This window comes from Talpa europaea (genome assembly GCF_964194135.1).
Source record: "Talpa europaea genome assembly, chromosome: 16".
NCBI lineage: Eukaryota > Metazoa > Chordata > Mammalia > Eulipotyphla > Talpidae > Talpa > Talpa europaea.
In genome coordinates, this window is record NC_140084.1 from 48,579,781 (window position 1) to 48,648,182 (window position 68,402).

Below are 68,402 nucleotides of genomic sequence, written 5' to 3' on the forward strand. Positions count from 1 at the left end.
TGATCACCTGGATGGTCAGGTTCTGGGGCGCATCTGGACAGACAGACATAATTGTTCTCCGTCAGCTGGCCTTCCCCCAGGAACATGAGACAGGGAGGATACAGCCAGGGGCCTCTTTCCCTCCTCCCAGCAGGATCTGTAGGGCCCACACCCCAGACCACCCATCTCCCCTTCCTATATCCGCTGCCCTGGGGACCCCTCAGGCCGGACGTCCAGGCCCCACACTCACAGGCCACGCTGAGCCGGACGGTGGTCTCTGTGCTCACGCCCGCTGCGGGGAAGGTCACGCGGCAGGTGAGGTTGGAGCCGTGGTGCTGGGGCCCCGGGCTGAGGGTGAGCACCGGGGAGTCGGTGCCCGTGGTGCTGAGGCCGACCCCCGTCCAGGAGAAGGTGGGGGGTGTCCCCCTCTCACAGGCCCAGGGCGCCGCACAGGTGATGTTGCTGGGCCAGCCAGACTGGAGGGGCCGCTGGAGGTGGATGTCCGGCCTGTGGGTCAGCGCTGGGGGGACAGACACGGCCTGGAGCAGGACCTGAGTGTCCCCAGGGGCAGCCTGTGTGAGGCCACCTATCCCCGCCCAGCCAGGGCCCTCTCCCCACGGATCTCAGGGTCCCTCACAAGATGAAGACATGGGGCCCTTCCCATCCTCACCCGGGGCGCTCAGGACCCTCCCGTGTGTCCCTTCAGCACCCAGCTCTTACCTGTCACCAGTACAGAGAGCTGGTGGTTCATAAAATCATAAATCAAATAACTCTGTGTCTCCATCTTGAAGTAGTAGGTCCCCGTGTCCTCTCTGCGCGCGTCTCTGATGACCAGGGAGCAGCTGTAGGTCTGGGGGTCCCCCAGCAGGTGGAATCGCCTCCGGGTCTCCTTCTGCACCACATGACGTGGGTGGTTTGTGGCCACTGGAGCTGTATTCCAGGACATTCCCCTTTTCTTGAACCAGGAGCCATAAAGTGTGCTTCCCGCAGTGTAACGTGGCCCAGGGTAGCCGACTACACAGGGCACGAGGACGCACTGGCCCTCCTGCACCGTCACTCGCTCCTGCAGGCGCAACCAATAACTCTCATGCTGAGCCAGGGATCCTGCGGGGAGAGGAGGGTCAGTGCAGCCCCCGGCCCCGCCCCTCCCGTCCCCCACTCACCTGCCCACAGCAGGGGCAGCAGCAGCTGGGGCAGCATCACGGGGAGAGTCAAGGATCTGGGCATCACAGGCTGACGAAGCCGCGACGGAAGCCCAGATGGGGCGGTCACAAGTTGGCTGACCACAAGGAGGAACTTTCCACACTCTGTGCGCCAGGCCAGGGCTGCGTAGACACTTCTGGGTTACATGTGGGCTCGTGGGGCAGAAGGACCCGCCTGCAGCTCTCAGCTCCTGGCACAGCCAGTTGCAGTCCCTGCAGGGGCCCCTGGGAGGCCGACCCAAGTGTGGGATCAGGAGGCGGCACCTGCAAGCTTTCGAGATGGTGGTGTCCGGATGGGGACGAGGGGGTGATGAGCGACCCCGGCCTCAGAGTGCATCTGCTCTTTTCAGGGAGGGAGTGTCTGGGGTGGGGTGGGGGCGACTTTGCATCTGTGCTTGAGAAGGTCCCTGTTGCCCAAGGGGCCTCAGAGGCTGATGGAGCTGCTGTGGCTTCAGGTGGAAGAGGTTGTCCAGGCAGGGCTTGTAGGGACCCCACTGCTCTGTGAGCTCCAAGGTGGGGTCCAGGGAGGGACAGGCTTAGGAGACCTGGAATCTGAGGAGGACATGGTGGTCCTGGGTCCTCCTGACCTGTCCCTGCTCTGCCTCAGGACCCCAGCGTGACTGGGTGAAGCAGCTCACGCCGGCCTTGGGCCCTGAGCATCCTGGTCATCAGCCTTGGGGTGTTGCACCTTGGCAAGGGGCCCTCCCAGCCCTGGGGGGCGGGAGGAGGAGCTGACTCCCCCATTCAGGAATGGCCCCCTCAGTGGTTGTGGAGGAGCAGCCAGAGACACGGGGCTGAGGGCTGAGACTGGGGTCCAGGCCAGGTCGGGGCCGTGTCCATGGCCGGGGTGTGAGGACACAGGCCAGACAGAGTGTGCGGCGGGGCCCGGGGCTGAGAGTCTGCAGGAAATGGATCTTATGGTCTGTGACAGACACACAAGTCATGTCGCGTGGGGAGTGTGAGCCTGAGCCTTGGGGTGCTCGTGGGGCCGGAAGACGTTCACCCCAACACCTCGTCTCTTCCCTCTTGTTGTCGAGCTCGAGGGCCGGGGAGCGTGACCACTGGCCTGGGGTAACTGTCTCCGCGTCCCCGCAGCCCCCACATGTTTCCACGCGGTTTGGCAGCTCCGCGAGCTGGTCCCCATCCGCACCCACACTTTCTCTCTCGCAGGAAACATTTTGGGGTGCTGAGGCGCGCAGCCGGCACTGAGCACGGTGACTTGTCCCCGCAGGCCCAGCACGTCTGGTCCCGCCGTCACACCTCCGCCGTCTCGGGACCTTCTCACCGTCCTCCCCTGGGTCTCTGCCCGGGAACTGTGACTCCCGCCCGGCGCCCGGCCCAGGCCTGGTCACCCCCAGCTGTTGCTTTGCTTAATAAGGAGAAAAACTGGGCCTCCCTGGCAGTACAGTGGGTTCAGCCTGGTGCTATGAAGCTGTCTGCAGCCTCTGTAGTACAGGTTCAAGTCCCGGCCTCCCGGGGAGAATCTCACATAGCACAGCAGACCGCTCCTACCTCCCCCCTGCTCCCCTCAGCAGTGCATTTCGTCAGTCTGCCTGGTCTGCTCCCTGCTCTGTCTCTGGGGAATTCTCTTACTGTCCCATGCCTCTGGCCTGTACCCCGGTTCTTGAATAAATAAATCTTTAAAAACAAAATTAGGAGAAAAACTAACCACCTTTACCACCTCAGCATTTTCATGTGTGGTTCGGGGTTAACTAGAGGGCCAGGGTCGCCCACCGGATTCCGGAAGGTTTTCATTTTGCTAAACTGAAAGAAGGAATCTCCATGAGCTGCTTCCTGTCCCCTCCCGGGTCCTCTCTGGCCCTGGCTCTAAGGGCTGGTTCCTTTGGGCGGTGATGGGTATCTGGGGGATGCGTCCCATTTAGCAATGTGCTCCACACTGACGCTGTCACCCCTACTTCTGACCTTTTAGACACTGGGGTGGTCTCAGCAGCCAGCCTGGGGGGTTATGTGCATGTTTAGCTGGATGAGGAAACGTGAGCCCCCAGAGAGTTACTTTTAGAAATAGATTCACGGGACCCCCTGGTGGCCTAGGGGTTAAAGGCTCAGGGCTTCCACCGGGAAGGCCCACTGTGACAGCCAGGGCCTGAGTTTGATCCCCACATGACAGAGACCTCGCCTGTCTCCCCGCTGCTCCCGGATTTCAGTGTATCCGCCTGTTCTGCTCCCCACTCTGTCTCTGATGAGTCCTCCACACCCACCCCCCATCTCTGGCCTACAGCCCAGTTCTTCTAAACACACACAAAAAAATAGAAATAGTTTCACATTGTGAAATCCCCCACATCCTAATACAGCCAAGCAGAAGGGCCGGGGGAAGGGGAGTTGACCAGTCAGCAACACGGGGTGCATTGCCCGCCTTGTGCACATGCACCCACTTTACAGCGGAGGGAGCTGAGGCCGGAGAGTGACGGGGACGCGTGTCTAAGCGGCTGGGCTGGGCGTGACCTGGGAGTTCCGGCTCCATCTGTCCCAGGAGCCCCGAGCTCGCCTTTCTCACCTCGCTGAGGCGTCAGCTCTGCAGGGGCGCAGGACCCGCTGTCCTCAGAGAGGACTTTTTGGGGCTCCGGCATTGGGAGGGGGAGGGGAGGAAGTCTATGTTGGGGTTGACCTTGGCGTACTCAGAGGCCTGGAACAGAAAGACCCTGGGGCTCGCTTTGGGGAGCCCAAGGGAGGTGTAATGCAGCTCCTGCTCCTCCTCTGAGGGGGACAACACCTGGCCTTGGAGGTGCGGGGGGCTGTCAGCCCAGGGTCCGCCCTGGTGCTCCTGAGAGGGACGAGATAAGGCTCGGGGTCTGGAGAAGGGACCTGGGCTCAGGGGTGTCTGTTCCCTTGTCCAGTCACACCCACGCCTGAGGGTCCTTCACACGCACACACTCACTCACACTCAGACACTCACTCACATACTCACTCACACTCACACCTTTAACATATCTCCATGATCGCCTGTCCCTGGTCTGAACCCCCACCTCCCTTCTGGGGGACACTGATGGCGGCTCCTGGTGACACCCCGGGGAGGGTCCCAGGGGCAGGAGCACAGGCGGGAACGAGCTGGAGAGGGACGTGTGCGGAGGCGCAGCCCGGGGGGGGACCCGGAGCCTGGGGTCACCGTGCAGTCCCGGGCCCCTCAGATCTACCCGGGCAGCCCCCACATAGAAACCGCCCCGAGGCGCGTCCCAGGGAGCACGGGTGGAGCAGGAGCTCATGCTGCACACGGAGGAGCCCGAGGCCGAGGCCCTGGAGAGGCAGCGCCCGCCCTTCTCTGCGCCGCCTCCGCCCTGGCCCTGTGATCTGATGCCCTGCCCTGTGGGGGTGCCCAGCCTCTCTGCCTGGGGGAACTCCCCGCAGCTGCTGAAAGGGGCGCTCTGGGGAGACTCTCCTCACAGGACCCGAGGACCCGGCTCTCTGACCCGACATCTGTGCATTTGTCTGTCTGTCTGTCCTCCTGGGCAATGTGCCTGCGGGACAGTGATAGCCCTGCAGGAGGCTCAGGGTATTTCTGCCCCACCCGGATGTGGGGGCGGCAGGGCTGGGGCTGAGTGACAGCTGTTGGGGAGCTGCTTGCAAGAGCTTGTTCGAGGAGGGGGGCTGAGGAGGGAGAGGCCAGGGACCCTGAGAGAACCTGGGGCGCAGAGGGCTCAGGGGGGATGAGGTGGGGTGGGAAAATCTTTGCCCTGAGGGGGCCTGACCTGGACTTGGCTCCCGGGAGGGGGTGAGGGAGGCTCAGTCTCTGGGTCAAGAGCTCTGGGAGGCCAGGGGAGGAACGGGGTGTGACCAGGGAACCCTTTTTGCCCTGGAGCAGAGCCCCAGGCACAGCCTCAGAGGTCAGGCTGACCTGAGCCTGCAGAAGACCCTGAGTCACTCACCCCGGGGGTTCTCCCTGAGGCTTGGGGGCCTGGCCTGCTCCCTGCTGCTTCTGTGAGTGCTTTTCTTCTTGTTTCTCTTCACTCTGAGGGGGAGACCAGGCCCTTCAGCCAGCTGCTCCCACGGGTACTGGGGAGGCTGCTCTGGGCACAGACCCCAGGGGTCAGACTCGCCCTCATCCCTGGCGGGGAGCTTTGGAGTGTGCCCCTCCTTGCCCCCCACCCCAGCCCCCTCACTGCCTGTGAGGGCTTCAGGGGGACCCCGACTCACATGAGGAAGACGAGGCCGAGCAAGATGAAGGCTTTGGCGCCCAGTCCCACCAAGTGCCCCAGAAGCCCCCCTGTCCTCGCTCCCGCTGCGCCTGCAGACAGAGGCCTGGGTGACTCCTGCCCTGAGCAGACACCAGGGCCCCAGGCTGCTCCTCTCCCAGGCCCGGGAGCGCCCAGTTCTCTCCAGGTTCTGGGGGAGAATCGGGTCAGACCAGAGGGGCCAGGGTGAGGGAATTCACCAGAGACCGGGTGAGAGCAGAAAAGCTGGGCTCATGGAAATACACTTGCTGAGAGAGGGGAGGCGACATGGGGGGACTGCAGGCAGAACGTAACTCGAGGCTCTGTTGTGCTCCAGGCATCATGGCCTGTTGGGGTGACTGGTCCTGGGGTGCCCCCTGGAGATGATGGTCCTAGAAGATCAGCCGCCCCGTGTCCCGATACCAGGGCAGCCCCAACCACTCCCCTTATCCTTTCAAACTACATGGGCAAGGAAGTGGGTTTGGGTTTTAAATTGATAGAGACATCCAGGACTTGTCCTCTGTCCCCCACCCTAGGGGGCAGCCTATGCCCCACCCCAGAACCTACAGAGGCCCTGAAGACTGGTGCCCCCTCGCACAGGCAGACCCTTCCCTCGGTGTGCCCAGGACTCAGGAAGCGCAGGGAAAGTCCAGCTCAGGGCATGGGGGTGCTGTGGGGATGAGGGGGCATCAGGGCAGCCTCTCCCATCTCTGGGCAGCAGAAGCCCCGGGGGTGCTGACTCACTCTCCACAGAGAGACTCAGGGAGGCCTCCTGGGAGCCCAGGGGGTTCGGAGCGAGGCAGAGGAGTTTCCCGTGGTCCTCCAGGCGCACCCTGGCCAGCTCCAGCTCCAGGGTCTGGGGGTGCTCCCATGCACCTCCCGCACCTAAGGTGTGTAGGCTTGGAGAGGACTTCACGGTCAGGCTCCCCCCAACCCAGGTCAGCCTGGCGGGAGGGCGGCTGTGGACCACACAGGCCAGGCGCAGGGACTGGCCCTCCTGCACCAGGAGAGGAGCCATTGCCCAGGGCTTCAGGTCCTGGGGAGAGAGAAGGTAAGTCCAGGCTCTGACTCAGGGTCACCCTGAGGTTTGATCACCCCCTCTGTGGCATTGTGTTCTGCAGCCCCTGCTGACTGAGGCCAACTTTATGGTCATTATTTTAAAGAGTAATTTGTAGAAGGAAGAAGATCCTGAGAAGGTGGATAGATCATAAGAAGCATGAGGGCAGAAATGGGGAGGAGGATGGAGTTCTCACACTGGGGACATGCTCTTCTTCAGACAAGGGAAGTACCATCGGACACCCCACGGAGCAGGATCAGTGGTGGGGGAGCCCTTGTGTGAGCTGGAAAGCTGTAGGGATTCTCACCTCCGCTGTCCCCCAGTAGATTGAGGCCTTTCTCCCATGTGTGTTCTGAGACCCCAGCTCTGATTTGAAAGGTGGGACAGACCCCAGTTCCCCCACTGGGGGAGAGAGGTGACCTCACTCCCTACCTGAACCTTCTTTCCTGATCACCTGGATGGTCAGGTTCTGGGGCGCATCTGGACACAGACATAATTGTTCTCTGTCAGCTGGCCTTCCCCCAGGAGCATGAGACATGGAGGATACAGCCAGGGGCCTCTTTCCCTCCTCCCAGCAGGTTCTGCGGGCCCACACCCTTGACCCCGCGTCTCTGCTTCTTACATCTGCTGCCCTGGGGACCCCTCAGGCCGGGCGTCCAGGCCCCACACTCACAGGCCACGCTGAGCTGGACGGTGGTCTCTGTGCTCACGCCCGCTGCGGGGAAGGTCACCTGGCAGGTGAGGCTGGAGCCGTGGTGCTGGGGCCCCGGGCTGAGGGTGAGCACTGGGGAGTCGGTGCCTGTGGCTCTGAGGCCGACCCCGCTCCAGGAGAAGGTGGGGGGTGTCCCCCTCTCACAGGCCCAGGGCGCTGCACAGGTGATGTTCCTGGGCCGGCTGGACTGGAGGGGCCCCTGGAGGTGGATGTGCGGCCTGTGGGTCAGCACTGGGGGGACAGACACGGCCTGGAGCAGGACCTGATGTCCCCAGGGGCAGCCTGTGTCAGGCCACCCGCCCAGGGTCCTCTCCTCATGGATCTTAGCGTCCCTCACAAGATGAAGACCTGGGGTCCCTCCTGCACCCAGTCCTTACCTGTCACGGTTACAGAGAGCTGGTGATTCATGTCACTGTTTCACAGGACCTCTCTCCACCCTGAAGTAGTCGGTCCCCGTGCCCCTCTCCGCGCATCTCTGATGTCCAGGGTGCAGTTGTATTTCTGGGGCTCCCCCAGAAGGTAGAAGCGGCCCCGGGTCTCCTTCTGCTCCTCATAACCTGGGCGGTTTGTGGCCACCAGAGCAACCTCGGTGCCCCGAGACCCTCTCCTGTTCCTGAACCAGTGGCCGTAAGCTGGGCTTCCCTCAGTGTGACCTGGGCTGGGGTAGGCGATGTCGCAGGGCACGAGGACGCCCGGCCCTCCTGCACCGTCACCCACTCCTGCAGGCGCAATCAGAAGCCCCAGTCCTGAGCCAGGGTCCCTGAGGGAAGAGGATGGTCAGTGCAGCCCCTGTCCCGGGCCCTCCCCTCCCCCACTCACCTGCCCACAGCAGGGGCAGGAGCAGCGGTGGCGGCAACATCAAGGGGAAAGTTCCGGGTCTGAGTGTCACAGGCTGACGAAGCCCTGATGGAAGCCCAGATGGGGTAGTTAGAAATGAGCTGACCACAGGGAGGAGCTTCCCACACTGTGCGCCAGGCCTGGGCTGTGTAGACACTTCTCCCGGGTCACTGAGGGCTCGTGGGCAGGAGGACCCGCCTGCAGCTCTCGGCTCCCTCACAGTGGAGGGAAGGCCCTGCAGGGGGTCCTGAGGGGCCAACCCCTTGGTGTGGGCTCAGGAGGGGCCACCTGCAGGCGTTAGAGATAGTGTTGTCCTGGTGAGGGAGGAGGGTTGATGAAGACCTCCGGCCTTGGGGGGCATCTGCTTCTTTCAGAAAAGGGGGTACCTGGGGGTGGCCTTGCCTCTGTGCTTGAGAAGGCCCCTGATGCCTGAGGGGCTCAGAGGCCATTGCAGCGGCTGTGGCTTTAAGTGGAGGAGGCTGTCCAGGCAGGGCCTGTAGGGACCCCACTGCTCTGTGAGCTCCAAGGTGGGGCCCTGGGAGGGACAGGCTGGATAGTCCGGGGTTTGAATTCCGATAGGGACCTGGTGGTCCTGGGGCCTCCTGACCTGGGTGCTCTGTCCGAGGACCCTGGTGTGATGGGCCGACTAGGCCTGAGGCTCAGTCATCATCGTCATCAACATGAAGCGTGATGATGGGGACGGGGCTCTGGAGTCAGGAGGGCCGGGCCCTTGTCCCCGCCAGGCCTCAGTGTCCTCAGCCGTCACAGGAGAATCTCAGTTCTCCCCTGGCCTGGGGACAGTCCCACATGAGGGTGAGGTGGTGCTTCCCGAAGACTCGGGGTGTCTTCCTGGGGTCAGGGTCAATCCTGCCCTTCCCTCAAGCCCCGAAGGCTGTGGCTTGGTGTGTCTGGGCCCTGCAGCGTCTCTGCCACAGTCAGACCCTGTAACCGCTCGTGCTCATGCTGAGGGAGGCTCCCTTTCCTCTGGGGACCCGCATCTCTCACAGTTAGAGCCTCACAGATGCAGGGTCCGGGGCTTAGAGTTCTCTGTGGCTTCTCCCGCAGGACAGGTGGAGGGGCGAGGCCAGGTGAGAAGACGCATCTCCTAAACTGTGTCTTCAGGTCCCATGGGGGGAGCGACAGGTGTTGACTGGTTTCCTGTGCAGGCCCAGAGCTCGGCCAGTGGCGGGCTTCCCTCCTGCGCACAGGCGGGTGAATTTTTGGAAGAGCTTTTGGGAGACAGAGGTCACCGTGTCCCCCTGTCCACCCGTCCCATCCCGATTTCATGTCCAGGACTTCCCCTGTCCCGGGACAACAGAGCTCGTGTTTTTCTCTTGAGGTCAGCGTCCAGAATGCTGGCTGTGCACTCACGAGGATGAAACCTGTGCCAGTGTTTGGGGGGCAGATAAAGCGTCCTCTGGGGTGTCCTTTGATCACTTGAGATAACAGGAGAAGCCGCAGAGCAGGAGGAAGCTGCCTCAGCGGGCCTCCTGTGCAGGGCCAGGGGATGGGGGGAGCCATGAAGAGAGCAGCACCCAGACCACCCCCCTGCATGACGTCCAGCCGGAAGTGGCTGGGAGACCTGCAGTGTTCGGACTAGCTGGCGGGAGCACAAGACTTCAGGGCGAAGGGTGAGAAGACACAGAAATAGGGAATAACGATCGCCGACTGAATAAGTGAGATCAACTGAGATGGAAACGGAGCTTCCCGCAGATGCCGAGGCTGGCTCCAGCGCAGTCCCCCTGGCCGGTGTCACAGAGGCTGGCAGAGGCTGCACCTCCGCGGGCACCGGCTGTCCTGCCCCAGAGCCGGGCCAGGGCGCTGTCCGTGGTGCTGAACCAGCGTCCTGCCTGGGCTCGGGCGCCACCCAGCTCAGCACAAGGCCTGAGGCCAGAGGCCAGTGTCCCAGTTAGAGGCAGGAGGACACAGGGGTTGGACGGCTGGCGTCACCAGAGAAACAGACAGTCAGGTCCTCTCCCACGGCTCCTGCTCTCACCCCGCACTCTGCGTCTGCCCCACCCGGCTGAGCCTTCTCTCTCATGCCCTCTCCTAGTGTGCTGCTCTCCTTTATACAGCCTGCTCTGTTCATTAGGGGGAGACAGAGACACGGAGAGACAGAGAGAGGATAGTCTTCATATTTGACAAAGGAGGAAACTGAGGTCAAGGGATCTGCTGTCCCTGGATCCCTGTCTCCAGCTCCAACCCCCACCCCGCGCCTCTGGGCAGGAGAGGATAGTCTCCGGAGAGGGACACCTTTCTGGCTCCAACCCCACCTTTGTGTGGTACTGGGCTCGTGTGACATCGTCCGCCAGCTCCCCTTCCATGGCGGGGGGGAGGAGGCACCGCCCGGCTGACCGCTTCTCAGAGTCATACTGATGGACGGGCTGCGTGTCCTTCCACTGTTGTCGAGGTGGTCACAGGGCCCTGCACTGTACTGTTCCTCCTGTCCTGGGGCCCAAACCAACCCCACTCTTTTTTTTTTTAAGATTTATTTATTTATGCATACAAGAACTGGGGTACAGGCCAGAGGTGTGGGGAAGTGGGAGAATTCACCAGGGCAGAGTAGAGAACTGAACAGGCAAAGCAGCTGAAACACACTGCTGATGGGAGCAGTGGGCGAGGCAGGAGAGGTCTGCTGTGCCATGTGGCCAGCTCCCTGGCAGGCCGGGGATCGAACTTGTGCTGCAGTGGCTGCGGATTGCTTCATAGGCTGCGTCTCAACCCCTTGCACCACCAGGGAGACCCCAATCCCACTGTTCTTACCGCATCCCAGAATCCCCCCGCGGGGTCTCTTGCACCATGTACAAGCTTGTTGCTGTGGGCAGAGGGGAGGAGCAGGGAGCAATGATTGAATGGATTTTGCCTTGCCTGGCATCTCGCCATCAACTTTCAGTATTTTCATTGGATGGATGCACGTTGGCATGCGGGCTCAGTGATGCGCGGGGCCCAGCTGCCCCCCGGGCATGGGGACGGGTCATAGCATCGTTTCTTCCTCCACAGGTCAAGCCTCCTGTGTTTACTTCTAGGTCCTGTTGTCAACCAAGAGCCCTGCTTTGTGCCTGTCGTGGTCTGGGTGCCTCTGGAGAGTTTCAGGGTGCTTTTAAGTTGATTTTGAACTAAAAGTAAAATTTTAAATTTTCCAGGAGGAAGACTCTGAGTTCCTGGTTGCCTCCACCATGTCAACCAGACATCTCTTTCTGAGACCATTCTGAAGAATACAAGGTCAGTTGATGCCGACCTGCAGTTGGCCTCCTGGAGGGGGGACGTGGGTGCACAGCCAAGGAGCCCTCGCAGGGGCACTGGACTGCGGCTGAGGACTGATGGGTTAGGAGGGGGTGATGGAGACGCAGCCTGGGTGAGATTAAGAACAAACTCGACAGCCCACATGCGCAGCCCCAGAGCTGCCTGCTTTTGCAAATAAGTTTTTATCCGCACACAGGCAAGGTAATTCATTTGCAGATTGCCTGCGGCTGCCTTTGTGTTGCAAATAAAAATGAATAGTTGCAAAGAGACCACATCATAAAAGCTTAAGACATGAGCTGTCTGTTGCAAGACCAGTTCCCCAGTCCCTGTTCTAGAATGTCAAGTTGAGGCGTTTGTAAATTGTTCTTTTGGGCTGAGGCGATCCAGAGGCCACTGAGGCCTAGGAATTTTTCTAAATGTTCATCAGCTATTTTCTTACAGAATCTAGTAGCGGGGGCAGGCGGATGGAAAGGGACATCGGGAGTTGGGGGAGAATATGCATCAGGACAAGTTAAGGGAGGGGCCCGTGCAGGGTCTTTTCTTTCCAACATTATTCTCATTGCGTGGTAGATCTGCTTCTATGGTTTCCATGCCAGCTTCGTGGCGGATAATCACCATACACCGTTGTGCACGAGTGAGGTGCACAGTACCTTATGGGAGGATGTTTCGTGCAGAGAGAACCCACAGGTATCTGATGTGGTGTCTGGGACAGGAACACCCTGCCCCGGTGTAATGTCACCTACACCTTTGTGTTCCGGGAAGAAGGAACCAGGGAGGACCGCTGCCTCCCACGTGCTTTTATTTCACCCTCACATCCCCGCTCTGCGAGAGACTTCTCACACCCGTCGTCAGGGCCGACAGAGACGGGCTCTCAGGAAATGAAAGGGCACGGAGGTGACAGGTGACACCGGGTCTCTGATTGCAGGAAATTCACACCGTGGTTTGCAGGCCTGTAAACTCTCCACGTCAGCCTCTGGGTCCCCCAGCCACAGCGGGGTATGAGGCTGGTGCTTCTGCACCTCACTGTGTCCCCTGGGTGCCCCCCCGAAGGATTCTTGCGTGAAAGACGAGGGAGGCATCATACATCTCCTGCTGCAGCTCTGAGGTGGGGTGCCCCTGCAGAGACTGTGGGGTCACCCCCTAATGTGGGCTCCTGCTGGAGACCCTGTGGAGAGCCAAGAAGGAGGTCAGAGCAGGGCCGTGGGGACGCAGGGAGATGGCGAAGGGTCATCAGCCCGCACTTCCGTTTTTGGATCACATACTCGCTTCGGTCCGGTCTCTTCAGTTGTCCAGCACACCCGGCTCTTGTCCGCCCCCCCCACCCCCCCCCCGAGTCTATGACATGCGTCAGACCCACGTGGAAACACAGTCACTTGAGAGGGAGAAGCCCAGCTGGGCGGTGGCGATGGCCTGGCTCAACAGCCGCGGGGCCTGGGTCTCTGGGCACCGTGCGGACTCTGAGGAGGGCGCGACCTTCCCCTGTGGGTCCTTCCCTCTACATCTCACTGCTCACGCTCCCCCTTCCCTCCTGAACCCCTTCCAGGCAAGGCAGCTGCGTCCCCGCGTGACCGGGGCTGCCCTGTGGTCAGAGCTGCAGTGCTGGCTCCGCTGGTGCCCTTGGGCGCTTCCCGCTGCCTGCCCCCCTGCACTAACCACATGTGAAGTGGGTGCCTTCCCTTCCCCAGCAGGACCCGACTCCACTGGGCCTGAGCTGGACTCCGTGGGTCACTTTCTTTTTTGTTTATTTTTTTAAGATTTATTTATTTATTTATACAAGCACTGGGTACAGTCAGAAGCGGGAGGGGAAGAGAATTCACCAGAGCCAGAGCGGGGAGCAGAGCAGGCAGAAGGACTGGGGTACACTGCTGAGGGGAGCAGCGGGCGGCAGGAGAGGTCTGCGCGCCATGTGGGACCCTCCTCCGGTGGCCGGGGAGCAGTCGGGGCTCGAACTGGCGCTGCAGAGGCTGCGGGCAGCTTCGCAACCCAGCGCTCAACCGCTGCGCCACCAGGGAAGCCCCGTGGGTCACTTTCTAACTGGACACAGGTCTATGGATCAGTCCCACAGGACCACCTCCCGCACCAGACCCCCCTCAAGTCCAGGTTGTTGCCTGTGCGTCTGAGGGTCCCCCACCTCCTCCCAGCCTCCATGAGCACCTATTGCAGACGCACAGGGCAGGGTGTGTGGGGCGGGTAGGGCACTACGCCTCCCGGGGCCCCACTCCCAGCTCACCCATTACCTGCCTGGAAATCTGGGAACCCTGGACCCTGGGGCTTGGGGCTCATTCCCTCCATCCCCAGCCCCTCTCCCTACAGTGGGGCAGGAAGGGCTGAACATTTCGCTCACCTCTGAAGCTCCCCCCGCAGCAGGGCGGGCGTCCTCCAGGACAAAAGCTCGGGTCCAGCCCCTCCTGGCCCTCCCTTCCCCAGACCGTAAAGGAAACCCAGGCCATGCTGAGCAGCATGGTCGTCTCCCCAGTGACACCTGCTCTGGGAAAGGTCACCTGGCAGGTGAGGGGGGTGCCGTGGTCCTGGGGCCCGGGGGTGAGGCTGAGCGCCGAGGAGAGCGGGGTCCTGGGGCCCAGGGAGGTGAGGGCGGCAGACGTCCAGGAGAAGATGGGGGGCGTGCCCCGCTCACAGGCCCAGGGCACAGAGCAGGTCAGGTTTCCAGGGCGGCCGGACTCCAGGGTCCCCGCGATGCAGATGTGGGGCCTGTGAGTCAGCGCTGGGGGGCAGCGGGGAGACCCGGGATTGGGGGGCTCTGAGAGAACCTCAGGTTTGTCCAGCCCCCCCCCTTTGGGACCCAAGCCATGCGACCCCAGACCGCAGCCCAGCCAGCGCCGGCCCAGGCCCAGGCCCTCCGTGGCCTCCGCAGGAGCCACTGCTCACCCGCCACGCGCACAGAGAGGCTGTCCCGTGTGAAGGAGTGTTTTGTAGCACGTCCTCGCTCCACCCTGAAGAAGTATTTCCCCGCGTCCCCCCTCCTGGCGTCTCTGATATCCAGGGAGCAGTTGTAGGTCCGGGGGTCCCAGAGGAGGTGGAATCAGCCCCAGGTCTCTGCCTCCACATTACCCTCTGGTCTGCTCATGGCCACGGGAACACCCCTGTCTGCACTGACCCCTTCCCGGAACCAGTAGCCAAGAGCTGAGGCAGAGGCAGGAGAGGAGCCCCAGTCGGAGGAGAGGGAGCCAAGCACCCACAGGCACAGGCCCTCCTGCACCAGCAGCCACAGTTTCCTGTCCTGAGCCAAGGACCGTGTGGGGGCAGAAGGGTCAACCTCAGCCCCACCCGCTGCCCCTCCCCCATCTGTCCACTCAGCCACCCACAGCAGGGGCAGCAGCAGAGGCAGGATCTCCAGCACTGCCTCTGTGGGAAGTGAGTGGGATCTGCAGGAAGTAGGGGAGCATGTGACTGTGGCCATTCAGAGAAGAGGAACTCTGAGCCTTAGCTCTGCACCTGCACAGCAGGGCCGACACCCCACAGCAGGGCCCAGAGAGCACCAAGGGTCTGCAGACAAGGACTGACCCGTGTCCTGCCCGCCTCAGGACCTCCCTCCAGCACCAGAGCCTGGACCTGCACCTCTGAGCCACGGCAAGTCCCCCAAGGGCTCCCCTGAGCCTATGTCCACACCAGGGACTGGTCGCTCCCCTCTGACCTGGAGGGCCCCAGCCCCATCTAGACCCTTGGGGGCCTTACTTTGGGGTCTGCGTGAGCAGCGGGGCAGAAGAAGACTGTGGGGTCCTGGGGAAGTGAAGGCAGCATTCATTCACTCATTCATTCATTCCCCCACTCTTAGGAGCAGTTGCGTGCTGGTGGCCGGAGACCACAAGGGCAAGACTGGTCCAGTCTCCACCCCAGGGGCACCCCCAGTGGCCTCCCTGCTTCCCCAAACACTCAGCTCTGTGGGCTTTAGGGCTGAGCCCGCCCATTACCTGAGTGTTTTCTAAAATGGGACCGTGGGATTTTCTTTTCCCTTCTAGCTTGCAAAGTCAGAATTTTAAATATAATAATCATGCAAAATAATAACGATGTAGCATTATCATGGAGAACTCCTGTTCTAGAAGGGGGGATGGGGGGGTGGAGGGTTTGTCCAGTCCCCCCACTTTGGGACCCAAGCCGTGCGACCCCAGACCGCAGCCCAGCCAGCGCCAGCCCAGGCCTAGGCCCTCCGTGGCCTCCGCCAGGACAGGAGTGTGGAGGAGGTGCTGTTTCAATTCCTCATCATACAGGGAGCATTTCGTGTCATGTAATAATCTGCTTCTTAAAGTCATCTGTGGCTCAAGGGAAATTCCAGTGAGCAGGACTGGAGGATGCATTTTACAGTGATCATTAGAGGGGAGCTTCTGTGGTTCATCTACTCTGATTAGTCTGTGTCTGGCAAATTCCTGACATGACCACATCATAGCAGTTGCCAGTATTAGTAAAATCTTTCAAATACAGTGGACCCGACATATGTATTCCTTCAGTGGGGCTTAAATGGATTCGCGCACCCTTACAGAAGGAACTCAGTCTCCAGAGTAAAAGAACCCTTTGTTCTAGGTTAGTAAAAAAAGTGAGAATGGGGCCTCCCCGGTGGAGCAGCTGGTTGAACGCTGCGCTGTGAAGCTGTCCATAGCCTCTGCAGCATGGGTTCAATTCCCGGTCGGCCAGAGAGAAACCCCCATGGCACGGCAGACCTCTCCTGTCTCACCTGCTGCTCTCCTCAGCAGTGTCTTCGGTCTGTCTGCCTGTTCTGCTCCCTGCTCTGTCTCTGGTGAATTCTCTCACCATCCCTTGCCTCCGACTGTACCCTGGTTCTTATATAAATAAATAAATCTTTAAAAAAAAAAAAAAGTAAGAATGGAGCACATAAAGGAAACCAAACACAGTTGTTTTTACAGTAAAGAAAGGTAGACCATGTTCATGGATTAGAAGGTTTTGAGTTTTCATTATGTTTCTTTAAGTCACTTTATGGTTTCCATAAAATAAAAATGACTCATCTGTAATCTCCTAAGGATGAGCGATGTTGAGCGTATTTTCATTACTTATTTGTCATTGGTTTCTCTTTTTTGGTGCAGTGGCCCCTCCCTTGTGCCAGAGCAGCCACAGCGGCATGTCCGGGTGGTATGGCCGCTGCAGGAAAGTGCTTCTCCAGGCTTGTTCTTCTCATGAAATAGAAGTTGCAGGGTTCAGGGGAGGCGCCGCAGGAAAAGGAGGGTGAGGTCACAGCAGGAGCCTCCTCAGAGGGGAACTGGGTCTTACCCTGGGGCCCTGGGCCTCACGCCACCCCAGCCTAGCAGGCCCAGCCTGGTCAGTGTCCTTCCCTGGGGAGTCACTCTGCAAAGTGAAAGTGGGCCCCTCTTGGCCAGACCCCGAGACAGGCTGTGGATGTTCAAGGAAGTGGGTACAGCATGGGGGAACTTGGGAAGCTGGGGGAGGCCCCTCTCTGTGCAGGAGCTCACATACCTGCCCCCAGTTCTCTGTCCTTTGGGGAGATACTGTGTCCCGCCCCTGGGGCTGCTGCCACAGGAGTTTCAATTCTGTAAATATCAGTACTTAGTGTATTGTGAGACTCCACTGGCAGGTGCACACACACTTAGAATCTAAAAGTGATTTTTGATCTTTATGAAGTGCCCACCCTCCCTGCTGTCTGCCTCTGTCCTTAGATTTTAGGGTAGATACCCCAGTTTTCATTTGCTTAGTGCTTACTTGGTATATCTTTGACATTTTGTCCTTAGTTATGCATCTTGGCGCTGTGGAGAGGTGGTCTTTCATTTGTTTATTCTGTCCTTAATCCTCCAAACATACAGGGATGAGTCCTGATCCTGGAGATCACAAAGTGAAATGGACACACCAGGACACGCTACTTACTGTCCAGTGGAGAGCTGAACAAAGCACCTGGAGGCTGGACCACCCTGAGAGTGGGGACGCCCTCGGTCATGAGGTACTGATCATTTTTCATATGGCTGTATTTACTTTCCTCGCCTTTAGCTGTGACTTATGCTCCATGGACAGAAGAAATATTCAAGTCTTAGGTTTTCCTTGCTTGCAATGTCTTTATCTGGTTGTGATTATAGGGTGGTACTAGCCTCGTGAGAAAAGTCAGGAAATGTTCCCTTCTCTCCTGTGTTTTATTTTTTAAATATTTATTTATTTATGCACACAAGAACTGGGGTACAGGCCAGAGGTGTGGGGAGTGAGAGGATTCACCAGAGACAGAGTGGGGAGCAGAACAGGCAGATCTACTGAAATACACTGCTGAGGGGAGCAGCAGGTGAGGCAGGAAGAGGTCTGGTGTGCCATGAGGGTAGCTCCCTGGCTGGGGATGGAACTCATGCTGCACTGGCTGTGGATAATTTCATAATGCTGAGACTTAACCCCTGATGCTACCAGGGAGGCCTTCTCCTATATTTTAAAAGAGCTTGTGTAGAGTCAGTATTATTTCTTTCTTAAGTGCATGATACAATTTGATAGCCAGGCACCCTGGGTCTGAACACATAATGAATGAGGTAGGAGAATTCTGCGCGGACAAGGGCATATTGAGCTTTGAACAGAAAGATGAGAGAAGTAAACTTTATTTTGGGCTATCATGAAGGGTTTTGAGTAGGGATTCACATAAACTTCTGGTGTTCTGGTCCTCTATTCACGAGATATTGTTGGCAGAAACTTGTTATCATAGCTCACCACAGTCCTGATGGAAGGTCAGGTTCTGTAAGCCTTGATCTTTCATAGGATCTGATGAGATGAGTCATTTCCTCCTCTGCAGGACAATTAAGTGAGTTGGATAGATAAAGTGATGTGTTCAGCAAGAGGTTGGATGGATTTGAATTCAGTTTCTTTGGCCACAAGTCCTGTGGATTCCTCATGTCCTAGCGATGCATCACATCCCAAGATGGGCACTAATCTGATAGCAATTAGAGACTGAGTGTTGGGACTGAAATTGTAAACTTCGTAAGTGGGAGTGCTAACCCCAGGATTTCAGGCGGCAAGTATATTTGGAGACACGGTCTTTAAAGAGCTAGTTCAGTTAGAAGTTCTTAGATTGGCTCCTAATCCATTATACCTGGCGTCTTTATAACATGAGGACACAGAGGCATTTATGGAGCACCAGGGAAGACACAGGGAGATGACCGCCATCTCCAGGTCAGGGAGAGGGGGTTCAGAATCAACCCTGAAATCAAGTCCATGTTGGTCTGCCACTTCTGCCACTTTAGCTCCCTAATCCATGGCAGCCTGGCAGGTGAATAGCCCTATAGAGACCAAGTGCTCACTCTTTCTCCAAGGCTGTGGCTCGGGCAATTCCTCACTTGTCTATCTTGATCTCTGAGTACACAGTGTCACTGTCTTCCCGCCTCTGAGGCTCCAGCTTGTGAAACCTGAGGAAGGCGTAGTGCGGCTCCTGGCTCTCTCTGGAGACCGCGCCTGTCCCAGGAGGAACTGAGGGGCCTGAAGAGGGGTCTGTCCAGAACTGGTGCTGATGGTCCTGTGAGGAAGGGAGGGAGGGTTCAAGAGCTGGGCAGTGGCGGGTGGGAGACAGCAGCCAAGACCAGGTCAGGACTGGGACTGATGGAAATTAGATCAATTACCCATTCATTTACTCAAAATATGTAGTAATTATGCTTGGTCAGCCCTAAGTGCGTGTTTCAGAACTGACTAGATGGATCTGTAGAGACAGAAATCAGTGATTGTAAAAAGGGGTCATTGAGTGGGGAGGGGAACATGGGAATTTTGGGGTGTGATGGAAATGTCCCCCATCGTGACCCGGGATGTGGTTACAGAGTGAATGCATTTGTCAACATTCACTTAACTGAAGTTAAAATTGGTGTATTTTATTACAGGTAACGTATAGGCCAGTAAAATTTATGTTAAGCAAACATGGTGCTAGATTTGAGACGTACATAAAGGGAGTAATGAGCTGTGACCTCAGGGGAGTTGTGAGCTGGGGGGGGAGCTGTGACCTGGGGGGGGAGCTGTGACCTGGGGGGGAGCTGTGACCTGGGGGGCTGAGCTGTGACCTGGGAGGGGGAGCTGTGACCTGGGGGGTTGAGCTGTGACCTGGGGGGGAGCTGTGACCTGGGGGGCTGAGCTGTGACGTGGGTGGGGGGAGCTGTGACCTGGGGGGCTGAGCTGTGACCTGGGGGGGGAGCTGTGACCTGGGGGGCTAAGCTGTGACCTGGGGGGGGAGTTGTGACCTTGGGGGCCTCAGGCTGTTGTCCACAGCATCCTGGCACTCAGTGGGTCTGACCCTAAATTCCCAACAAGAAATGCCCAGCGCACAAGCCAGAAGGAAAGGCTGATACTTCCAGGGGACCAGGCTGGTCTGACCGATGAAGCATCAGTAGCCCCCACAGACCAACAGTCATTGTGTTGTCCTGTCTGAAGCAGAACTGGGGCCCTCAGGAAACTAAACCCACCACCCTGGGGCTGGGATGGGAGCCCCCGCGCGCAGTCACTCACCCCGGAGCCTGCCTCCTGGGCTGTGTTCTCTGTGCGCGAGCTCCCTGTCCCTGCCAGCTGCGCTGCTCTCTCCTTGCAGGTCCCCGCCTTCACCCTAAGGAAACGGGGGCCTGGTCCTGGGCCGAAGGCACCAGCAGTCCTTCCCCCTCCCACCCCCGGCACCCGTGTGGTGAAGGGGTGAGAGGGAGGCCAGCTGGCTGGCGGGGCGCCCATGATCGAGAGCAGGAGCAGGTGGGGACCCTGTGCTCTGACCAGTGGGTCGAGTCTGAGCCTCCCGACCCCTCAGCCTCCCTTCCCCGCTCCTGGCTTTCCAACCAGCCCAGGTCCCCCCAGCTGAGACTTGTGGCTCTGCCCTTCCAGGCCGGCCTCTCCCTCCAAGCCCACGTCCTCACCTGAAGAGGAGGGAGAGGCAGAGAGCCAGCAGGGCCGCGCCGCCAGCTCCCCCCAACGCGTCCCGGACCCTGCGCGCCCCGGGCTCTGCTCTCCCTGTGGATGATTGGAGGTTTGTCTCATCTCCACACCAAACTCAGCATCCTCTCGAGGGGAGCTGCTCTGTGTCCCCGGAGGGAGGCTGCCCCATTATTCAGGACTTAGCGCGGCCCTCTCCGGCCCCCCTCCCCCCCCCCCCCCCCGTGGTGTAGCATCTGAGCAGTTGGGGGCGTCTGAGCCACTGTGTCCGGCTGCACAGCTTGAGGGTTTTGTGGCGGCTGCAGCGGGGGAAACACACACCACATGATCCCGGCGCCCCTGACCTGCTCTCCCTGGCAGCAGCAAGAGGGCGGCGCTGCGGGTCCCCTGGGGGTTCCCAGCCTCACAGCTGAGTCTGAGGGTGGTGCTGAGCCCCCCGCTGAGGCGCAGGGAGCTGTTGGCCCAGAGCCCCGAGGGGCTGAAGGTGACCTCCACGGAGGTGTTGCTGCTGTTCCCCTCCAGCAGCCGCTCCCCCAGCCGCCAGCGCAGGGAGGGGGCCGGCCGGGCTCGGGCAGAGCAGCAGCAGAGCAGATCCTCGTCCTCCGGGGAGCAGGAGGGGCCGAGCAGCCGCGGGGGTGCTGTGGGAGGGAGGAGGGGGGTCAGCAGTGCCTGTTCCCTCCCCAGGGCCCAGGGGTCCCCACCCCCACTCACATTGCACACGCAGGCTCAGGGAGACGCGCTGGGAGCCCAGGGGGTGCTGGACCAGGCAGGTGAGCTCCCCTTCTTCTGGGGCCCCCCCTGGAAGCAGCTCCAGGGTTGAGGAGCTGGAGATGGGGGTGGCGTTCAGACCTGGGGAGCCCCAGAACCAGCTCAGCTTGGCCGGCGGGTTGCCCTCGGCCACACAGTGTAGCCGCACAGCCTGGCCCTCCAAGATGGTGAGGGAGGAAGCATTTGGCAATATCTCCGGGGCTTTGGGGAGAGAAGTGGAAAAAGAGAGAGGAAGATGCAGAGATGAGGCGGGGCCTGTGCCCGTCTCCCGGGAGTCCCCCTGAGCGCTGAACAGGGCCTGGGCCCCAGCCCTCAGCAGAAGCTCCCCATGATTCCCCTGGAGCCGCCCACACTGCCCTGCAGGAGCGCAGAGGGGCCAGGACAGGGATGTGGAGGAAGTGCAGGTGTGAGCTGAAGAAGAGCTGGAGGCAGGAGGGGCTGAGAGTTGGGGGTTGGGGGGGGCTGCCCCTCCCATTGCGCTGACCAGAGGGAGCTGTGGGTGGGCAAGACCAGCCTTGGGGTGACCTCAGGGGGCTCCCCCCACGTGCGCCATGTCTGCGGTGACTGTCTGCTCCTGTGTAGCCCACTTACTCCCCAACAGTGCTCCCACCCACCCCGGCTCCCTCCAGGGGGACCCGCATGCACCCCATTCCTGGAGAGGCGGCCCTCTCCTACCGGTGCTGTTCCCTTGGAAGACGTTGATGGCTGTGTGCTGAGGCGCATCTGCACAGAGGGTGTGGCGGCCTTAACATCCAGGGGAGGGGTGGGCCTGGACCCTCCCCCCGGGCGCAGGGCATGCAGGACCCTGCCCACAAGCACCCAGAGCTCACTCACAGGTCACGTTGAGCCGCACGGTCGTCTCCACAGTGATGCCCGCTCCGGGGAAGGTCACCTGGCAGGTGAGGGGGGTGCCGTGGTCCTGGGGCCGGGGGGTGAGGCTGAGCACCGAGGAGAGGAGGGTCCTGGGGCCCAGGGAGGCGAGGGCGGCTGACGTCCAGGAGAAGATGGGGGGCGTGCCCCGCTCACAGGCCCAGGACACAGAGCAGGTCAGGTTCCCGGGGCGGCCGGACTCCAGGGCCCCCGGGATGTGGATGTGGGGCTTATGGGTCAGCGCTGGGGGGGGGCAGAGAAGGAGCCCGCGGCATCATGGGGTGTTGTCAGCTGCCCCACCGCAGCCCCTGAGAGCAGACCTTTTTCCCTAGTCCAGGCCCACACCCGGCCCCTCCTTACCTATCACCTTCAGGGAGAACTGCTTCTCTGCGTAGATGTGTTTACCACCGCCGAACTTGTCCGTTGCAAAGATATACGTCCCCCTGTCCCCCATGGTCACGTCCCTGATGCTCAGGGAGCAGTTGCCACCCTGGGGGTCCCCGATGAGGGAGAACCGGCCCCGGGTCCTCTCCTGCAGCGCCACCTGTGCTTTGTTCGTGGCCACTGGAGGGTCCTGGTTTACATCTGCCCCTTTCTGGAACCAGAACCCGTATCTCTTTCCCACATAGAGGCTGTAAGGGTTCGAGAAGCTGCAGGGCACGAGGGCACACAGCCCCTCCTGAGCTGTCACGGGCTGCTGCTGGCGCCTCTGAGCCAGAGCCTGGGGGGCTGGAGAGAGAGGGAGAAAGTCAGCCCAGGACTGCGGCCCTCCCTGTGGAGTGGGGGCCCCTCTCCTGCTCACCTCCCCACAGTGGCAGCAGCAGCAGCAGTAGCAATGGCGGCAGCAGCAGGAATGGCGGAGGCATCCCTGCCTCAGGCCCCACGGCAGCTTCCTGGGTCCCTCTGAAGTGCAAGGGGCCCAGAGCTCTGGGAGGGCAGAAAGTGCAGACAGGAAAGCTGTGGTGACAGACAGCAAAGGGCAAGGGCAGGGCCTGGGTCCTGAAGAGGGAACTTCCTCCCCGCAGAGGCAGGTGTGCACACGTCATGGCAGCCCCTTCGCTGCATATGCAGCGAGGCCCTGAGGCGGAGAGGAAGCTGGGACTGCCCCGCTCCGCCTGGGAAGACCCCCTCCCCATTCTGCCCGGCCATGTGCTGCCCCCTCCCCCCCGGGACCCTGGTGGGCAGCACATGCATATGGGGTACAAGTGAGGTGGGAAAGTCACCCCCTTCACTCCCTGCATGTGCTCATTCCTTCACGGGGATAAGAAAGTCAGGTCGGGCCTACCCCCACTCCCACCCCCACCCCCTACACACGCTCAAGCAATGGGGCAGGCCAGGCCCGGTTGAGCTCTCCTTGAGGCCAATGGGAGCCACAGAAGGTGCTTGCACAGGAGAGGGGCAGGTCCTGTAAGGACCAACATGACCCCTCTGTGGCCAGTGCAAGGAAGAACTGGAAGGGAGTGACCGGAGGCCAAGAGGCCAGACAGGAACGTGCGGTGTTGGTTCTGGAGGGGAGAAGCAGGCCTGTGTGGAGCGGGCAGCCCGGGGAGTGGAGCAGGGAAGGGACTGAGACACTTTGAGGTAGGGAGTTTGAGGGGAGCTTTGGTGGGGGAGGGAGGGATGAGGAGAGTGTCTCCTAGAGCCTTGGCAGTGACCTGGCTGGGAGTGCCACCCCCCAGAGCAGGCTGGACCCTGGGGTAGAGGAACTAGCAGAGTGGGAGCCCAGGGTGGAGTTCAAAGCCTGGGGCCTGGGGCCTCCCTTGTGGCACAGGGCTTAAGTCTCAGCACTATGAAGCTGTGCGCAGCCACTGCAGCACGAGTTCATTCCCCTGCCAGGGAGATACCCACATGGCAGCAGACCTCTCCTGTTTCCTTGCTGCTCCCCTCAGCAGTGGATTTCACTGGATCCACCTGTTCTGCTCCCCACTCTGTCTCTGGTGAATCCTCTCACCCCCCATACTTCTGGCCTGCACCCCAGCTCTGTATGCATAAATAAATACATCTTTAAAAAAAAAACCAAAAAGCAAAGAGCCTGGGTCCTGGCTGCCCTCCCACCACCTCCCAGATGGGGAGCAGCTGTGTTTCTGGGTCCGCAATGCTCCCTGGGGACTCTTACCACACTCAGAGACTGTCCAGCATGCAACTGCTATATCCCCGCTTTCCTGCATCTTGGATGTGATGCCCAGAGGGCAGACGCTCATCCTCCTGGGAGCACCAGGGCCCAGCAGCTGTGGGGGGGGGGGTGGGCAATGGAGGAGGGAAAGAAGGGGCATCAGCGAAGCCTCTCCCTTGCTGGGCAGCAGAAGTCCCCACCAGGCTCCCCGAGGAGCTCTTGGTCCACATGTCTCTTCCGGGTTGTGATGGGGTCTGTGACCACTCCCGGGACCTGAAGGTGGGGTGCAGTGGGCTTAGACCCATCTAGAACAGGGTGAGATGCCCACCCTCCTCTGGCTAGGGCAGGAGTGGGTTGCACCTGCATCGCCCCCTGGCACAGCTGTGGCCAGCAGCCCTCTGGCCTCTTCCTCTGAGCTCTGTGGTCCTCACCCTGGTGGCCACGGCGGTGGCAGCATCTCGTAACTTTGAGGCGCATTGAGATTTCCTTGACGCCATGGGATTAGACTCCTCGGTGTGGAGGCCGGCTGCTCACGGACCTGGGGTGACCCTGGATCAAAATGTATGGTTTCTGTCCCAAACATCCTTCAAAGGGGCCGCCCCGCTCCCCCTTGGGCCTCGCAGGGGAAGTGAAAGCTGAACCCTCCTTCCTTCCTCCTCTATATTTAACCCACCTCCTGCAGACCAAACCCCTCTCTCCCCAAGACAGACATGACCTTTGGGGTCCTTCTTCCCCTGTCCGGTTTGTTAGAGTCTCCCAGGGGCAGAGTTCTAGGAGGCCAGGAATCTCCTGCTCCATATTGGACCAACCTCAGGGTGGAGACTAGAGCCTCAGGGACACATTGGGGAGGCTCGAGTCCACCTGCAGGGAGCGAGCCAGTGGGCAGGCGCTGGGTCTGAGCCTGGAAGAGATCCGGGTGATCTGTTTGGGTTCAAGGTGAGACAGACCTCGTGACCAGGTCCACCCTGGCACCTCCTCACTTTTCGTGACCCCGCACATGCACTCACAGACACCTGTCCCACCTCCGCGGCTCCTCCAGCCTCCACTGTTCTCTCTCCACAGGGACTGACTGATTTTCTTCTCCTTACCTCCCTGCCTCTGTAGCCTTGGGGTCTCCCACCGCCAGCTGTCAGCCTCTGAGGCCGCAGGACTCTCCCCAGCCTGAGCATGAACTCGTGCCTGACGCCTCTGAATGTTTCCACTGATTCCAGGGGAAAGACGCTGTCATCCTCCTGACAGTTCAGTTCCTTCATTGATACGACAGATTGGGCTCAGCGCTTGAGACAGTAAAGGCCTGTCCTCCAGAGCTCCATTAGGGTCTCAGGCAGAGACTGGACAAGAGAAACGGGAGGAGAGGGGTGGAGACAGGTGGCAGAGCAGGAGGGGAGGAAAACAAAGACTGGAGGGAGAGAGGGTAGACAGGGGGCCTAAGGGGGGAAATAAAAGGGGGGAGAGGGAGAATGAGAGGGAGAGATGGAGGGCGGGGTGTAAGGGGAGCAATGCTTTGGGGAGAGGCTGCGGAGGAGAAGGGCATGGGCAGGGAGGCGTTTCTGGGGACTGCGGGTGGAGCCCGCCATGAGAGGCCAGAGACTGAGCATGACCCTGCTGCCCCTCTCCACTTCAGCTGTGCCCTGGAGGCGGCAGGGGTCTGAGGAGGGCAGAGCTGGACTTACACCCACTTCCCCCAGGCCCCGGCCCCCAGGGCCGCCGCTGTCCGTGGTGCTGACGCGGGGCTGGGTCCCCAGCTAGGAATGACGGGGCGCTGCAGAGCGAGTGACCAGACGGCCCCCCGGCCCCGACCTGGGCTCGCAGGGCAGAAAAGCAGCGAGAGGGAGAACATCCAAGAGGTGCCGCCCCTCGGGTCCGGGGTCTGGGGTCTGAGCTCCCCCTGCAGCCCTCTGCCTCTCTGCCCTCCGGGGCGGTGGGCTCGGGGAAGGCCGCAGCAGCTCAGCGCTACGCTTCATGTTTGGGGGGAAAATTAAGTTCCCAAAAGTCAGTCTTTTCTGTACCTTAGAGCAAAATGCATTGCGCACTTGTGATAGGCAGGTTGGAGATGACCTCCCGTGCCATTCGAAAACCACCAACAAAAGCGTTTAAGTCTCCCAACAACGCGTAAATGCCTGCAATGGTTTTGTTTCTTCACTTTTGCTAACTCAAGATTAGAGAAACAGCATTACATCCTGCCTTTCCTCGGTGTGATTATGGTGGTGTGATTATGAATCGTATTTCCACAGCTCGCCGCCTGCCTATTTGATGAGTGAAAATCTCTTCTTGATAATTCTGTGTGACTTGCTGGGATTGTCTGGAATAGCTGGTTTTGCCTTCAACTTGTCTGTATTTCCCCTCTCTAAAGTGAAGTGTCCCAACAGCCCAAAACGTCTTTTCAGATTACCTCTTAGCAAGTTCAGCAGTACAAGGAAAAACTTTCTCAAAACATTACATTTTTCAAAAAGCACTATTAGAGGGCCTACCTGGTGGCGCAGGGGGCTAAGACGCAACCTATGAAGCTATCCGCAGCCACTGCATCACGAGTTCGATCCCCGGCCAGGGAGATACCCACATGGTGCAGCAGACCTCTCCTGTCTCCCCTGCTGCTCCCCTCGGCAGTGTGTTTCAGTCAGTCTGACTGTTCTGCTCCCCACTCTGTCTCTGGTGGATCCTCTCACTCCCCGCGCCTCTGGCCTGTGTCCCAATTCTTGTATAGATAAATCTTTTAAAAAAGGCACTATCAGAGACAATTCTTCAGCAGTTCAGGAAAAAGGAAAGTCTTTTTAAGTAGATGTGAAAAACTAGAGTATTTTCAGAACATTCAATGTCAGTTTAGCTTAGATACACACACACACACACACACACACACAAATGCTTAAAAGGCCCCGTGTTAATGTGGGACAACTTTATTCTGTGAGATTGTATATATCTGTACGGAATAGCCACTCTTTGAAAATGGCGGCCTCCTATTTTATGGATGCAGCCATGTTATTTGTTGCTACAGTAACGGAAAGAAGATAAATCTCGCGAGAGTAGAGACTGGTTCGCCATGATAACTATTGGCAGCGTTCTAAGCTTCAAAGCGCCTAGTGAGCATGCGCGCCGCTCAAGCCCGCCGCCTGGGAAACGCGGCCAGGAGTGCAACCCAAGCCGGAAGTGGCGCCGCCTCGCGGGTGTTGCCGGCGGCCTGCGGCGGGCGGAGGCGACGCTGAGCGCGAGCGGCGGCGGCTCTGAGGGGTCTGTGAGGTGGAGTCGGCCTGGGGTGAGTGCTGAGGGAGCGTGGCAGGGTGAGCGGCGGTCTGTGGGCGGGCGGGCGCTGGGCGAGGAGGGCTGTGGGCTGCGGGCTTCTCACGCCGGCGGGATCCTCGCTTCCCGCGTGGTGTGAGGCGCGAGGACGCCGGCGACTCCGGTCCCCGGTCAGCTGGCCGCGGGCGTGAGGTGGGCCTCGTGGTGCGGGCGACACGCTCGTTTGGGGTCAGGGAGCGCGCGTGCAAGGTGGCCCGGGGCGTTGGGGGCGTTGATCCCCTGAGGGGCAGTGACTACTCGGGAGCTTCAGGGTTTGGACGATTTGGGGGTCCTGCAACACGGGGGACAGTGATTGTCGACCTCTGAGATCGGTCAGTCGGGTGCGGACGGCGGCATGTGGGACCCAAGGGAGTCGCCGAGGGGCGTAGTGAGGCGAGCGCGTGGCTTTCAGGGCGGCGAGTGAACGTCAGGGCCCTTTGTGAGTGAAGGGGGGACAGTGTTGCTTTGGACCGCGCCCCACACAAGAGCTGGGGTGCAGGGCAGAGGTGTGGGGGGTGAGAGGACTCACCAGAGACAGCGGGGAACAGAACAGGCAGACTGACGAAATCCACTGCTGAGGGGAGCAGCAGGCGAGTCAGGAGAGGTCTGCTGCGCCGTGTGGGTTGCTCCCTGGCGGGGGTCGAACTCTTGCTGCAGAGGCTGCCGACAGCTTCCTAGGTTGTGTCTTAACCCTTTGTGCCAGGAGGAAGGCCCTTTCTTGGGGCTCTCTAAGTGGAGCCCCGTGTTGGGGGTTATTGGGGGTCCCCTGGAAGCCAGGCGCCCTGGGGAACAGTTTCAGGCATTCAGGGCAGTAGTGCTTTCAGGAGCCGGGCGGGGTCAGTGACTGGGCAGCCCCTGTGACTGTCCCAGAAGGCCTGTGGCCACTCAGTGGGGTGCCTGGAGGTCACTGCCCTCCGAGACTGCATTGGGTGTGGGTTGGGGGCAACGCATTGTGGGCAGGAGAGAGACAGTGAGTGGGGGTCCCGGTGCATGCTGCAGGTTTTCTGGGTCGAGGTGAGGGTTGAATACGGTGAATGTGTCAGAAAAGGCTGGGCTGTCTCGGTGTTGTCGGGGCCACTGAGATGCCCAGAAGCTGGTTTTCGTGTATCCGACACGGCCAGGTGGGGCCTCAGCTCTCTGGAGGCTACAGGTAGGGAGTGGAGGTGGTATTTCTGCAAGTGTGAGCGGGCAACATGAGGGGCACCCCAGTCACCCAAACTTTGCACAGTCTAAGTGGGTTCTGCTGTCCGCCACCTAAAGACAAAATACCCTTAGTGAATAAGACCTTCCAGAGAAAATAACTTTAATTCAGTCTGTCTATGCAGTAGACGAGGAGACGAGAAAGAATAGTTTCCAAGGGAAGCACCCGAAGTTTCCCATCCCCTGCTGGGTAAATGTCCAGTCAAACAGTGCTGGCCCAAGGCGGGGCCCCCAAGGCCCCACAGCCTGCCACTGGAGTCTAAGACGCCTTCTGGAGGACCAGAGAAAAGGGGCACAGGGGGCCAGGAAAGTCTGGAAGGAAAAGAACAGAAACAAAACACAAATCCAGGTAAAGGCTGCCATGGCCGGCCTCCCCACTGGGCTCTCACCCACGTCTCTGTCTCCTCCAAGTGGCCTTCCTTGCCCCCCAAGTCCCTGGTGCAAGTCCAAGGCCGAGGACCCGTGCGCCTTCCTCAGGTGACTCTGCTCCGCGTGCCTCCTCCAGTCCTCTGGCCCGGGCCTTTCTGGCTCCCCTGGCTGCTCGGCCGCACCCCTCCTGAGTGGGCTGGAACCTGGACCCTCCCCTTTGAGGGGATCGCACTGGTACAGAAGCTGGCCCTGTAGGGATCACGGGAGCTTTCGAATGCGCAGGGTGGGCCTAGTGCTCTTTCCTTGGCAGGGCAAGTGGGGGACGGTTGGGGGGCACATTCCGGCCGCCGCTCGCCTCAGTCCCTATCCACGAGATGGGCCTGGAGATCAGGCTCACTGGGGAAGCAGCACCCGAAGAGCCCCCTCGTCTCCTCAGCGAGACCGGCCCTGAAGGTCACTGCATTTAGTCCCAGCCTCGTGCTCTTGTTTGCTCTCTCCCAGTCACTGGAGTCAGGTTCTCCGGAGCCTCGTCAGTTCCAGTGTGGCCTGCGGTGACACCCCGCCACGGGCCCTGGACCCCAGCCCAGCCTGATCTCCTGCAGGAACATTCCAGATGCCCCCCAGCTGGGGCTCCCGGAGGAAGGGAGGGGTCGGCAGGGGGGCGCAGAATGGAAGCCCAGAGGATGTACACCCGCGGGTGTGCGCTTGCCCCAGGCCCCAGCCTGCGTCCAGAGCGCCAGGGCGGGTCACGGGGGTGAGCGGCCGGGACAGCCTCCTCGCAGCCCAGGGCGGCCCCGGCGCACGTGTTGTGAAAGGGCAAAAGAGAGAGGCCGGCGTGGGCACTCGGGGCCAGAGAGCTGCATTTTCATGGGCAGGTTTGGAAAAATGAGCCCGCGGAGACCGAGTCTCCGGTGGGACCTGCCGCTCGCTTGCTCCCTGGGGCGCTCTATCTGGAGGTCTTAAGTGGGGTTCTCCTGTTGGCGGCGGGGGTCTCCCTCTGCAGGGAGGCTGGTTTGCCGAGACTCACCGTCTCCCCACCGGGCCTGGCTCGGCCTGCTGACCCGAGAGCCGTGGGCTGTGCCCACCGCCCCTGGTCGCTGGGGCTGGCGCGGGAGTCCGGTGTCCGGGGACCTGGGGACGGCCCATGCTCCGCTGGGGTGTCACAGGTTGACTTTCCGGGAATGCGGGTGGAGCCCATTAAAGGTTGATCCTGAGAAGGGGGCACAGGGAAAGCAGCTCAGGGGTCAGAGTTTAATCCTTGTTCCTGCACTTTCTGCTCTAAGCTTCCGCCACCACCTCCTCAGAGGCAGTTTTCACCCTTTCAACCGAGTATTGGGGTGCACCTCCTGATGGGGCGTGCGCGCCGCGGCTGTTTCCGGCTCTGGGGTAGCCTTTCTTCTGGGCCACATTTGACCACAGCAGAGCTCCCTGCCGCAAGGACCTCTCCCGGCGCCCCCTCACCGCCCGTACAGAGGGTTTCACATGCCGCACTCTCGGCACCCAGTGTAGGGGTTTGCCCCCCACCAAGCGCTTCTCCCAGACACCACCTGGGTGTCCCAAAATTTCACTAAAATAGCTACCAGACCCCACAGCCACGAGTCCCACCAGACGCCCTCTCGCCCCGCTTCTGAGGCCACCCTGAAGCCGACTGTCCCTGAACAGTCCCTGGTGCCACCCTGCCCTGACCCCCAGGCTCTGTGTCCATTCGAGGGTCACACAGCCCCCTCCTCAGGGCTGATTGATGGGCTCGAGCGACTGACAGAACTCGGGGAGTCCCTTGACTCACTAGATCACTGGTTTATTACAAAGGATCCGAATCTACAGCCAGATGAAGAGAGCCATAGCTTGAGACCCCAACAAAGGAGCTTCTGCCCCCGGGGAGTTTGGGCCTGGCCTGGGAGTGATCCGGTTGCTGACCGAAGGCTCCAAACCCCCTTCCTAACGCCTGTCCTTTGGGGTCTCTGTGGAGGCTTCAGTACAGACTCCAGGGGGATCACATCACCGGTGTGGGCTGTCACTGGCCCCCAGTCCCGTTCTCTCCCCGGAGGGCAGGCAGCGGAGCCCAAGTTCCAACCCCCTTGTCATTTGGTTGCTTTTTCTGCCAGCCCCGCCTTCCCCAGTGTCCCCCTAAAGCCATTCATGACGAGAGACTTGACCTCTCAACCCGCAGGGGTTTCAGGAGCGCAGCCTGAGCCAGGCCCAACATGTATTTCTTGTTTGAAATCACAGCCCACCGCAGGGCCCCGGGTGCCCCTAGTGGGTGCCGGGTCATGCATCATTTCCTCTCTGATCCCCCAAAATACAGTATGACGCGGTGGGGAGCCCTCGGGGAAACCACTGAAAATACACCCGGACACACAGCTCGCATGGGGACCACCCAGGCCGCGCTGGGGCGCGTGGTCACAGAGGGCGGTGTCCCGGGAGGACGTGGCCGTGGACTTCGGCCGCAAGGAGTGGTGGTGCCTGGCCCCCGCCCAGAGATTCCTGTCCGGGACGCGATGCCCAAGATTACAGCCACCTCTTCTCCGTGGCTGAGCGCATGCAGCCTTGGCGTCGTGCACTGCCTTGTGGGGTGCAGCGGGGCATCTGACATGTCGCAGGGTCACCTCGGGGTGTCCTGGCCGGCCAGCCCTGGGGGGGGGGGTGTCTTTGAGCACTGCCTGGTTCTAGTGAAAGATCTGACCTTTGTGAGGAGTCCCTGGGCCTCGAGAGCCAGCACCACATCCAAGCCCCACGCCCCCCCTTGTGAACAGGACACCGCCTTCCCGGCCCAGGGAGCTTTTTCAGCGCGGGAAGAGGAAAGGCGCCACGGACAAGGGGGAGCAGAAACCCCGCAACAAGGGTGTCCGGGTGAGTGAGTGGGGCCTGGCAGGCTCGTCTCCGCCGTTACTCAGCCACCACATCGCTCCGTTCCCATGGGGACCCTCAGCCCGCCGCCTGATGCGCCCCGTTTCTGCAGCTGATTCTGCCTGCATGACCGTGACTGTTTCGGGGGGATGTCCTAGGAGTTTCTCGGGGGCCGCTCCCCGGGACGGGATTGCCCGCATGCGCCAGTGCCGTGTAGGTGAGAGCCTGATACCCGGGGGCGGCGGGACTCGTCGCCCTGTCACTGGTACGTGACTTTCCTTGTGTTCGGTCCTGACAGCTCCGTCCGGGTCCCTCCTCCCGTCCCGCCTGCTCATTGTGTCTGTTTCACCTGCCCGTCATCTTTCTCTCCTAGAAGGTGAGCTTGGACTTGAAGCTCCGCAGCAGGGAACTTCCGAAAACACCTCATTTCACGGTCCTCTGGTGGGTGAGCCCCCGGGGCTGGTGCCCGGTGTGCCAGGTGAGAAGAACGGTGCCGGGATGCCGACTCCAGGAGAGGCCAGCAAAGGCAAAACAAATGTTCGCGACGCGGGACTTTCCTCACTGAGGAAGCACTGGCTACGGAGAGGGACCCTGAGTGTAAGGACCCTGGAAAAGTCCGTCACGTGAAGCTCCATGTGCTTCTTCACAAAAAAGACCTCTTCGCTGTGGCTTATGTGCAAAATCTGTGAAGCCCGACTTAGAAGTGAGCTGGCAGGATCGGAGCCATCCCCCAGCAGCGCTCGCTGAGATGGTGGGCTCTGGCCAGCTCTTCACCCCCGGCCCTTCCAGCGTGAAATGCGAGCGTATTCAGATAGGAGAGAGGCTCTGTGGAGGGAATCAAGGCAGAAGAGACCTCGGTCACATGTAGCCGCTCCCACCCCTCACACCTATGCTCAGGAGAAGCGAGGCAGATGTCCCGAGCGCCGGAGGGACTCCACCCAGAAGCCACAGCTCCCCGCCCGACTGCGATTCCACAGTGTGGACAACCTCCAGGAATGCAGCACGTGCGGGAAAGTCCTCACCCCACAACCAAAACCAGGCGTGTATCCGGCAGTGCGCACAGGTCGTGCACCTCATGCACGTGAGGCGTGTGGGCAGGTCTTCGTTCAGAGGTCGGAACTGATTACACCCCAGAAATCACAGACTAGGAGAAGCCCCATAAGTGCCATGAATGTGGAAAGGCCTTTTTCCAGATGCTGTCTCTGCTCAGACATCAAAGAACTCATTCCAGAGAAACACTCGATGAATGCAGGGAAAATGGGAACGGCTGCTCCCAGAATTCAACCCACGGCACACACCAGAAAATTCATACCGTGCGTGGCGGTACACATGCAGCGAGTGTGGGCAGGCCTTCACCCAGAAGGCCCGCCGGGTCGTGCATCAGAGAAGTCACACTGGAGAGAAGCCTTACCAGTGCCGCATCTGTGAGAAATCCTTCATCTCCAAGTCACAGCTTGATACACATCTTCAGGTTCACACTGGGGAGAGAAGCCTTATGAATGTAGTGACTGCGGGAAAGCCTTCACCCAAAAGTCACACCTCAGCATACACAGGGAGATTCACACCACAGAAAGGCACCATCAACGTGAGGAGTGTGGGAAAGCCTTCAACCCGAAGGCCATACTCAGCACGCACCAGAGGATTCGCACGGGGGAGAAGCCCGACAAACGCAGCGTCTGTGGCAAAACCTTCAGTTCCAAGTCACAGTTCAAACAGCATCAGCGAGTTCACACCGGAGAGAAACCCCACGTGTGCACTGCGTGTGGGAAGGCTTTCAGTGGCAGGTTACATCTCCATAAACATCAGACGATTCACACCAGAGGGAGGACATTGCCTGTCACAGATATGGGAAGGCCTTCGTGCAGAAATCGGAGCTGATGACACATCAGAGAACACATGCTGGAGAGAAACCGTATGAATGTCGCGACTGGGAAATCCTTCAGGAAGAAACCACAACTCAAGGTGCATCACCGAATCCACACAGGAGAAAGGCCCTAAGAGTGTGGGAAATGCGTGAAGACCTTCAATCACAGATCAAATTTTATTTTATTTTTCTTTAAAGATTTATTTGTTTTTATATAAGAGCTGGGGTACAGGCCCAGGAGCTGGGGTACAGAGGCACAGGAGGATGAGAGGATTCACCAGAGACAGAGCGGGGAACAGAACAGGCAGATTGCCGCGGACCAGCGCAGCGGTAGACTTGCAGGACTGTCTCAGGATTGAGAAACTGTGAGGATGCTCAAGGAATCGGCGCATAAATGACAGACAGACACACTTCAAGAGTGAAGATCTGAATGTAATGTGCTCAAAATCATCATAGACTTTTATACCTTTTCTAACAATAGATGATTACATACAATTTAATTCTTTCTCAGCATAAGACATCTACTTTGTTATTCATGTTCATGTGATCGATGTTCCATGGCATGGCACAGCAAACAATCTCAAAGTACTGAATCTACACAATCAGTTTTGTTTACACAGAACAGCATTCTTTAAGCTAGCTTTTCTTGATTCGTATCCCAAAACCACAATGATCAAAACCATTGATATTTACCTACTGGCACCTTCTACTTTTAGTGATCACGAGCAATATATTCTCTACGTAAGCATTTTGATTTTTATGGTGTTGTCTCATGTGAGAAGTATTGTGATTATTATAAAACTACTATTGCCACACACTATTTTCTTTATCATGCATTTCCTGAAACTGATTGTACACATATAAAGAAAAAGCAAAGTAAGCGAAAAAGTAGTATGATTATAGACAGGTTGCTAGGTTGCTACTTATTCTGAAACAATGACTATCTGATTGATGGTTAAACTGCTTTGTAGGTAATCCCATCAGGCTTGTTTGCAGGTGACGTTCTTAGCAGCCTTGTTTCCATCAAAGGAGGGGTTATTTACTGCGGGCTTGTTGCCTAAATTAGGCTTATAGGCTTGTAGACCTTGTTTGATCTGAACGCCAAAGTTTATCCTGATGAAGCCCCTCGGGGACTGCGCCTGTCTTAGGTCGTCAGGAGTCACAGACATGAGGCTGGCCAGTGCCTTCTTTAGTCTGCCCCCGATCTTACCCGTCATTGACTGTCCAGTCCAGCGCACAGGGGAAGGGGGTCTTATTCACTCGGATGTGTCTGAGTGAAAGCCTCTCTCTTTCCAGTAAATTCACTGGCGTTCAGTGGCAGAGGCTGCCGCAGCAGATGACCGAAGTACACTGCTGAGGGGAGCACAGGAGAGGTCTGCTGTGGCATGCGGGAATCTCCCTGGCCGGCCGGGAATCCGACCAAACTGGCGCTGCAAAGGCTGCAGACAGCTTCATAGAGCTCAGCGCTCAACCCGCTGTGCCACTAGGGAGGCCCCACAGATCAAATTTTAATAAACACCAGACAACTCATACCAGAGACACAGGTTTCAAAAGCACTTATTCTGCAGAAGCCCTTACCCAGAAATCAGTGCCTAGTTTATACCGGCATATATGTAAATGAAACAAACTCTGAATTTCTTGAAGAAAAATATCTCCAGGCTAATTTTCTGTTCTGGAATTCATGCTTCAGAAACAGTCTGGGAATGTACTGCACACCACAAAGTTTGCATTTTAAGTGAGGGGAATTACGCAGACCTTTTAAGAACCAGCGGGAAGGTCCTACCTGCACAGCCTCGTTAGGTGTCATGAACAGGGTAGAAACCCTGACCGACGTGTTTCTGTAGAAAGCGGTGTGAGACGGATGGTTGGCGGATTATTTACAGGAGAGCTGATGGGGAAGGGTGTTAATGATAGCCCTGTTTATTGCGGTATAGCAGTATTTTAAGTGCCAGCAAACTGTGTGATGACCAGACACACACCCAGGTGTCGCTTAACAAGAGATGCATTCTGGGAAATGCGTCGTTAGGCAGTTGTAGCATTGTGCAGACATGCTAGTGTATGCCCACAAACCTCAGCCACTCAGCCTGCTGCACCCCTACGCTCTATCGAGGGACCACCTTGTATAAGCCGGTGGTCGTTATCTAGAAGGTTACATGGCACACGATTGTGTTAGGTGCGTGTGAACTTACATACGATTTAGTACATACACACACGCGCATGCACACACACACACTACGCCTTCAGTTTTGTTATGTTACTGAATTCATTGTCTAACAGGAGATGTGGAAAGGCTACATGTTTTTCTAGAGTCTAATGTAATTGTATTTATCGGGTGTATTCCCTGTTGAGTAGTCATCTCGTAGGGCTGCACACTCTTAAATGTATGTACACAGGCCTGTGAGTGTACGTCTTTTGGCCCCTCCCCTTTGCAGGTAACCATGGCCACCTCCATGTTCTCATGCAGGCATACACCATACACACCAAACTGCAAACTGCCCATCAGCCCAAGAGTGCCTGGCACCTTTTTTTTTTAATAAAGTTTTATTGACATGCAGTGAGGTTCTCTTGCTTATGCAGTGCCTGCAGCTGCTTCCATGCTGCAGCGAGGACTTGTGGCAAAGACCATGTGGCCTGGAAGCTGATTTGCTACTGAGCCCTTTACAGACATTTGCCGACACTTGCCCTGCTCTTACGATGGTCACGTGCCCGTGGGACTGTTCTTGATTGTGGCCTGTCACGCGGTGTGTGCAACTTGTTCTTTTCTTGCTATGAGGGTCGTGTGGTGTCCCAGAGTGCGGGCGCGCTGATGTTATTCAATTGTCCTCCTGTCTTTTATTACTCCCTCCCACCGCCTGTTTGGCCCTGAGAAAGCAGCAGTGTAGCTTCTCTCTTACAGGTCCAGCAGCCAAGTTCCCATGTTGATGCTGCATCTGCCTTTCTGTATTTGTTTTCCACAGGGAGACTAGTAGTGGTCACCCCGAGTCTGGCATGCGAAGTTACCGGGAGCAGGCGTGGTGAGCGCTGGGAATTTCAGTGGACGGACGTGGATGAATGAATGAATGAAAATGAAAGAATAGAACCAGGGAGGGCAGAGAAGAGAAACTAATAAGAAACCAGGTGGGGTGGTGGGTGGGCAGTCCTGGCACTCTGTTCTCAGGGCTTCCGTGTGGCCCTCTTGCAGCTTGGCACTGGGGCCCTGGGGCTGGGAGGTTGATGCTCACAGTTCCTTGGGGAGCAGCCAGGAGCCCTGTGAGTTCATAGTGCCCCTGGCGGTTTGGCAGCTTGTACAGACAGAGCATTTAGCGCACTACCCCACAAGTTCCATCTCAGCCTCAGTGCTGTATTTTGGGCAGGTCAGTTCCTGGTTGAACGCTGTCCTGTGTTAATAAATTGGGTGGCATTCCTGGACGCCATGGATGCCAGCACCTCCAACCCCAGCTGTGACAACCAAGGTTGTCCCCTGGGCTTCAGACTGTGCTGGTTGAGACCCACCACCCTTACCACTATCTCCACCTTACAGGTGAGGAGATGCGGCCTGCCCTGGTTGCCAGCTAGGGGGGCAGTCCCCAGACCTGACCCTGGCAGCCTGTGTCCTTCACCTGTACCTCATGGTACAGGTGAGCTTTGTGTTCAATGGTACAGGTGCCTGAGCTTTGTGTTCAATGGGGTGAAGATAACAGCAGGAGTCGAGCCAGAAACTGCTGGATGGGCCTTGTAGAACCACCTACCTGGCCTGCTCTGTATCAGGCCTGTCCCCAGCAGTGGCGGGGGCCCAGATGCTAATCTCCCAGGAGCTCCCAACCCAAAGAGATGCTGAAAGAGAGACGGCTTCAGTCCAGGTTGGGAGGGCCTCTGGAAGAGGGCGCGGCCAGGGGGTCTAGGAGCCCAGAGGTGGCTTATTGATCCAGTGCAGGGGGAGGGGACCTACAGGTTTCCCACAGGAAGCACCTCCAGTGGCAGCCTGGGCAGGGATGAGAAGCTGGGGATGGGGAGGTGGGGGAGCGCGTGTGCAGACAAGCTGAGGGACAGCCCATGTGGCCAACTCCACCTTCCCTTTAGAATATTAACGTTTTTGCAGTAAATGAAACAAAATGTTGGCAAAGCACCCACAAGAATCTCCTGTCCAAAGGGTGCCAGTTTGTTGCTGGCCCTGCCCAGGGAACTGGCTTCAAGCGTGACTGGCTCTCCAGTCGGCTCAGAAACCAGAATATTGCCGCCCCCCCCCCCCCAGCACTTTTTACATCACTTACTTAACACCAAGCCCTGGACTTACTGCTCTGCTATTTTCACATAATAACTCATTTAGTTCACATCTTAGCCCGTTTTAACTGCGAGCCTCACGCCCGATTCAGAAAGCCGACCAGCCCGAATCACCCTTCCCGCGCAGTCCTCCCGACGGCGGTGCTCACTGGGGCGTGGGCAGGTCTCAGCGGCTTGCGCCCCGGGACCCTCGGCCTGGCGCCTCCCGAGCTGTGCCTTCGGCTCCGGGCGCCGCCAGCGACGGCTCCCTGCGCGCGCAAGCCCCGCCCGACCCTCCGCGGAACCGGGCGGTCCTGGCCACGCTCTGCCTCTCCCTTCACTCCCTTTGCTCCCCGCGATCCCGACGCCTCTCACCCGCGCCACAAGCTCTGCCAGAGTCCCCCGAGCGCGCGGAGAACCGCCTAACCTGGGGGGAAATTGCACCCCGCCCCCTGCGCAGGCGCAGACGGGAAACAGGCCGGACCCACCGAGCGCCCAGTGGAAGCCGCGGTCTGGTCACGTGACATCCCGCGAGGGCCGACGGGAGTTGTAGGCGCGGCTTGCCCCAGGTCGTAAGCTCTTTAAGCCCAAGTGCCGCAGAGGCCCCTGGGAGTCGTGGTCCTGTCTGCTTCCGCGTTTTTCCGGGAGCCTGGACTGCCCCGCACCTGTGCCGCCCAGGTGTGTGCTCCCGCCGGTGTCTCCATTTTTCTCTTCCACGGATTCCGGGGGCCATCCCTGGAGAGGTGCCACGCGTCCTGACTCGTCCGAAGCAGCTGGTTTCCCAACTGACCTGCTCAGTGGCCGGTTCCCACCCCCAACTCGGGTGCGATGCGAGCGCACCCCGCTCTCCCCCGGGTTTTCACCTAGAGCCGGGGCCGATCCGGCGGCAGTGGAGGCCGGAGGCAGCGCCAGAGCCAGCCCAGGGCTCGGGAAAGACTTCCCGAGCAGAGGACCCAGAGCTGCCATCTCCAAATGAAATTTCGGGTTCTCCGCCCTAAACCTGCCTCACAGTACTTACCCGCCTCCCCATCTCCCCGCCTCCCCGCCGCCTCCCCACCAGGTCGACCCACTGTACTTGCAAATGCCCAAGCCAAAACCTGGGGGTCGGCGGCCGCCCTGTCTCTGTACCCCCGTCTCCGTGCCCCACCCCTCCCGCAAGCAAGCCCCGAGCTCTCCCCGCAGAGGGCGCAGACCCCGCCCCTCCACCTCCGTCTGCTCCGGGCCCGCCGCGCTGCACCCCAGGGGTCCTGTTAAAATAGAAAGCAGATCCTTTCCCTCCGGGGCTTGAAACTGCCCGTGACCCCCATTCGTTTTCACTCCGCGCTCCTCATCCTGCCGGCCTCCGCCCCGCCCTTTCCGCTCCCCGCTAGGTGAGCACAGCCGGGCCCGCGCCTCGGGGCCCTGGCGCGTGCTGGCAACTGGCTGGAGCCTTCTCACCTCCCCCCATGCCCGTCTTGACCTTCTGCCTCGGCGTCCAGGATGATTCCGTTCTCTCTCCTCGTGTCTGGAAAATGCCTCGGTTACTTACGTGTCCGTGGGTGGATTTCCCTCTGGAGCTTAGTGCCTGATCCTGCCTGGTTCACCGCGGTGGCCCAGTGGCCTAGTGCGTGTTGAGTTCATGGGAAGCCCCGGGGGCTGTTCGTCGGGTGAACGCAAAAAATGAAGGAGCCGATGGAAGCGTCAGGCAGCCCGCGCTACCCTGGCAGCCTCCCTGGAGGCATCGACCCCCCAATTCAGAATGCACGTGTCACCCGCCTCTCCGTGTCCCCCCGACCCCGGAGAAGCCCACCCCCTGGGCGGACCCCGCGATGCCGGCCCCGCCCTGCGCCTCCTGCCAGAAGGCCCGCGCCGCTCTCCGCCGCCCGCGCTCGGGCCGCGCGCTGTGCGGCGCCTGCTTCTGCGCCGCCTTCGAGGCCGAGGTGCTGCACACGGTGGAGGCGGGCCGCCTGCTGCCGCGCGGCGCCGTGGTGGCCGTGGGCGCGTCGGGCGGCAAGGACTCCACGGTGCTGGCGCACGTGCTGCGCGAGCTGGCCCCGCGCCTGGGCGTCGCGCTGCGCCTGGTGGCGGTGGACGAGGGCATCGGCGGCTACCGCGACGCGGCGCTCGCGGCCGTGCGGCGCCAGGCGGCGCGCTGGGGGCTCCCGCTCACCGTGGTGGCCTACGCCGACCTCTTCGGGGGCTGGACGATGGACGCCGTGGCCCGCAGCACCGCCGGCTCGGGCCGCAGCCGCGCCTGCTGCACCTTCTGCGGGGTGCTGCGGCGCCGGGCGCTGGAGGAAGGGGCGCGCCTCGTGGGAGCCACGCACATCGTGACGGGTGAGCGCGGGCGCTGAGAGGGGCCCGGCCGGCCCGGGGTGTGGCCTCGGAGACCCCCCCCCACCCGGGCTCGGTGAGCGCGCCCCCCACGGGGCTGGCCAGCCTTGAGTCCTGCCTGCGGCTGGCGGGTAGAGGGGGCGGGGGTGCCCTCTAGGGGCCAGGGAAGCGCTCTCGGCCTTTAAAGAAATGACATTCCTGGGTTCCCTTCCCGAGGGGAGGGGTCCCCACCAGGGCCCTACAGGCGACTGTTGACGCCTTTCTCCGAGGCGCCTCCTTGGCATCGCCGGGCTCCCCGTTCATGACCACCACGAACACCCGCTCCCCGCCGGCCAGACCGACCCACGCAGCCTGGAAAGTAACGACCCGGGTCCCAGAGTCCTGAGGAGCTGGGAGTGGGGCGCTCAGGCCGGAGCCTGGCAGAACAGCGTGGGCAGCATTTGCCATTCGGGGAGTCTCGGCAGAAGCCCGGCCTGGGGGGGGCGGTGGGTGGGGATGAGAAGCCTCCTGAGCGCAGCGGGTCCCTGGGGGGAGGACAAAGAGGGCGCTGGGGCGTCTGAGCAGCGGGAAGGGCTCGTGCAAAGGCCCTGGGGACGCCGGGAGCGCCCGGAGAAGCGCCAAGGACGGGACGCAGAGTAGGTGGAGGTGGCGACACCCGCCTCCCTACTCCCCCTAAGCGCCCCCAGAGCCTCTGCACCCCAACTCCCTTGACCGTCTCCTCGAAAGGCCTCTGGCTCGTGCCAGGGGCAGGCGCGCGACGGCCTCGGGCCCGGAGCCCCTGACTCCCGGCGCGGCCCCGGGCGGGCGGGCGTCCCTGGGGGCCACGGCGGGCAGCCCCCGGCGGCGCGGGGTGCGGCGCCCGCGGCTCACCGGCCCCTCCCCCCACCCCCCCAAACCCCCCCCCCCCCCCCCCGGCAGGCCACAACGCGGACGACATGGCGGAGACGGTGCTCATGAACTTCCTGCGCGGCGACGCGGGCCGGCTGGCGCGGGGCGGGGGCCTGGGCTCGCCGGGCGAGGGGGGCGCCCTGCCGCGCTGCCGCCCGCTGCAGCTGGCCTCGCAGAAGGAGGTGGTGCTGTACGCGCACTTCCGCCGCCTCGACTACTTCTCCGAGGAGTGCGCGTACGCGCCCGAGGCCTTCCGCGGCCACGCGCGCGACCTGCTCAAGCTGCTGGAGGCGGCGCGCCCGTCGGCCGTGCTGGACCTGGTGCACTCGGCCGAGCGCCTGGCGCTGGCCCCCGCCGCGCGGCCCCCGCCCCCCGGCGCCTGCTCCCGCTGCGGGGCGCTGGCCAGCCGCGCGCTCTGCCAGGCCTGCGCGCTCCTGGACGGCCTGAACCGCGGCCGGCCCCGCCTGGCCATCGGCAAGGGCCGCCGGGGGCTGGACGAGGAGGCGCCGCAGGCCCGGGAGCCCGAGGGGGGCCCGGCCCCGGCCTCCTCCCAGGCCGTGCCCACCTTCCAGTGAGCCCAGCGGGCATCTGACTGGGGTGAGGGGCTGCCTGTGAGCGGCACTGCGAATAAACCGGGGTTACCGTTGCCGGGGCTTCCCGGCGAGCTTGGAAGGACGTGGGGAGCTCCCAGCGGTGACCCTGCGGCAGCCGGGGGCTGGACTCGGGGTCCGAGGGAGGAGGCTGGGGGTTAGGGCTCGGGGTCCGAGGGGGCCTTGGGTCCCGTCGCCCACGGGTGTTTCCGAGTCCTCACGCGGCCCTGCCCTGGGCCCCACCCCGTCGTCCCGGCGAGCGCGGCCCCCGGCTGGGCGTCTCTGTGCCTGAGGCGCGGAAGGGCTGTCCGGGGTGGCTGTCCGGGGCTCGGAAGGGTCTCGCGTCCGTGCCCCGCCGCCATCCCCGCGCCGGCTGCTCCGCCGCGCACCACGCCCGCCCGCTGCGCCCCGTGGGCCGGACGCTCCCGCGGCTGCCGACCGCGCTGGAGTGGCGGCCGGCGTGGGGCTTGTTAGCTCCAGACGGCAGCAGCCAGACTTCTGGCCCCTCGTCCCTGTGTCTTCTCTCTCGTCCTGGAGCTCCGTCGGGACGTGGGTGAGCAGCAGGAGCAGCGCGTCAGCTCACCTGAACGGGGCAGGCGCCTGGCACAAGATCTCCTGGGCGGGGGAGGGCGAAGCCGAGGGGGGTCTGGCCGCCTCCGGGCCGGCTGTCACCCCCGCCGTGCAGGGGACGGTGTCCCCGCGCCCGGCCCTCGCCGCCCCCTGCGCGCGTCGGGCTCCGCCACCAGGCGGCGCTGCGCCCCCGGGCCGGCTCCTGCCGGGCTGCGCTGTCCAAGGTCCCGGCGCGGAGCGTGAGCTCGGGAGACCCGGAGCCGCCGCCTCTCGGAGCGGGGAGCCGGGGAGGGGGGAGTGGACTGGGCTCTTTGCTCCCCTCACCCCCTTGCTGCCCCGAGGGTCTTCCTCTGAACTCGGGGCACCAGCTTGCCGGAGGGGTGGGGAGTCAAGGCGTCTCCCGAGGCTCCAGGCTTCGTTCCAGGCGCCCGGGCCACACTGCAGGTAGAAAGTCACATCTGGCCTCGGGCTGGATGCGGGATAGGTGAGCAGGCGCGCGCGGGCCCCAGGGGGCTCCTGTGTGCCAGGCTCAGGGCTGTGCCCTTCTCTGCGTGTCCCTGCTTAATCCTCGCAAGCAGCCTGGGGGGGGCTGGTGGCTTCCCCCCAACCTCCCCGCCCCTGGTCGCTTGCGCTGACTCCGCTTCGGGACTGACCCTAGAGGCGCCCTGAGCCAGCTCGCGCCAGCACTCACTGGGGAGCTTTTCTGTCTAGTCACAAAGTCGGGGCGGGAGCAGGAGGGGCCCCACGGGAAGGGGCTCCAAAGGGAACAAGGCCTGAGCTGCAAGGACTGTCCCCCAACACTAGCGGACAGCCCCGCCAGTGGCTAGTGAAGAAGAGGACTCCGGTCGGCCTTTGCACTGACAAAAGGCCCCCCAGTGAATCTGCCCAGGTCCTGGGGGAGCTGCCAGCCCAGCTGGGCCTCCACCGGGAATTAAGATCTGGGCGTGACCTGCCAAGACAGTAGTTTTTAAGAAAATGGCAGGTGGAGAGGCAGGGGGTGGGAAAGACGCGGGGCCGGTGAGGCAGGGATGTGCCCCAGCGGACCAGAGAAAAGGCCGGCAGGCGTGGCGTTGCCGCCTGTGGGGCTGCATGTCACGGGGCCGGAGCCCACAGGTTGGGCCGCCAGTGCTGCCGGGAGCTTGGGGATTTGGACCGAGTTGTTCTGCCCAATTCCTCGAGGCCAGGACTTCCCCCAAATCCTCGCCTGGTTAGTTTTTTCCCTTTTTCTTTTAGGCATACTATACTATTAAAGTGAAGAATCCCCCCCCCCACACACACACACACACACGTTCTTTTATTCCCAAAGATTTTGTTATTCTCAGCTTGAAGCCTGGTACGAATGGTCTTGCCTGCCAGGACCAAAACAAGACAAACCTGCCCGCTCAGACTTGGGGTCCAGATCCCGCCCTTCCCTCAGACCTGGGGGTCCAGGTCCCTGGCCCCTCCCTCAGACCTTGGGGTGCAGATTCCCAGCCCCTCCTCCCCCAGTCCCAGGAGCTCTCCTTCACTTCATACTGTACTGCAGATGGGGGTTGGGCAGTGGCTGCTGGGAACCAGCGTCCTCTCAGAACCCCATGGGAATGGCCCGCTTCTTTGCTGGTGACCACTTTCTAGAGTTTTGGAAATACCTAGCCCGGCTGGGATGCTGTGCTAGGTGTGAAGAGTTAGGCGCGCGTGGAGGGGCGCGCGGCCGCCATGTTGCGTCAGCCTTGGCCCATCAGAGCGATGCTGTGGGCTTGGAGCCGCCCTCGCGGGCCCCACAGACACTCCCGACCCGCGGCAATGTCAAGGCTGGATCAGTCCTCAGGGTTCTTGCCGTTCCCCTGGGACACACCTCGGAAATAGGTACAGGGAGCTTTGGGGAAACCAGGTTTATTGCTCCTGTGGCCACACGTGAGGGAGAGAGGGACAGAGCAAGATCCCGGGTTTAGCCTTCTTGGGGCGAAACAGGTGGAGGGCCTGGGGTCTCATGGGCCCGCTGTTCATCGGGGTAGTACAGCAGGGCAGGAATCAGGGCACAGACGGGAAGTGCGGAGTTGGGGAAGTGGTCAGTTCTCTCTCACCTGGGGTTGGGGAGGAGCGACCGTCCTGGAGGGCCCAGCCTTTTCCTGTGCCCGCACCCTGGAGCGTGTCCCTGGAATAGACAGCAGTCCAGGGCTCCTTGCCAGATACTTGAGCTGCTGCCGGTGAATTTTTGCCTTTGTTTGCTTTAGTGACCACTTGCTTATGAAAATTAGCTAAAATATTTTAAAAGATTTATTTATGCACATAAGAACTGGGGTGCAGGCCAGAGGTGTGGGGGGAGGTGAGAGGATTCATCACAGACAGAGTGGGCAACAGAACAGGAGGATCGACTGAAATCCACTGCTGAGGGGAGCAGCCGAGAGACAGGAGAGGTCTGCCGCGCCATGTGGGTAGCTCCCTGGCCGGGGATCAAACTCGCGCTGCAGTGGCTGCGGACAGCTTCATAGGTTGCGTCTTAACCCTCTTGCACCATCAGGGAGACCCTAACTAAAAAAGAAAAATTTTTTTAAGCTTTATTTATTTATTTATTTATTTATACAAGCACTGGGTACAGTCAGAAGCGCGGGAGGGTGAGAGAACCCACCAGAGCCAGAGCGGGGAGCAGAGCAGGCAGAAGGCCCGAAGTACACTGCTGAGGGGAGCAGCGGGCGGCAGGAGAGGTCTGCACCCTATGTGGGACCCTCGCCGGGGGCCGGGGATTGAACCGGCACTGCAGAGGCTGCGGGCAGCCTCGTAGCCCAGTGCTCAACCGCTGCGTCACCAGGGGAGGCCCCCTAACTAAAAATTTTTTAACTGAGTTCAACTTCAGAGGAGAGTAAAGCTCTTTCTTCAGTGTGCCCCTCCCCCCAATCTACCAAGAACCGAGATTTGAAGGAGAGATGGGGTGAGCCATGGGAAGCAGGGCGGCATGGGAGGAAGAGGGAGCACAGATGGTGAGGGTGGGTAGCCTGGAGCGGCCTGGAGGGTTAAGGAAGGATATCCAGGACGGGAGCACCGAAGGCCAAGAGGGAGCACAGATGAGCAGACACACATGAGGCCCTGAGGGACCTCGACACCAGGGCCAGGTGCTTGCTACAGTGCCTCACCCAGGACCGGGGGCCAGGTGTGGGTTTGTGCCAAGGGACCCCAAGGGGCCGTTCACAACAGAGAGAAGGGCGGGAGGCCCCCAGTGGGGAGAGAGCTGAGCTGGACTGACGGACGACAGCATGGCGGGGGCAGCCGTTCCTGGGAGGCTTCGGAGTTCTGAGAAGGAGAAAGACTCCCCTAGCCGCCTCCTCCGTCCTCATGCCGGCCCCCCAGCCTCAGGACCCGCTGTGTGACGGCACTTCCGCTGGCTGATGTCCATGTGTCTGTTTCTTCAACGCTCTGAGGTGGGATGCGGTATCTGAGTGACAGGCTGGGAGTCACAAGGCGAATTGCTGGGTCACTGCCTGGGGGGAGCCTGGGCTCAGGTCTCTCTGACCCCTCGCTGTCTTCCTTCTGCTCCCCTGGGGTCCCTCAGCCAGTGGTCCATGTTAATATGGCCCCGGGGATCCTTGTGCTGGGTCCATTCACCCCGAGTTCTTGCCGCCCAGAGACTCCGTGATGCCTGTGGCCGGGACGGGCTTGGGGCTTCGGGGCTTGGTCCTGATCTCTGAGTACTCAGTGGTCGCCGAGGCCTCTGGGCCCTGGGGCTCCTGCGCCTTTGCCCTGTGGAAGCTGAGGGAGGCGTAGTGGATCTCCTGTGGCTCCTCGGCGGCGGGCGCAGGCCCGGAGAGGCTGTCTTGAGCAGGCCCCGAGAGGCTGTCTCGCAAGGGCATTTGCCCGGAACTCTGCGCCAGCGGGAGACAGGGAGTCAGGGCAGGAACGGGGCAGGCGTGACCCCCAGGGGAGGCTGGGCTGAGGGGCTTTCTCATTGGCCCCCGCAGGCCATAATACCCTCTGACCTGCACCTCGCTCATTCAGTCAGAACTTGGGCCCCTCGGGGGGCTGAGCCCGCTGCAGTTGATCTGCTCAGACTCTGGGAAGGGGAAGCAGGGAGAGCTGGAGCCGCTGGGAGAGGGCAGAGCCGGCAGCACACCTGGTCCTGGGCCACGTCCCAGGTGTGCTCGGAGGACTGGGGTGCCCCACACACACGTATCTTTCCCCCCAGAAACCAGATCCCGGCCAGGTTCCATAACACAGACACCAGACGAGAGCAGCACCCAAGTCCTTGACAGAGAGGGCGCCCTGCTGCTGGTGAGCACCCCCTTCCCCCTGCGTCTGCCACGCCCCTGCCCTCGCCCTGCGGAGCAACACTAGCTCAGAATTAGGAAAGAAGAATTCCAGGTTAGGAAAGATGGGCTCACCCGGTCAGAAAAAAAAAAAAATGAGGCAGTGGGGAGAGCTGCCCAGGTTAGGGGCAGCAGGCGGAAGGAAGCGGCCGGGCCGGTGGGGCCCACCCGGGGAGGGGGTCAAGCATGTGCACCGGGGAGCAGCCCGGGAGCGCCGCAGTGGGTCAGATGGATGAGCAGAGAGAGCAGCGCTGCTCCCCCGCAGCGCCTGGGCGCCCCGGCCCCGGCTGGGGGGGCTGGGGGTGCTGGGGGGACCGGGCCCTGGAGCTCGGCCCTCACTGGGGTCCTTTCAGAGGGGGCGCAGCAACCCCAGGTAACGACGAAGCGCAGCACATCTTAGACCAACCCAGAGTGACAGGTCCTCGCCCGCGACAGCCCCTCGGCCCCTCGCCCCCTCGCCCAGAGGAGGAAACAGAGAGGGTCCTTCCCCGCCCAAGGTCGCCCAGCTTGGGAGCGAGTGACCCGGGACTCGAACGCCAGGAGTCAGACTGCGGGGGCCACGCGCTTTACCATCCTCCCGCCAGCGCGCGGCGGTCCGGGAAGGGAGAGGAAAATAAGGGGAAAACAGCCCCCCGCCTTGTTCTGGTCAAAGGACCCCGTGGATGGTTTCTGCGCCGAGATCTACCGGGGTGGACGCTTAGGCTGCGAGGGCGTCACAATGTGTAGGGCAGACAGTCGACCCGTCGGCCAGTGCGTCACCCCAAGATCCCTGAGGAAGGTCAAGGCGGCTAGGAGGAGTGGGGAGGGGAAGTGGGGTGCTGTCGCCCAGGCTGGGAGGCTGGCGTGTTCATGGGGGTGATGGGCTGCCCCCAATATGCTTAGGTACTGCTCCTTGCTCCCCTCCGCCACCCTTGTCACGGGGTGGGAGGGTGGGGGTGTTGCCTGCGCCCTTGCTTCCGAAAGGGGAACAAGGAAAGGACTGCAGCGGGCAGGTGGAGGCTCGTCCTGGGGCCCCAGAGGAGAGCCAGGCCGAGCCGCCAGTCGTGGGAGTCTGGCCTCCTTTTCTGTTTTAATTTGAGCCCCTTCGTTTCATGCCCTCGCTGGAGTTTTGGAAGCATGGGCTTCCCCTGGCGTGCCGTCTCCAAAGCGCCCCGCTTTCTTCCCCCGCAGCCCTCTGTGCTCCCCACCCGTGGGGCCTCTGTTCCTCACATAAGCAACACCGACCACCATTTGTCCTTCTTTGGTTTGGCCCGCGGAGTGTCACCCTCCAGCTCCGTCCACTTGGCCACAAGTGGCAGCTGTTCTGTCTCCATGTTCTCCTTTCGGGGTTAACCACCCAGGGGCATCCCTACCTGAGGCCCCAAAGGCAAAGGGTGGCTGGGGCTGCTTCCTGGGGAGACAGGCAGGGGGCAGGACCAGTGTGGTTTTGGGGGAAGGAGCTACTGCATCCTGGGGGCGTCCCCTTTGCTCCCTTGAACTCAGTGAGTCTGGCACAGACCAGGTCTGCCCTGCGCCACCCCTCACCCGGTCACCTCCACCAGGCAGAGCAGGGAAAATCCACGGGGACCATGCGCTCAGTGGGGAAGCCTGGCGGCGCGGACAGACCAGATGAAAACCAGCGGCCCGCAGAACCTCGCTGCCACCCCCGCGCAAGAGGGAACCACTGAGAATTCAAGCCCGTGGTCCAGTGCGCCCGGAGAGGAAGCGGCGATGTAACCAGCATGGAAACAGAAGAAATTGTGTGCATCAGAGATTACGAAATGCACATAAGAAATGATTTAACTGTGTCACTTATGTGCAAAGGAAGTGTGTCTGTGGCTGCGCAAAAAGCAGAAATACTCTGAAAAACAGAATCTAAAGATCCCCGCAGGTGGGGTAAAGAATACGATGAACAAAACAAAGGCTCTTTGATGAGCTGGAAGGGCGATTTGAAATGTCCCCTTGAAAATGAAAACGTTCAAAAAATGTTTAGCCGTGCATTTTGTGGAAAAGTCCAAAGACTAGAGAGATGTCCCAGACGTTCATGATAACCCAGAATAAAGCTCAGATTCTAGAACAAGCATGGACGGGGCCAAAGGTGCAGGGAGGAGAGACGAAAAAGTCAAAGCAACCAACCTCTTTTTTAGTGGGTATCATTCAGAGACACACACTTTTAGGTGAAAAAGGAGAAACTGTGAAATGTTGGAACAAATGAAACCAAGTGAAAGGAAAAATTAAGATCAGAGCGGACCCCTGCATTGGTAGTCACAAGAAGCGCAAATAGTGCTTTCAACAGAGGGTGTCAAATTGGAGTTTTAAAAACCTGGTTATGTCCTGCTTAAAAAAATCACGGCTAACGCGTAAATGAATATGAGGGGAAAGCGTCCTACCAAGAAATGACAAATCGTCTGGGTCTCACCAAATAGACTTACGCAGCATCAGAGGGACAGAGAGGAATCGAGGCACAGAAAGGACTTCTTGCCTGAGGGAGAAGACGTGTTCTCTGAGAAGAGACACTGCTCCTCAAATATATGGTTTTAATTTAAAAGTGCATCAGATATAAGGGGCAGTGAAAATTTGGCAAACATCCTAACACAGTTATCAGTAAGCCCCTCTCCAATATTGATATTTCTGGAAAGCCTATTAGTAAAGACCTGGATTAAACAATACAGCGAGCACACTCTTCCATCGGTCTTATATAGAATTTAAAAAATAGAAAATTTTTTATCTGAAGCACTCAGGAAATGTTTACAAAAGCCCACCACATGCCAGGCCACACGTCAAGTCTCAACAAATTTAAAAAATCAGTGTCATAAAAACTGTGTATTGTAAACAAAATGCCATTCAGTTAGAATTTAATGATGAAAAGATGTCTAAAAGAATCACTACACAGCAGGGCTTCCCTGGTGGCCTAGGGGTTAAGTCTCTGTTGCCTGAGTTCGATCCCCAGAGACCTCTCCTGTCTCGCCTGCTGTTCCTCTCAGCAGTGTATTTCAGTGGATCCGCCTGTTCTGGCTCCCCACTCTCTCTGCTGAATCATCTCATCCCCTGCACCTCTGGCCTGCAACCCACTTCTTCTACACACACACACACACACAAAATCCCATACATATGGAGTTATTTTTCATCCCAAATAACTTAAGATTCCAAAAAGAAATCATGGAGGAGCTTGGAAAACACTTTAAACTGAATGGTATTAAAATGACACCTGCCAGGGTCTCCCCTGGTAGCACAGAGGTTGAGCACTGGGCTGCAAAGCTGCCCGCAGCCTCTGCAGCGCCGGTTCGATCTGCATTCACCGGCAAGGGTCCCACATGGCGCGCAGACCTCTCCTGCCGCCCGCTGCTCCCCTCCGCAGTTTATTTCGTCAGTCTGCCTGTTCTGTTCCCTGCTCTGGCTCTGGTGAATCCTCTCACCCTCCCGTGCTTCTGACTGTACCCAGTGCTTGTATAAATAAGTAAATAAATCTTAAAAAAAAAAAAAAAAGACACACGCCAAATTAAAATGGTGTTTTGAGACAAATATTTCCTTAAATACTTTTTTGATGGGGGCGGGGTGTTATGAGTGTATAAGCTAAGTTTTAAAGAAAGCTTCCAAAGCTTTGGAAAGTTAGTAAAAGAACACCAGACTAAGTCGTAGCGAGTAGAAGGAAGGTGATAAGAAAATGAGAGTAAAAATAAAAGAGAAAGTAAAAATAACAGAAAATAAACCACCGCCAGAGCTGGCTTTTTGAAATAATCATAAGAAACGCAATCAGGTAAAGAAAAAAAGAGAAGTCACAAATGACCACTGTCTGGAATGTAGAAGAGGAAGTATTTCTTCCTCTTCCTCTTCTTCCAGTGTAAAAGTGAGAACTTTGGTCAAAACACTATAAAACTTCAGTGAAACTAGTAAATTCCTCGAAAAAAAAAAAAAAAGAAGAAGCAGCTCACAAAAGAACATATAAAATGACTGAATTCGACAAGAGGCACATCCAGACCAGACCCAGGTGGTTCTACAAGCGACACCGATGAATCACTGAAGAAGCAGGTCGTTCTGATTTTATCCCCTTTCTGCCAAGTAATGGAAAAAGCGGGAGTACCCCCAATTCCTCACAATCACCTCGAAACCCAAACAAGCCAAAGGCAGGGGGAGAAAGAAAGAGCAGGCCTGTGAGGACGTATTCCCAGGGCGAGCAGGCCCGCCCAAGGATCCACCTCGCACCCTGACATGTCACCCTCAGCACACTGCACTGGCGGCCTTGTCGCCCTGACACATCTGCTCTCAGGGCGGCGGTGCCACCAACACTCAGTTGTTTCTCAGAGAAGCTAAAGTAGCTTCGAATTAGGAAATCACCATGGTAACAGATTAGGAGGAAAACTCCCCCTCTGTGGATACACTTGGGAAAGTTAACAGAAATTGATGATTAAAAAAGTTAGTCATGTAGTGAGAGAAAGAAGCGTCCTTGTCTTGGTGAAGGTTTTCTATACCAGAAGTCAAAAAACAACAACAAAACCAACTTAAATGGCAGGACATTGAGTACATTGCCTCCTAAACCAGGAGTAACAGAGACTGCGCAGAGGTAGCAGACACTGTGAGGTAAGAGAGACTGGGCAGGGGTAACAGAGACTGCCCATGGTCACCAGTGGCCAGGATGGGGGCCTGAGAACGGGGGAGTCCTGCAGAACAAAGGGCGCACCCCAAGGAGTGGAAGGAAGTGCCTCGGCAGGATGGGGAGAAATAAGCTGTTACTAATTTCGCAGATGCCACAAGCATCTCATCTGAAATACCAGAAGATTCCAGGTGCTGCCCAAGTCCAGTCTGGTATTTTTTGAATGGAACGCAAACCTCTTAAAAATGCTCTGACAGGACCTCCCTGGTGGCACAGCGGGTTGAGCGCCGTGCTGTGAAGCTGTCCGCAGCCTCTGCGGCGTGGGTTCAATTCCTGGCCGGCCAGGGAGCATTCCACATGGCGCAGCAGACCTCCCCTGCCTCGCCCGCTGCTCCCCTCAGCAGTGTATTTCATCAGTCTGCCTGTTCTGTTCCCCACTCTGTCTCTGGTGGATCCTCTCACCCCCGCACCTCTGGCCCATACCCCAGCTCTTGTGTGCATAAATAAATCTTTCAAAAAATAAATAAAAATTATAAAAATAAATAAAAATAAATTTAAAAAGGGTTTCCATAGAAATCAACAGTGGTTGCGCCTTCGCCTCATGCTCAGCAGGCGGAGGAAAGTCAGGAAACCTGTCTGTAGATGAGCAGAAGAACAGCACCTCCGTGAAGTCTTTCCCTGCCACAGGGGAACGTGTTTCCTAGACACCATACTGGAGTACCCTTCTACCTGCGGGTCGGGAGAGACCTAGGGGCACTCAAGAGGAAGGGGAAGTCGGGGCCGCGTTGCGCCACGAGGCAGAAGGCAGTTCCCCGAAGCCGCTTTGCGAAAGGAGAGGCTGCCCGCCAGGAGGGGGACAGGAGTGGGGGGTGAGGGGCTTACAACTCACAACCCAAGAGACTGTGCAAAAATGTGGACGGACAAGGGGTTCAACAGGACGGCAGCAACACTCGACAGGAAAACGGCTGCGGGAGGGGGGCCAAGCATTCCGGAGCCCCCATTCTCGCAGACAGCCGAGGGGCCTCCGGGCAGCGCCCTCAACAGAGGCGGGAACCCTGAGAGCTGGGAGGGCTGTGGGTCCCAGAACCTCACGCCAAGATGGGACGGTGGAGGGGACCCCTCAATGCGAACCCCACACCCGGGACCCGGTCATTAAACGCTTAAGGATGCTAAGCAATGGCAGCACCAGCGAGGGGCCCTGGTGCTCACGGATCTGCGCTCAGTGGCGGATCACAGACGTGGACGTGGCTTTGCGCCGAGCCCCACTGTGTAGCCCCCTCACCCATGGGCGGGGCGGCAGGCGTAGGTCGTCGCCACCCACCAAGGTGTTGGCTTGGCCGGCAGGTCCGCAGTTGCTCATGTTATGAATAAAAAGGCGCAGTGAGAGGGGTGGCTGCAGCTCTGCCAGCGGCGTGGCCACCACCGAGGCGCCTTGGGTGACTCCCCGTAACACGGGCCTGGCGCATAACCCGGGAAGGGGGAGCGCGGGTGGCGCCTCTGTCCCCCAGGACCACAGAGAAGAGAGGGCGGAAGCGGGACGGGCAGCGAGGCCAGCACCCCATTCCGGGCCGGGGTGGACAGGGGGCTGCGGGCTGTGGAGGCCGAGGCCTACGGTTGACCAGGGCCAGGATGTCTTTAGACGGGACTGGGGGGTCGGGCAAGACGGGCTGTTGGGAGGGGGGAGGGAGGGGCGTCGGGTGGCGGCCTCTGGTGCACAGGTCCCAGGACATAGGAGGAGCCTGTGTGGCGAGGGAGCCGCCCTGGGCTGGACCGCGGGGCGAGGCCGGAGGCCGAGTGCCCATCGGGCGACCCCAAGGACTTCAGATATCCGTGCAAGAGACGCGTCGAGTCTGAGCAGCGCGCGTGTCCACCCCGGGGCCCAGGACTCCCCGCGGCCAGGGCGGGGGCGGGAGGGCTTCCGGGAGGGGGGGAGAGCAGGTGTCTGCCTGACGGCCGGGAGGCGCGGGTTTGGGAAAGGCCCAGCGTGGCCTCGGCCGGCCCCGGCGTGATGAAGCCCAGGCCACTCACCCAGGCCACGGTGCCCATGACGGGCTCCTCGTCGTCCCGGGCCGCCGGCCTCCCTCGGTCCTTTCGGGCTTTGGCTCTGCGGGAGGAGAGCAGCGCTGCGGCCAGGCGGCCCCGCGGCCAGGGGGCAGAGCCCGGGCCTGAGACCCGACGGGGACGTCCCGACGCGCACGCGAGTCACCCCGACAGCCCCGCAGCCTGAGATGCGCTGCCCTCGCTCGAGACCCCCGCCCTGGGGGGGCGGTGATGGCCGACAGGGCAGCCCCTCTCTCTGCCCCGGCGCCTTGAGGCCCAGACGCCGGCCAGCCGGCAGGGACACGGGAAGCGGGAGGAGGCTGAGGCGGCTGCGGCGGGCCCGGGCCTGGGCACGCGGGGAAGTGGCGGGTTCGGCCGCGAGGCCCCGAGGAGACCCTTGTAAGCATGGCCGCGGGGAGACACAGGGGGTCAGGGTGGGGGGGACCGGATGGCGATGGAGCGCCGTGTTCCCGCTGCGTTTCGGGGCCATGCAAACCTGGGGGACACAACTGGGGAGACCGTGGAGGCCAGTGCAGGGCCCACCCCCAGGGAGTGGAGCCCCTCAGGCCCGCGGCTCCCACCTCAGGCCCGGCGCGGCGCCGCTTACATGCCGTAGACGAGGAGGCACAGGCCCAGCGACAGCACCGCCATGGCCCCGGCGCCGCCCAGCGCTCCCTGGACCAGCGCCGCCCAGGGGGCCTCCGGCTTCCCTGCAGAGAGAGGGGGGCAGGCTCCCTCAGCCCTCCCGCCCCTCTGGACCCGCCCCAGGGCTTGTTCAGGCCCCAGCTGAGTCCCCCCTCCTCCCAGACTCTCCCCTCCTCCCAAAGCCTCCTCGGTTCTGTATAACTTTCTCCTGAACCCCACAGTGGCCCCCACCTGGCAGCAGCAGGAGGACGGCCCTCGAGGTCCCTTGATCATTCCTGGCCTCACAGCTGAGTGTGAGGTCAGAGCTGAGCCCCACACTGAGACGCAGGGAGCTGTTGGCCCAGAGCCCCGAAGGGCTGAAGGTGACCTCCACGGAGGTGTTGCTGCTGTTCCCCTCCAGCAGCCGCTCCCCCAGCCGCCAGCGCAGGGAGGGGGCCGGCCAGGCTCGGGCGGAGCAGCGGCAGAGCAGACCCTCGTCCTCCAGGGAGCAGGAGGGGTCCAGCAGCTGCGGGGGTGCTGTGAGAAAGTGGGGCCCGTCAGTGGTGCCTTCCCTCCCCAGGACCCAGGGGTCCCCACCCCCGCTCACATTGCACACGCAGGCTCAGGGAGACGTGCTGGGAGCCCAGGGGGTGCTGGGCCAGGCAGGTGAGCTCCCCTTCTTCTGGGGTCCCTGTGGGAGGAAGCTCCAGGGTTGCAGAACTGGAGATGCGGGTGGTGTTCAGACACGGGGACCCCCGGAACCAGCTGAGGCTGGCAGGCGGGTTGCTGGGGGCCTCACAGACCAGGCGCAGGGACTGGCACTTCGGGATGGGAATGGAGGAGGCGTTTTCCAGGATCCTAAAGGCTTCGGGGGAGAAATGGGAGCGGGGTAGGGAGAGAGAGGGAGAAGGTGCGTCGTGACACCCCCCCCCAGCAGCACTGGGCCCCGCCACCGGGTGTCAATCCACACACCAGCCTCCCCTGGGCCCCATGGGGCGGCCCGCGTGAGCGAGCTCGGGCCTACCTGAGCCGTTGCCGTGGGCGATGCTGACGGTGACCGTCTGCGGGGCGTCTGGGCAGAGAGGGGGCACTCAGGCCTCAGGGGGCTCAGCGGCTCCCGGAGGTGGGGGAGCAGGGTGGGGGTGGCTGTCCTGAGGCCCAACCCCCCTGGACCCCCCAAGTCAGCCCCTTGCACTCAGTGTCTGTTCCGTGCCTCACACACGCCCGGGCACACCCCCACCCGCCCGCGACCCCACGCACAGGCCACGGCGAGCCGGACGGTCCTCTCTGTGCCGGCTCCCGGCCCAGGCGGCGCCACCCGGCAGGTGAGGAGGGAGCCGTGGTCCTGGGGCCTCGGGGTGAGGGTGAGCTCTGGGGACCGGAGTTTGTTGGGGTCCATCGAGGCGAGAGCCCCCCCCGCCCAGGAGAAGTTGAGACTGTGCCCCTCGCAGAGTCCCGGCAGGCGGCAGGTCAGCTTCGCGGGGCGCCCCGCGCGCAGGGGCTCCCCAAAGTGGATGTCGGGTTTCTCTGTCAGTGCTGAGCAGGGAAGGGGAACCCAGAAGGTGACCCGGGGAGCCGGTGCCCGCCCCAGTCCCCAGATCCTGCTCTGGCCCCCGCCCCAGCCGAGACCCAGGGTCAGCTGCCCTCCTGTATGGTCCCCCCCCCTCCCGAGAGCCCGGGGCTGGCCTGCCTGTCACTTCCAGGTGCAGCTCGCTGCTTCTGTAGCTGTATCCGCTTCCTCCTCTCTCCACGCGCAGGTAGTAGGCGCCCGCGTCTGTCCTCCTGGCGGGTCTGATGCTCAGGGAGCAGTTGTTGGCGCCGGGGTCCCCGAGGAGGAGGAACCGGCCCCTGGTCTCCGCCCTCACTGCTCTGGTTGGGTGGTTGGTGGCCACGGGAGCATCCCAGTGTTCACTGTCCCCGTCTCGGAACCAGTACATGTAGGTTGTCTCCGCGGGGCTCGCCCGGTTCCCCAAGTGCAGGAAGAAGCAGGGCAGGAAGACGCACAGCCCCTCCTGCGTCCTCACGTTCCTCTGCATTTCAACCTCGAACCCTGACTTCTCCTGGGGGGATCCTGCGGGGACACAGAGTCTCAGCTGCTGCGGCACCCCCCACCAGCCCCCCCTCACCCCACTCACCCCCCGGCAGCAGGGGCAGCAGCAGCAGCAGCAGCTCCGAGGGCAGGAGCCCCATGTCTGCCTGTGCCAGGGCCCAGCACTCGGAAGCCACTGTCAGGAGGGAAGCGCCCTGGAGGGGTGGGGCCGGCAGCCCCGCAGGAAGCCAGGGTGGGAGCCCCAGCCCTGGAGGAAGGGGAACTTGGACACCAAGGTGAGGGGGTGGGATCGCCTGCCCATTGCCTGCTCCCGAACCCCACCTCCCCGGCCTTCTCACACACACACACCCACAGGTGCTGCATCTCTCAGCAGGGGCTGCCAGGGAGGCCCGGGCACCACTGTCTGCCCACCCGCCCCACACTGTCGCCCTGAGGCGGGAGAAACCCTGGAGGCTGCAGACAGGAAGCGGCCCTGGGGCCACGAGGGGACATTTCCCCATCACCTGGGCCCAGAGCCGGCCCCCCGGGGGCGCTGCCCCCTCGGGGACCCGCCCTCCCTGGAGAACGCGCTGAAAGTTCCACTGGGGTGAAGCCACCAGCCGGGTCTGGAGGTCACGGAGCTGAGGGAGAACCCAGACTGGGTGTGCCGACTTGGGGGGCAGCGGGGTGCAGAGGAAGCTACCGCTGTGTTGCCCGGAGCCTCGGCCCTGCAGGAGACAGAGCACAGAATGTTCCGGGCCCCGTGACAGTGGGCGGGCGACTCAGCCCCGGGAACAGGCAGCTGGAGGGAGCTGGGCGCCCTGGGTGGGGAGGGGACTGTCTGCGGGAGCACCCCGAGCTGAGAGGACCGTCCCCCCGCTGGCCCCAGACCCTGAGTGAGGATGTTCTGGGAAGCACTGCTGTGTGCGCCTGAGGCGGCCGAGGCTGCTGTCCTCGTGGGGGCGCTGTCAGCTGCAGGGACAGGCAGGGCTCGCCGGGGCTCTCCTGCGCTGCGCTGGGGGCGGCCTGGGCGACTCTGTCATGGCTGAGCATGGGATGCGCAGGTCCCTGCTGTGCCTCTGCCTCGGGGGCTCGGCCCTGGGCTCCGGGGATCCACCTGCCCTGATGACACCCGGGGCCCAGCTCGGCGTGAAGTACGAGGGCGGGACGGGGTGAGGTCCGCAGCCTGGGTCCCAGCGTGGGGGGTCTGCGGGGCGGGAGGGTGTGCGGGCCCTTGGGACTCAGCGGGGGGCGGGGAGAGGAGCTGGGCCTGGGAGGCCGCTCCCCGGACTTGGCTCCTGGTCGGGCAGGGCTGGGGCCTGTTTCTTGCTCCTGAGCCAAAGCCGGGAGGAAGGTTCTCCCCGGAGAAGACACGCGCAGACGCCGCGTTAGCCCCGGGCCCGGCAGCGCCAGGGCCGTGGTGATGTCGTCTTGGAGGCGCTGGGTTTGGAGCGCGGGGTCCGTGGGGTCCCGCTGGGAAAGGGGTCCCCCGAGCCCCCCGTTTCTGCGGCTCGCGGGGCGTTCCCAGGCGAGTTTCCCAGCAGGCAGAGACTTCAGTTATATTTCAAGAGCAGGTTTAGGGCCTCCCCGGTGGCGCAGGTGGTTGAGCGCCGCCCTGTGGAGCTGTCCGCAGCCTCTGCAGCGCGGGTTTGATCCCCGCAGGCCCGGGAGCTACCCACGTGGCGCGGCAGACCCCTCCTGTCTCCTCGCTGCTCCCCTCAGCAGTGTATTTCACTCAATCTGCCTGTTCTGCTCCCCAATCTGTCTCTGGTGGATCCTCTCACCCTTCCACACATCTGGTTTATGCCCTGGTTCTTGTGTAAATAAATAAATCTTCTTGCATGAGGGCCTCCCTGGTGGCGCAGCGGTTGAGCGCTACTTTGCGAAGCTGCCCGCAGCCTCTGCAGCGCCGGTTCAATCCCCGGCTGCTCCCCAGCCACCGGAGGAGGGTCCCGCATGGTGCGCAGACCTCTCCTGCCGCCCGCTGCTCCCCTCAGCAGTGTACTTGGGTCCCTCTGCCTGCTCTGCTCCCCGCCCTGGCTCTGGTGAATTCTCTCACCCTCCCGCGCTTCTGACTGTACCCAGGGCTTGTATAAATAAATAAATAAATAAATCTTTAATAAATAAATAAATAAATCTTCTTGCATGAATGCATGAATGAATGAATGAATGAAGGGCAGGTGTGTTAGGGGCAGGGCCAGAAGAGTAACAGACTCTCGCGGAGACCCCAGCGGGCGGGAGGAGCGGCCCTGGAAGGGACAGGGTCGCCGAGAGGCAGCGTGGTCGAAGCGGGCGGCCTGAGGAGAGCGGCCTCCCCGGAGGGGTCCGTGAGGAGAAGCCCCGGCTGGGGCAGGGCCCGTGCAGGCAGGCGGCCGCTGCCCTGGGTTGAGAGCGGGGGTGAGGAGAGGCCCCGCACGGGCACGGGGGGCGGAGGGTCGGGGGCCCGAGCCGGGCGGAGACTGCAGGGACAGGGTCCTCTCCTCCCTGGGGGTCGCGCCCCCGTGGAGAGGCTGCTTGGGGCTGATGTCGGACGACAGGGATGCTAGAAAGGGACCCGATCCCGGGGGGGGGCCGTCTCATGTCCTTCCCCTCGGCCGTGCCCGCCCTGCAGCCCTGAGCCCGCGGGGCCTCCAGCCTTGAGGTCCGGCGCTGGCACCTGAGGGTCTTGGTGTCTCCAGCCGGGTTAGTGTCACGTGGGTCCCCTCGACCCACCTCCCGCGTAGTTGGGGTCCTGGGCACCTCCTTTCCCGTTGTTCCACGCTTGTCCTCCATCTTGTGGCATCAAGTACATTGACCGTGGTGCTGCCCCCAGGCTCTCCCCAACTCCTGTTCCATGACTGAAGCCACCCCCAGTAACACCCCCCCGATTCCTCCTCCCCAGCCCCGCCCCGCGAGCACCCCGTGTTCCTCCTCCCCCAACCCTGCCGTCGCCTGCACCCCAAGTTCCTCCTCCCCCTTCCCTGCCCCCGCGAGCACCCCGTGTTCCACCTCCCCCAACCCTGCCATCGCCTGCACCCCAAGTTCCTCCTCCCCCTTCCCTGCCTCCGCAAACACCCCTTGTTCCTCCTCCACCACCCCGGGCGGGGCCTGCACCCCGAGTTCCTCCTCCCCAGCCCTGCCCTCGCTGCACCCCAAGATCCTCCTCCCCCTTCCCTGCCCCCGCGAGCACCCCGTGTTCCTCCTCCCCCACCCCGGGCGAGGCCTGCACCCCGAGTTCCTGCTCCCCAGCCCCGCCCCCGCGAACGCCCTCTGGGCTCTGCTCTGACTCTGCGCCACCTGGGGGGCCAGGTGGCGCCTCAGCCTCTGCCCTGCTCTGGCCCAGACCTGGTCCCCCGGCTCCCGGCCCTGGTCGCTGTCTCCCCAGTCCCCGCAGGTCGTCGCGTCCTCTCCCCGCACGGGCTCCTCCTGCCTTGGGGCCCGGGTCCGGACAGCGGGACGCGCGACGTGGACAGAAGGACACGTGCAGCCCGGGGCCGCGCAGCAGGCCCCTCGCAGACAGCAGGGCCTGAGATGGCCGCGCGGCCGGGGAGGGGCTGGAGTCTCGTCCCCGCGTTCCCGCTGCAGAGCAGGCCCGGCGGTCCCTGCGCGGGGTGGCCCGGCTGTGGACTCGGGTGTGCGCCGCCCCCGGGGGCGCTGCTCCCGCCTGCGCGCGCGCACCCCAGTCGTACGGATCGCGCCGTGTCCCCCCGCGTGGGTTCCTGAGCACCTGCCGCTGTTCTGCACCCCAGCCCTGCTGTTCTGCACCCCAGCCCCACCGCCCCGCAGCGCTGAGTGCCCCCCCAGTGATGTTGGGGGGCCTGCAGGTGACCCTCTGAGTAGGAGACACCGGAGGAAAGGGGAGCCCCGAGTGGATGCCACCGACAGCCACGTCCACGGATGGGCTGGAGACACACTCAGGTGCTGTCCAGGCAGCCCCGTACGGGAGGGTGAGGCTCTCAGGGTCCCAGATGGGTGAGCAGAGCAAGGGATGGAGCCGGAGAAGCAGGGGATGGAGGGAGGAGCAGGGGATGGAGGGAGGAGCAGGGGATGGAGGCAGGAGCAGGGGATGGGAGGGAGGAGCAGGGGATGGGAGGGAGGAGCAGGGGACAGGAGGGAGGAGCAGGGAATGGGAGGGAGGAGCAGGGGATGGAGGGAGGAGCAGGGGATGGAGGGAGGAGCAGGGATGGCTGGGAGGAGCTGAGGACCAGCTCGTGGTGTTAGGGCAGGTGGGGAGCACAGCGGCCCGGGGCGTGTCCGTGGAGAGGGGGTTCGTCAGGACCTGTGGCCTCTTATGCTTTGGTTTATTGGAGCTGCTGTGGGGAGTCCCCCCCCCCCACCAGCCCGACCCCAGAGAGAACAGAGGAGGAGGCTCTCGCCTGCAAAGCCCTCAGCCCTGCCCGCCTGCCCACCCCCTCTGTCACCCTCACCCCCCACCCGCCCCTCTACCCCGCCTCCCCCACCCCGGTGCACCCGAGGCCACGGGACCCCGAGCCGGTGCGGGGAGCAGCTGGACCCTGAAACGCTCCGTTTTCCGGGCGTGCCTTTCCCCGTCACAGCTCTGACCTAAGCTCCCCCCCCCCCGTCAGCTTCTGCCCTCCAGCTCCCCGAGGAGGGCGTGGAGTGACCCCCGCCTTCTCGGGGACCCCAAGTCGAGATGTGTCCTCCGTGACTTCACCCGGGAGGTCGTTCAGTCACCCCCATGAACGATGTCCGGGGTGCACAGGCAGGATTGACCTGGAAGGTTTTGGGGAGAAGCTGGCACGGCGCCCCCTCTTCACTCTGCGTTCCAGGTCTGCAGCTCCGTTCTGTGTGCACTGGGGGTGGGGCGAGGCTCCACTGGGCCCCAGGGCGTCACCCTCAGGTGCCCCCGCACCTGCGGAGACAGCGCGGGGTGAGCGTCGCCACCGCAGCTCCAGGTGGGGGCAGGGGAGGCCCCCCCCCCCCCCGGCCGTCAGCCAGTGAGCGGGCTCCGGAGCGCCAGGCGGGCACCTGGTGTAGTAGAGCCAGGTGAGGCCGTAGGTGAGGAGGAAGCCGGCCCCCATGAGGGCCCCGCGGATCAGGGTGAGCACCAGCGGCCAGGAGCCTCGCTGCTCCTCAGGGTCACAGCTGCAGTCACCGGGGCTCCCTGCGGGAGGGGGGGACGCTGAGTCCAGGCCGGGGGGCCTCTCCCGCCCCGCCCTGGCCCCTGCCCAGCCCCGTCCTGACTCACTCGGGGCCGCGTTCTGCACAGAGAGGCTGAAGGAGACGTGCTGGGAGCCCAGGGGGTGCTGGGCCAGGCAGGTGAGCTCCCCTTCTTCTGGGGTCCCTGTGGGAGGAAGCTCCAGGGTTGCAGAACTGGAGATGCGGGTGGTGTTCAGACACGGGGACCCCCGGAACCAGCTGAGGCTGGCAGGCGGGTTGCTGGGGGCCTCACAGACCAGGCGCAGGGACTGGCACTTCGGGATGGGAATGGAGGAGGCGTTTTCCAGGATCCTAAAGGCTTCGGGGGAGAAATGGGAGCGGGGTAGGGAGAGAGAGGGAGAAGGTGCGTCGTGACACCCCGCCCCAAGCAGCACTGGGCCCCGCCACCAGGTGTCAATCCAGACACCAGCCTCCCCTGGGCCCCGTGGGGCGGCCCGCGTGAGCGAGCTCGGGCCTACCTGAGCCGTTGCCGTGGGCGATGCTGACGGTGACCGTCTGCGGGGCGTCTGGGCAGAGAGGGGGCACTCAGGCCTCAGGGGGCTCAGCGGCTCCCGGAGGTGGGGGAGCAGGGTGGGGGTGGCTGTCCTGAGGCCCAACCCCCCTGGACCTCCCAGGTCAGCCCCTTGCACTCAGTGTCTGTTCCGTGCCTCACACACGCCCGGGCACACCCCCACCCGCCCGCGAGCCCACGCACAGGCCACGGCGAGCCGGACGGTCCTCTCTGTGCCGGCTCCCGGCCCAGGCGGCGCCACCCGGCAGGTGAGGAGGGAGCCGTGGTCCTGGGGCCTCGGGGTGAGGGTGAGCTCTGGGGACCGGAGTTTGTTGGGGTCCATCGAGGCGAGAGCCTCCCCCGCCCAGGAGAAGCTGAGACTGTGCCCCTCGCAGAGTCCCGGCAGGCGGCAGGCCAGCTTCGCGGGGCGCCCCGCGCGCAGGGGCTCCCCAAAGTGGATGTCGGGTTTCTCTGTCAGTGCTGAGCAGGGAAGGGGACCCAGAAGGTGACCCGGGGAGCCGGTGCCCGATCTGAGTCCCCCCATCCTGCTCTGGCCCCCGCCCCAGCCGAGACCCAGGGTCAGCTGCCCTCCTGTATGGTCCCCCCCCCTCCCGAGAGCCCGGGGCTGGCCTGCCTGTCACTTCCAGGTGCAGCTCGCTGCTTCTGTAGCTGTATCCGCTTCCTCCTCTCTCCACGCGCAGGTAGTAGGCGCCCGCGTCTGTCCTCCTGGCGGGTCTGATGCTCAGGGAGCAGTTGTTGGCGCCGGGGTCCCCGAGGAGGAGGAACCGGCCCCTGGTCTCCGCCCTCACTGCTCTGGTTGGGTGGTTGGTGGCCACGGGAGCATCCCCGTGTTCACTGTCCCCGTCTCGGAACCAGTACATGTAGGTTGTCTCCGCGGGGCTCGCCCGGTTCCCCGAGTGCAGGAAGAAGCAGGGCAGGAAGACGCACAGCCCCTCCTGCGTCCTCACGTTCCTCTGCATTTCAACCTCGAACCCTGACTTCTCCTGGGGGGATCCTGCGGGGACACAGAGTCTCAGCTGCTGCGGCACCCCCCACCAGCCCCCCCTCACCCCACTCACCCCCGGCAGCAGGGGCAGCAGCAGCAGCAGCAGCTCCGAGGGCAGGAGCCCCATGTCTGCCTGTGCCAGGGCCCAGCACTCGGAAGCCACTGTCAGGAGGGAAGCGCCCTGGAGGGGTGGGGCCGGCAGCCCCGCAGGAAGCCAGGGTGGGAGCCCCAGCCCTGGAGGAAGGGGAACTTGGACACCAAGGTGAGGGGGTGGGATCGCCTGCCCATTGCCTGCTCCCGAACCCCACCTCCCCGGCCTTCTCACACACACACACCCACAGGTGCAGCATCTCTCAGCAGGGGCTGCCAGGGAGGCCTGGGCACCACTGTCTGCCCACCCGCCCCACACTGTCGCCCTGAGGCAGGAGAAACCCTGGAGGCTGCAGACAGGAAGCGGCCCTGGGGCCAGGAAGGGACATTTCCCCATCACCTGGGCCCAGAGCCGGCCCCCCGGGGGCGCTGCCCCCTCGGGGACCCGCCCTCCCTGGAGAACGCGCTGAAAGTTCCACTGGGGTGAAGCCACCAGCCGGGTCTGGAGGTCACGGAGCTGAGGGAGAGCCCAGACTGGGTGTGCCGACTTGGGGGGCAGCGGGGTGCAGAGGAAGCTACCGCTGTGTTGCCCGGAGCCTCGGCCCTGCAGGAGACAGAGCACAGAATGTTCCGGGCCCCATGACAGTGGGCGGGCTACTCGGGAACAGGCAGCTGGAGGGAGCTGGGCGCCCTGGGTGGGGAGGGGACTGTCTGCGGGAGCACCCCGAGCTGAGAGGACCGTCCCCCCGCTGGCCCCAGACCCTGAGTGAGGATGTTCTGGGAAGCACTGCTGTGTGCGCCTGAGGCGGCCGAGGCTGCTGTCCTCGTGGGGGCGCTGTCAGCTGCAGGGACAGGCAGGGCTCGCCGGGGCTCTCCTGCGCTGCGCTGGGGGCGGCCTGGGCGACTCTGTCATGGCTGAGCATGGGATGCGCAGGTCCCTGCTGTGCCTCTGCCTCGGGGGCTCGGCCCTGGGCTCCGGGGATCCACCTGCCCTGATGACACCCGGGGCCCAGCTCGGGGTGAAGTACGAGGGCGGGACTGGGTGAGGTCCGCAGCCTGGGTCCCAGCGTGGGGGGTCTGCGGGGCGGGAGGGTGTGCGGGCCCTTGGGACTCAGCGGGGGGCGGGGAGAGGAGCTGGGCCTGGGAGGCCGCTCCGGGACTTCGCTCCTGGTCGGGCAGGGCTGGGGCCTGTTTCTTGCTCAAAGCCGGGAGGAAGGTTCTCCCCGGAGAAGACACGCGCAGACGCCGCGTTAGCCCCGGGCCCGGCAGCGCCAGGGCCGTGGTGATGTCGTCTTGGAGGCGCTGGGTTTGGAGCGCGGGGTCCGTGGGGTCCCGCTGGGAAAGGGGTCCCCCGAGCCCCCCGTTTCTGCGGCTCGCGGGGCGTTCCCAGGCGAGTTTCCCAGCAGGCAGAGACTTCAGTTATATTTCAAGAGCAGGTTTAGGGCCTCCCCGGTGGCGCAGGTGGTTGAGCGCCGCCCTGTGGAGCTGTCCGCAGCCTCTGCAGCGCGGGTTTGATCCCCGCAGGCCCGGGAGCTACCCACGTGGCGCGGCAGACCCCTCCTGCCTCCCCGCTGCTCCCTCAGCAGTGTGTTTCAGTCAGTCTGCCCATTCTGTGCCCCACTCTGTCTCTGGTGGATCCTCTCACTCCCCGCGCCTCAGGCCTGTGCCCTGGTTCTTGGGTAAATAAATAAATCTTCCTGCATGAATGAATGAATGAATGAATGAATAAGGGGCAGGTGTGTTAGGGGCAGGGCCAGAAGAGTGACAGACACTCGCGGAGACCCCAGCGGGCGGGAGGAGCAGCCCCAGAAGGGACAGGGTCGCCGAGAGGCCGGCGTGGTCGCAGCGGGCGGCCTGAGGAGAGCGGCCTCCGCGGAGGGTCCATGAGGAGAAGCCCCGGCAGGTGTAGGGCCGGGCAGGCAGGCGGCCGCTGCCCTGTGGGGAGAGCGGCGTGAGGAGAGGCCCCGCACGGGCACAGGGGGCGGAGGGCGGCGACCAGAGGCGGGCGGAGACGGCAGGGACACGGTCCTCTCCTCCCTGGGGGTCGCGCCCCCGTGGAGAGGCTGCTGGGGGCTGATGTCGGGCGACGGGGACGCTGGAAAGGGACCCGATCCCGGGGGGGACTCGTCTTCATGTCCGTCCCCTCGGCCGTGCCCGCCCTGCAGCCCTGAGCCCGCGGGGCCTGCAGCCTTGAGGTCAGGCGCTGGCACCTGAGGGTCTTGGTGTCTCCAGCCGGGTTAGTGTCGCGTGGGTCCCCTCGACCCACCTCCCGCGTGAGGGGGTTCTGGTCCTGGTTCTTTCCCGTTGTTCCACGCTTGTCCTCCATCCAGTGGCATCAAGGTTATTGACCGTGGTGCTGCCCCCAGGCTCTCCCCAGCTCCTGTTCCATGACTGAAGCCGCCCCCAGTAATACACCCCTGATTCCTCCTCCCCAGCCCCGCCCCGCGAGCACCCCGTGTTCCTCCTCCCCCAACCCTGTCCTCGCCTGCACCCCAAGTTCCTCCTCCCCCTTCCCTGTCCCCGCGAGCGCCCCATGTTCCTCCTCCCCCACCCTGGGCGGGGCCTGCACCCCGAGTTCCTCCTCCCCAGCCCCGCCCAGCGGGCACCCTCTGGGCTCTGCTCTGGCTCGGGCGCCCCCTGGGGGGCCGCAGCCTCTAAGCTGCTCTGGCCCAGACCTGGTCCCCAGCTCCCGGCCCGCGTCGCTGTCTCCCCAGTCCCCGCAGGTCGCAGGTCCTCGGGTCCTCTGCCCGCGCAGGCTCCTCCTGCCTCTGGGGCTCGGGTTCCGACAGCGGGACGCGCAACGTGGACAGAAGGACACGTGCAGCCCGGGGCCGCGCAGCGAGGCCCCTCGCAGACGGCGGGGCCGGAGATGGTGGCCGGGAGGGGCTGGAGTCTCTGTCCCCACGTTCCTGCGGTGGAGCCGGCCGGGCGGGCGGGCCCTGCGCGCGGGTCTGGCCCGGCTGTGAACACGGGTGTGCGCCGCCCCCGGGGACTCTGTTCCGCCTGCGCGCGCGCACCCCAGTCGTGCGGGTCGCGCCGTGTCCCCCCGCATGGGTTCTGAGCACCTGCCGCTGTTCTGCACCCCAGCCCCACCGCCCCGCAGGGCTGAGTGCCCCCCCAGTGATGTTGGGAGGCCTGCAGGTGACCCTCTGAGTAGGAGACACCGGAGGAAAGGGGAGCCCTGAGTGGACGCCACCGACAGCCACGTCCACGGATGGGCTGGAGACACACTCAGGTGCTGTCCAGGCAGCCCCGTACGGGAGGGTGAGGCTCTGGGTCGGGGATGGGTGAGCAGAGCAAGGGATGGAGGAGGGGGGAGCAGGGGATGGAGGGAGGAGCCGGGGATGGAGGGAGGAGCAGGGGAGGGAGGGAAGAGCTGAGGACCAGCTCGTGGTGTTCGGGCAGGTGGGGAGCACAGCGGCCCGGGGCGTGTCCGTGGAAAGGGGGTTCGTCAGGACCTGTGGCCTCTTATGCTTTGGTTTATTGGAGCTGCTGTGGGGAGTCCCCCCCCCCCAGGACCAGCCCGTCCCCGGAGAGAACAGAGGAGGAGGCTCTCGCCTGCAAAGCCCTCAGCCCTGCCCGCCTGCCCTCTCCCTCTGTCTCCCTCACCCCCCACCGCCCCTCTCCCCTGCCCACCCCACCCCGGTGCACCCGAGGCCACGGGACCCCGAGCCGGTGCCGGGAGCAGCTGGACCCTGAAACGCTCCGTTTTCCGGGCGTGCCTTTCCCCGTCACAGCTCTGACCTAAGCTCCCCCCGTCAGCTTCTGCCCTCCAGCAACCTGGAGCTCCCCGAGGAGGGCGTGGAGTGACCCCCGCCTTCTCGGGGACCCCAAGTCGAGATGTGTCCTCCGTGACTTCACCCGGGAGGTCGTCCAGTCACCCCCATGAACGATGTCCGGGGTGCACAGGCAGGATTGAGCTGGAAGGTGTTGGGGAGAAGCTGGCACGGCGCCCCCTCTTCACTCTGCGTTCCAGGTCTGCAGCTCCGTTCTGTGTGCACTGGGGGTGGGGCGAGGCTCCACTGGGCCCCAGGGCGTCACCCTCAGGTGCCCCTGCACCTGCGGAGACAGCGCGGGGTGAGCGTCGCCACCGCAGCTCCAGGTGGGGGCAGGGGAGGCCCCCCCCCCCCCCCGGCCGTCAGCCAGTGAGCGGGCTCCGGAGCGCCAGGCGGGCACCTGGTGTAGTAGAGCCAGGTGAGGCCGTAGGTGAGGAGGAAGCCGGCCCCCATGAGGGCCCCGCGGATCAGGGTGAGCACCAGCGGCCAGGAGCCTCGCTGCTCCTCAGGGTCACAGCTGCAGTCACCGGGGCTCCCTGCGGGAGGGGGGGACGCTGAGTCCAGGCCGGGGGGCCTCTCCCGCCCCGCCCTGGCCCCTGCCCAGCCCCAGAGCGTTCTGCACAGAGAGGCTGAAGGAGACGTGCTGGGAGCCCAGGGGGTGCTGGGCCAGGCAGGTGAGCGCCCCTCCGTCCCCGGCCCCCACGCGGGGCAGCTCCAGGACGCCCGGGGCTGAGGATCCCGAGGGGCTCAGGGCTCTCCCCTCCCGGAACCAGCTCAGGCTGGCAGGGGGGTTGCTGGGGGCCTCACAGACCAGGTGCAGGGACTGGCCCTCCGGGACGGGCACGGAGGAGGCGTTTTTGGGTTCCTGAAGGCTTTGGGGTAGAAAAGGGAGTGGGGGGCGGCCGAGGGAAGGGGGGTGCGACACACCGCCTGGAGGCATCTCTGGGTCCCGCCCTCCAAGTCAGGCCAGACACCCGCCTCCCGCTGTGCAGGCGGCCCCTGCAAGCGAGGGAGCTCGGGCCTACCTGAGCCGTTGCCGTGGGCGATGCTGACGGTGACCGTCTGCGGGGCGTCTGGGCAGAGAGGGGGCACTCAGGCCTCAGGGGGCTCAGCGGCTCCCGGAGGTGGGGGAGCAGGGTGGGGGTGGCTGTCCTGAGGCCCAACCCCCCTGGACCCCCCAAGTCAGCCCCTTGCACTCAGTGTCTGCTCCGGGCCCTCACACACGCCCGGGCACACCCCCACCCGCCCGCGAGCCCACGCACAGGCCACGGCGAGCCGGACGGTCCTCTCTGTGCCGGCTCCCGGCCCAGGCGGCGCCACCCGGCAGGTGAGGAGGGAGCCGTGGTCCTGGGGCCTCGGGGTGAGGGTGAGCTCTGGGGACCGGAGTTTGTTGAGGTCCATCGAGGCGAGAGCCTCCCCCGCCCAGGAGAAGCTGAGACTGTGCCCCTCGCAGAGTCCCGGCAGGCGGCAGGCCAGCTTCGCGGGGCGCCCCGAGCGCAGGGGCTCCCCAAAGTGGATGTCGGGTTTCTCTGTCAGTGCTGAGCAGGGAAGGGGAACCCAGAAGGTGACCCGGGGAGCCGGTGCCCGCCCCAGTCCCCAGATCCTGCTCTGGCCCCCGCCCCAGCCGAGACCCAGGGTCAGCTGCCGTCCTGTATGGTCCCCCCCCCTCCCGAGAGCCCGGGGCTGGCCTGCCTGTCACTTCCAGGTGCAGCTCGCTGCTTCTGTAGCTGTATCCGCTTCCTCCTCTCTCCACGCGCAGGTAGTAGGCGCCCGCGTCTGTCCTCCTGGCGGGTCTGATGCTCAGGGAGCAGTTGTTGGCGCCGGGGTCCCCGAGGAGGAGGAACCGGCCCCTGGTCTCCGCCCTCACTGCTCTGGTTGGGTGGTTGGTGGCCACCACAGGGGCATCCCATTCACTGTCCCCAGCTCGGAACCAGTGCATGTAGGTTGTTGCCTCGGGGCTCGCCCGGTTCCCCGAGTGCAGGAAGAAGCAGGGCAGGAAGACGCACAGCCCCTCCTGCGTCCTCACGTTCCTCTGCATTTGGACCTCGAACCCTGAGCTTTCCTGGGGGGATCCTGCGGGGACATAGATCCTCAGCTGCTGCTCCAGCCCCCACCCGCCCCCCCTCACCCCACTCACCCCCCGGCAGCAGGGACAGCAGCAGCAGTGCTGAGGACAGGAGCCCCATGTCTGCTTGTGCCAGGCAGGAACTGCTGTCAGGAGGGAAATGCCCAGGAGGGGTGGGGCCGGCAACCCCGCAGGAAGCTGCTGTGGGAGCCCCAGCCCTGGAGGAAGGGGAACTTGGACACCAAGGTGGGGGGCTGGGATCACTGCCCATTGCCTGCTCCCGAACCCCACCTCCCCGGCCTTCTCACACACACACCCCCCACAGGTGCAGCAT

General features: G+C 62.1%; 3 protein-coding genes across 3 annotated transcripts in view; 1 reads left to right on the forward strand and 2 right to left on the reverse strand.

Annotated features, from left to right (window-relative positions):
* Positions 1-14,236: 14,236 nt before the first annotated feature.
* LOC311186120 (sialic acid-binding Ig-like lectin 6) lies at positions 14,237-22,541 on the reverse strand (the record flags this gene model as incomplete). Its single annotated transcript, XM_084257006.1, has 9 exons — positions 14,237-14,579; positions 18,480-18,655; positions 19,945-20,021; positions 20,382-20,675; positions 20,749-21,006; positions 21,481-21,528; positions 21,640-21,918; positions 22,036-22,404; positions 22,478-22,541. 9 exons carry the CDS (start codon positions 22,539-22,541, stop codon positions 14,237-14,239), a joined length of 1,908 nt encoding a protein of 635 aa, XP_084113132.1.
* Positions 22,542-39,388: 16,847 nt separating this feature from the next.
* Positions 39,389-41,356, forward strand: LOC311186121 (cytoplasmic tRNA 2-thiolation protein 1-like; the record flags this gene model as incomplete). The annotated part of the gene is made up of 2 exons (XM_084257007.1): positions 39,389-39,896; positions 40,812-41,356. The coding sequence occupies 2 exons, from the start codon at positions 39,389-39,391 to the stop codon at positions 41,354-41,356; spliced, it is 1,053 nt and encodes a 350-aa protein (XP_084113133.1).
* A 25,245-nt stretch (positions 41,357-66,601) lies between these two features.
* LOC311186122 (sialic acid-binding Ig-like lectin 14) overlaps positions 66,602-68,402 on the reverse strand; it is a gene marked incomplete at both ends in the record, with an annotated part of 3,906 nt that continues 2,105 nt past the window's right edge. The window contains 4 exons of the mRNA XM_084257008.1: positions 66,602-66,868; positions 66,982-67,076; positions 67,266-67,691; positions 67,741-68,065. Coding sequence (XP_084113134.1) covers positions 66,602-66,868; positions 66,982-67,076; positions 67,266-67,691; positions 67,741-68,065 — 1,113 coding nt within the window. The remainder of the gene's footprint in view (positions 66,869-66,981; positions 67,077-67,265; positions 67,692-67,740; positions 68,066-68,402) is intronic.